Here is a 72,089-nt window from a genome sequence, read left to right as displayed (position 1 = left end):
ACCTGTAGATTCCTTTCACATTGATGTTTCTGTCCAGATGTTGAAGCTGCCCATTCCATAGACACTAATGCAGCCCCAGACCATCACAGGCTTTGGACTGGAGTGCTGACAAGATGACGCCAGTTCTGGATCATGTTCACATGCTGTTAGCTTCATGATATAATTGCCTAAGTCAGATTTTTGGCCAAATATCAGCATAAAATGAAACAGCAGTGTTAAGAGAGTAAAAATACACAGATATCAAAAATATGATTTAGTGAATTATGCTATGAGGCCAAAGATACGGCTTCTTCTTTACATGATGGAGCTTTAACTTGTATTTGTGGATGTGATGGTGAACTGTGTTCAGATGGTGGTTTGTAGAACTGTTCTTCAGCCCATGCACTGATTTAATCACAGACTCATGTGTGGTTTTAATGCAGTGCAGCCTGAGGACCTGAAGATCCTCCACATCCAGGACTGATGTCTCAGGTTGGTGATCCTCAGTCCATATTTACTTCTGCCAGACTGTGTCTCTAAGATCATCTTTTTATATCCCATCATGTATGAACTGTTGATAATTAACCTCATTAGATGTTAAATGCAGGGTGCAATTTGTAAAAAAAAAACAGGAGGGGATGTTTTGCGGTGGTTTTTGTTTTGTTTTGTTTTTTTCAATCATGAAAAAACAAGCAATCAACAGGCCTAATTCTTTTTTAAGTTAATGGTCAGCTCTATTACATGTTGACCACTCGAACATTCATCTTTAATGCAAACTAAAAATATATGAAACATTTAATTTTCTGCGAAGGCCACACCTGCCACGTGGGAGATGAACTGATTAAGTTTCAGGACCAGTGATAAGGGCCGATCACACAAACATGGGAGAGGATTTATGGCGAACGGGAAGCTCAATCAGACTGTAAAACCGAACATAAAACCTAATCAATTAAGATGCAGTTGAACATGTACACTGACGCCTGATGATGTACATACCTGAGAAAGAGATAGAGAGGGAGAGAGGGAGAGAACGACAGGTACGTAGCAGTACCTAATGGAGAACTGTCTTACCTGCTCTTACGTATTATCTCCCCCGTCTTATGATTTATTGATCCCCCAGTTTTATGAGCGGCCATAAGATCTGCGTTCATTGTGAGGTACAGTATGGACCCACCCGCCGTCTGTGGATTTGTGCGTACCTCTGAATTCAGGTCTGTAGGGGATACATACAGATAGATAAGGTATAGAGGGTATGCACGTGACGTCACCGCTAGCAGAAGTCACGGTGGTTCTGCCCACTGAGTAGCAGAAAGAGGGAGACGAGTGAAAGCATTGGCTTCAATACTGTCTAAACTGAAGAACAATATTTAATAAAAAAAATGGGGCAGAGCTGTTGTGCAACTGATTGTATGAACAGGTTTGAAAAGCAGTGTGAGCTATCATTTTACAGACACCAAAAGACAAAGAAAAGAGAAGTAGATGGATCCACAAATCCAGGAAACCAAACCTAGATCTGTGGATCCTGTTTGGTGTCAGCTAACATTAATTTATGCTGAATTTTTGGGTAAAATTATACCTTAAATTACATATTGTTTTGACTAACGTTCCTTCTTAGTGCAGCTCTTGATTTCATGATCAGATCTTTCCTGGTTTTTGTCTTCATTTTGTGATTGTGAACCTTGTGCTCCTACATGATTAGTAAACTAACTGAAACTGAGGCTAACCTCGTTTTACAAATATGGGGAACTGGAGAATAAAGCTACGACGGAGTATTAGGACCACAGAAGAAAAGAAAAACACTGGTCACTATGAGTATATAGTCATAAAATATCGATATGAAACCCATAATTTTGTGATAAAGTCAAATACAAAAAGAATCACAATGTTATGAGAATAAAGTGGTAGCTATAAAAAAAAAAAACCTCATACTTTAACAAAAATCTCATACGTTTATGAGATTAAAGTCGTCATATTCCAACAATACACCGATAATATTACAAGAACAATGTCGTAATTTAAAAACAGGTGGGAAAAATCTCCTAATTTTCCAGAATGCAGTGGTGCCCTGCTGGTCCACAGCAGTAGTATCTGTGTTGGATAAAGGACTGGATCTGAACTAGGCTCAGTAAATCTGCTCAGTCCCAGTAGATCATGCATATATTCACTGGAGTCAGTCCACGCTGGACTGGAAATGACCTTTGGATCAGCTGGTTCTGGGCCCTAGTTTTGGAGCCTTTGGATCAGCTGGTTCTGGGCCCTAGTTTTGGAGCCTTTGGATCAGCTGGTTCTGGGCCCTAGTTTTGGAGCCTTTGGATCAGCTGGTTCTGGTCCTAGTTTTGGACCCTTTGGATCAGCTGGTTCTGGTCCTAGTTTTGGACCCTGGTTGTCAGTCCTGATGAAACCATGTATATTAGTTTCAGGTCCAAATAGCACTGACCCCCTCCCCCCTGGATCAGGTCTGGATCCTCCATTTGTGTCCACATGTCAGTGTTCATGGACCACTTGTTCTTTGGTAGCTCGTACAGATCCATGTCCAGTCCAACTGTCCTTCATTTAATTTCAGATTTCACATTTTCCTCCTCTGGCTGTGTTTACTGCTATACTCCGTCATGTTGAGCGCGGTTGGTTTTTGCCACTCAGTCTGACTTAGAGGGGCGTGGCCCGGCGGGGAAGTGACGTATGTGCATGAGGACGTTCACAAATTCTGAGACTGTCGATAGTTCGGTTCAGGTGAAAGTTAGTGCCAGTAATGTAGGCTATAGGTGTAAGAAAACTCAAGTCACAACCTGCCTGTTATTTCAATTGATTTTTAATCATAGACAGGGTTGACCCCCTGAGGATGAAATTCAATCAGCAGAAGTAGGACTGTAAAAACCAGAGGGGGGGGCTGACCTCCCCCATCCCCCCCAACAAATCAGACCTTGGTAAATGTTCCTTCAGTTGTTTCTTTTTAGTTCCACTGACTTTTCCAGCCTTTTGTTCCCTTCATCCCAACTTTTTACAGACATGTTGTAGCCTTTACTTTTAAAATGACTTTTATGTTTTTAAAAAACAGTTACTTTTAATTAATAATTTGATCTGTTTGCTGTGTTCAACTATGAATAAAATATGGGTTTATGAGATTTACAGATCATGTTTTTCTGTTTTTATTCACATTTTATGCAGCGTCCTAACACTTTTGGAACTGGGGTTGTATAACTGCCCACACCTAGAAAACATCCATAAAACTATAAAGTGATGTTGTTTTATCAGATATCAGTCATCCCTGTGGCGACACTGGTACAGTTGTCTTTTATAATATTGATGACGTTTTGTCTGTATTTTTAACCCATGTTTTTAAATTTATTCTGTTTGTTGATTGCTTGTTTGTTTGTTTTTAAATGGACTCCCCAGTCTGCAAATAAAGATGATGATGATGAGACTCTACATTGTTTATGTTGGACTCTGTTTCTGTGTTTGAACGTTGATCGTCCACATTTTATATTAAGTCTCATAAAAGTTAATAATTCATGTGGACTTAAGCAGCTGTTGGTCGTTACAGTTGTTTAAGCCTCAGTGTTTCCTGTTGAAAACTTTTCCATGTTGATAATCCCCCAGATAACTGTTGACCTGTGGACTCATTGAAAGTTTGGTGATTTACTAATAGAGTTGAATCTGATCAGGTGATAAACAGCAGCTGTTTATTCTCACTGAATTAACTTCATCTTATTTATGTTGTTTCTTCGCCATCGTTTACCAGATAAAACTTACTTTAGTTGAATCCTTTCCTAATAAAAGCTGAGGCTGTTTTAGCTGATGTCAGTGCAGTGAAATCCTCACTCTTCTCATCCTGTTTACTGACCTGCTCTTCACTGCACATCATCAGCTCCAGGTCACCATCTAGTGGTCTGACAGTAGAACTACAACAGTCACTAACACATCCACATGTGGCAGTCATTACACTTAAACTCAAACCACAACCAACACCAACAATTAACTTCATTAAGTCACATCTAGATTAAACACACACCATGAGATGTGGGATGCAGGTCTTGGTCCAAAACCCTGAGTCTGGTTTATCTCTGAACCGCTGGTCCACATCTGATGCTTCTCCATCATATAACCACGTCTCAAACTCTGCTGTTTTCAGTGTTTGTGTGACTGATGTGGATTCAGCAGAATGGATCAGTGTGAGAACAGAGAGGAGGGAGCCCCTCCCTCAAACACCACTGACAGGACCCCCCCAGGACCTGGACCTGACAGACCCCCCATAGCTCAGAGGTGAGACCACCATCTGGATCTGTCCATCACTGTTCTCCATGTCAGAATTCAGCACTAAAACCAATGACATCACTGTAAGTAAAGTAAAGTAAGTAAAGTAAATTTTATTTATAGAGCACTTTTCACAGACAGAGTCACAAAGTGCTTTATCAATTCAAATCAGAATCAAATTAAGTTTACAGAGACCCAACAGAATCCTTCAGGAGCAAACACTTGTGATTGGTGACAGTGGAAGGAAAAACTTCCCTTTAACAGCAGAAACCTGGAGCAGACCCAGACTCCTGAAGGATGGACGTCTGCCTGGACCAGTGGGGTTAAAGAGAGAGAGAGAGAGTAAAGGAGGAGAAAAGAGAGAGCGATGGAGATATAGAGAGACTGGGGGGGGGGGGGGGGGGATGACACATGGAGTACGTTATGATGAATACATAGAGTGTAATCAGTCTGTGGTGGTCCTGGGTCAGGTGGGAGACTAAAAAGCCTTTTTGAACAGGAGGGTTTTGAGGTGTTTCTTAAAGTTCTCTACAGAGTCCATGGACCGTAGGTGTAGAGGCAGGTCATTCCATAGACGTGGTCCACAGCTTTAACAGACCTGTCACCGCGTGTGCTAAAACAGGTGTGTGGAACCATCAACAGGTGCTGTCCTGAAGACCTCAAGCTACGAGTCGAGCTGTAGGGCTGGATCAGGGAAGCAATGTATGCAGGGGCCTGGCCATGTAGGGCCCGGAAAGTTAGCACAAGAATTTTGAAATGAAGACGATATAGAACAGGGAGCCAGTGGAGAGATTTAAGGATGGGAGTGATGTGGGTTCTCCTGTTTGTGCGGGTCAGGAGCCTTCAGCAGAGTTCTGGACAAACTGTAGACGGGCCAGCTCCTTCTTGTTTAAGCATGTAAACAGGCTGTTGCAGTAGTCTAAGCGAGAAGATACGAAAGCGTGAACGATCATCTCGAGCTCATTTGTGGACACCATAGATCTGAGTTTGGAGATGTTGCGTAGGTGGAAGAAACAGTTTTTGACTAGGTGTTTGGAGTAGAATTCTAAAGACATGTCCTGGTCAAAGATGACACCCAGATTCCTCAGTTTTGTCTTTACCGAGGAACTCAGGTCTCCAAGGTGATGTTTGATCCCTGGGATTGCACTGTCCGGGGCAATGATGAGGGTCTCAGTTTTGCTGGAGTTCAGCTGGAGGCTGTTCTCATTTAGCCACTGCTTCAGCTCTGACAAGCAGTTGATTAAGGAACTCAGTTTGTGGGGCTCAGAGGAGTTAAAGGAGCAGTATATCTGGATGTCATCCGCGAATAGATGATGGGAGACATCACTGTACTGTCGGATAATGTGGCCAAGTGGGAGGACAGAGTAAGAATAGGACTGGTCCCAGGACAGAGCCTTGGGGCACACCACACAGTAGATCCGCTGAGTCAGATTGGAAGTTGTTTATTGACACAGTGAAGCTTCTGCCGGTCAGGTAAGAGGAGAACCAGTCTAGCACATGACCTGACATCCCTACCAGGTCCCTCAGTCTCTCAATCATTATGGTATGGTCCACTGTGTCAAAGGCCGAGGAGAGATCTAGCAGGACCAAGACCGTGGATTTCCCGGAGTCAGCCGCCATCAGGATGTCACTAGACACTTTTAATAGTGCGGTTTCTGTTGAGTGGCGTTGTCTAAACCCAGACTGAAAAGTGTCATAGATCTGGTGTGTCTCCAGAAAAGCTGTAAGTTGTTTAGACACTGCCTTCTCAAGGATTTTGGCCAATAGGGGGAGCTTTGAAATGGGCCTGTAGCTTTTGAAGTCTGTGGGGTCCAGTGTGGTTTTCTTTAGTTTAGGTTCTATGATGGCCTGTTTGAAGGAGCTGGGAAACAAACCAGTTGTGAGCGACAGGTTAAAAAACTTTGTGACCCATGGTCCAATAGTGTCAAAGACACCAACAAGGAGCTTATGGGGGAGGATGTCTGCAGAGTTGGAGGAGGGTTTCGTTTTGGATAAAAGTGCTGAGATGTCCTCCAGTGTCACAGGGTTGAAAGAGGACCAGGTTTGCAGAGGGGGATCAGATAGGGTCAGAGACAGAGACAGAGAGACACTGTTCACAGACCTGAACCTGGACCTAGACCTGGACCTGGACCTGGATCTAGACCTGGACCCAGCTGTGTGTCCATGAAGAGTGATGACTTCAAGGAATATTTTATTGAATTCAAACAGAGAAGTTCATCAGAGCCAGAGTACGTTGTCCTCATTCAGAAACAAACAGACCTTTAGACCCCAGTGCGACACAAAAACACTTGAATGTAAATGTTGATCCGACCACAGACACATGGATGAACGGATCCTCCAGGACTCACCTGGAAACTGGGTTTGGATTCCCTCATGTGATGGACAGTGTTGTGTGTTCAGTTTTCAGTGCCATGTTTCCATTCAGTAGTAGGTCTATCCATCAGCTGGGTGGAAATCTGATGGTTGGCTGTGGACACACAGGTACAAACAGTCTGTCATTAGATTCACCTGGTTGGACTGAAGAACATCTGACTAAAATACATTAATATCATTATTTATTTATACTCAATAATTATTAATGACCTGATTAACTTATAATGAACTAAATTATTTTTATCTAGTGTTTCCCTGAGTCTCATTGATAGGAGTTTTTTTTTTTTTTTTTTTTACTTTTTATTTATGAGTTGTTTTTTTTTAGATTCAAAAACAAAAAACAAAAAAACAAAAAAAAACCAGGTCATGAGGCCAAGGGATTACATAGAACTGAGTTGGTTTTTTTTTTATCAGAAACGTTTCAGACTTTATTGATCTTCAGTGTGTTGACCATGTTCTTACTGTTTGTTTGAAAACTAAACCCTCTGTTTTCCTGATGACCAGGATTCATCACAGACCAGGGTCCTCTGGACCTGATCCTGGACCTGGATCCAGTTCTGTGTCCTTCAGGAGTGACCGCTCCATGGAGTTCCCACCAAATTTTTCCACAGAGATGTAAGTTTGATGTAAATGTCAGATGTGTCGACTGTTGATTAAATATATATTAAACACTGACTTTAGTTTTGTTTATAACGTGTTCATTTTCAGCTCAGATTCTTTACATCATTGACCCTGTTTACACGACCATACAAATCTGATAACTGGGAGTAATCAGATAATTGTAATTAGATCTGACAAGAACTGCTGTTATCGAAAACAGTGATTTAGACCCTCCAATCCATTATCAAATTTCTTTCAGAGTACACACATATGTAGTGATGGTAGAATCAAACTTCCTGTTATTGTCTTCTGCCTATGTTTGACTATGTAGCTTTATACATGTGCAGATGTAAAAGAATGAAATGAATCAGATTAACCTGTTTACATACATGAAGACATCGGAGTACTGAGGAGTAACTCAGGTGTGTGAATCCAAATTCTCATAATCAGATACCTGTGGTTATCAGATAAATCAAATCAGATTATCCTGTTTACATGATCACTTTAATAATCTGATAACTCCACAAATCGAATCATGATCATAGCATTAATGTGCATGTAAATGGACTCAATTATGATCAAACCATTTCATGACCACAGACACATGGATGAACAGATCCTCCAGGACTCACCTGGAAACTGGGTTTGGATTCCTTCTTGTGATGGACAGTGTTGTGTGTTCAGTTTTCAGTGCCATGTTTCCATACAGCAGTAGGTCTATCCATCAGCTGGGTGGAAATCTGATGGTTGGCTGTGGACACACGGGTACAAACAGTCTGTCATTAGATTCACCTGGTTGGACTGAAGAACATCTGATGAAAATACATTAATATCATTATTTATTTATACTCAGTAATTAATGACCTGATTAACTTATAATGAACTAAATTATTTTTATCTAATGTTTCCCTGAGTCTCATTGATCTGATTTTTTTAACTCCTTATTTATGAGAGTTTTGGGTTTTTTTACAGATTCAAAAACAACAAACAAAAAAAACCAGGTCATGAGGCCAAAGGATTACATAGATCTGAGTTTTTTTGATCAGAGACGTTTCAGACTTTATTGATCTTCAGTGTGTTGATCATTTTCTTATTGTTTCTATTGTCTGTTTGAAAACTAAACCCTCTGTTTTCCTGAGGACCAGGATTCATCACAGACCAGAGTCCTCTGGACCCGATCCTAGACCTGGATCCAGTTCTGTGTCCTTCAGGAGTGACTGGTCCAAGGAGTTCCCACCAAATTTTTCCACAGAGACGTAAGTTTGATGTAAATGTCAGATGTGTCGACTGTTGATTAAATATATATTAAACACTGACTTTAGTTTTGTTTATAACGTGTTCATTTTCAGCTCAGATTCTTTACATCATTGACCCTGTTTACATGACCATAAAAATCTGATAACTGGGAGAAATCAGATAATTGTAATTAGATCTGATGCATTTATGTGCACTTAAGAAATGCAATAATCAAACCCTGGTTTAGATGCTCGAGTCCATTATCAGATTTCTTTCGGAGTACATACATACCTAGTGATGGTAGAATCAAACTTCCTGTTATTGTCTTCTGCTTGTGTTTGACCACGTAGCTTTACACTTGTACAGATGTAAAAGAATAAAATAAATCAGATTAACCTGTTTACATACATGAAGACATCGGCGTATTGAGGAGTAACTCAGGTGTGTGAATCCAAATCCTCATAATCAGATACCTGTGGTTATCAGATAAATCAAATCAGATTATCCTGTTTACATGATCACTTTAATAATCTGATAACTCCACAAATCGAATCATGATCATAGCATTAATGTGCATGTAAATGGACTCAATTATGATTAAACCGTTTCATGAATATAAAATAAATAGATATTTGAGCTGCTAACCAGGCTGACATCACACAAAGACATCTCCACGGTTACTGACCATTCTGAATTTAATTGGTTGATGTCCCTGTTTAGTCTTAAAGTGACTGTTCAGTAAATCTTCTTCAGTGTCTGAAATGACATTTCTATCAGACTAAACTCAGTTCAGTCCTGCTGCCATGATGTCTCTGATGTGGATCCTGATAAACTGAACTAAACTAAACCTGATGATCAACTCAAACAGTGAGTGTGAAGCTCCAGACTCACTCACATGTTGATTCTCAGTGGGATCAGCAGGACCAGGACACCTGTCCCACTACAGGGGGTCATGTGACTCATGTTGACGTCCAGGTGTGTCCACCTGTCGGTGTCAGTGTGGACAGACATAACGTGAGCTCATTGTTGATGTTTGGTCCACAGAGTGGAGCAGCAGAGCTCAGAGGTTCCCACTGGTCTACAGGATCAGACTCAGCTGGACTCCATATTTAAGGTGTGTACATGTCCAACATCTACTGGTCCATCTGTTCTGTCCAATCATGTCCTGCTGCTGGTTTCAGACCAGTGGACGTCACTGTGTCCAACATGGACCTGAGCTCTGGTCCATGTTGGACTTTGGGTCTTTCATCACGTTTTGTGTTCCAGCTGCTGGAGGAGAACATCTGCACTTTTGTCAAGAACGAACTGAAGAAGTTCCACCAGGTTCTGAGTACAGATTACCCAGAATCCTTAGAGAGTCTGAGTGATGAGGATGAAGAGCAGAGGAGGAGCTCAGAGGCTTTTCTGAAGATCACACTGAACTTCCTGAGGAGGCTGAAGCAGGAGGAGCTGGCTGAGCGTCTGCACCGCAGTAAGACCATTCTGTACAGATTGAACAGATGAAAATACTTGGATTTACTGTGAAACTGATGGTTTTATCTGGGTCTGCATTCAGGAAGTCAGTCTGGAGTTTGTCAGCAGAAACTGAAACGTAACCTGCAGCAGAAGTTTGAGTGTATGTTTGAGGGCATCGCTAAAGCAGGAAACCCCAAAACCCTCCTGAACCAGATCTACACAGAGCTCTACATCACAGAGGGAGGGGCTACAGAGGTCAACCAGGACCATGAGGTCAGACAGATTGAAACAGCATCCAGGAACCCACACAGACCACCAACAACCATCACATGTGAAGACATCTTTAAAACACCACCTGACAGAGATCAGCCAATCAGAACGGTGCTGACAAAGGGCGTGGCCGGCATCGGGAAAACAGTGTCCACACAGAAGTTCAGTCTGGACTGGGCTGAAGACAAAGCCAACCAGGACATCCACTTCATATTTCCATTCACCTTCAGAGAGCTGAATGTGCTGAAACAGAAGAAGTTCAGCTTGGTGGAACTGGTTCATCACTTCTTCACTGAAACCAAAGAAGCAGGAATCTGGATCTTTGAAGACCTCCAGGTGATGTTCATCTTAGACGGTCTGGATGAGTGTCGACCTCCTCTGGACTTCAACAACACTCAGATCCTGACTGATGTGACAGAGTCCACCTCAGTGGATGTGCTGCTGATGAACCTCATCAGGGGGAACCTGCTTCCCTCTGCTCGTCTCTGGATAACCACACGACCTGCAGCAGCCAATCAGATCCCTGCTCAGTGTGTCGACATGGTGACAGAGGTCAGAGGGTTCACTGACCCACAGAAGGAGGAGTACTTCAGGAAGAGGTTCACAGATGAAGAACAGACCAACACAATCATCTCCCACATCAAGATGTCACGAAGCGTCCACATCATGTGTCACATCCCAGTCTTCTGCTGGATCACTGCTACAGTTCTGGAGGACGTGTTGAAGACCACAGACAGAAGACAACTGCCCAAGACCCTGACTGAGATGTACATCCACTTCCTGGTGGTTCAGGCCAAAGTCAAGAATGTCAAGTATCATGGAAGATCTGAGACAGATCCACCCTGGAGTCCAAAGACCAGGAAGATGATTGAGTCTCTGGGAAAACTGGCTTTTGAGCAGCTGAAGAAGGGAAACCTGATCTTCTATGAATCAGACCTGACAGAGTGTGGCATCAATATCAGCTCAGCCTCAGTGTACTCAGGAGTGTTCACAGAGGTCTTCAGAGAGGAGAGGGGACTGTACCAGGACAAGAGGTTCTGCTTCATCCATCTGAGTGTCCAGGAGTTTCTGGCTGCTCTTCATGTCCATCAGACCTTCACCAACACTGGAGTCAATCTGCTGTCAGAAGAACAAACATCTGTTTGGTCTAAACTATCAAAGGACAAGTCTGTCCAGTTGTACCAGACCGCTGTGGACCAGGCCTTACAGAGTCCAAATGGACACCTGGACCTGTTCCTCCGCTTCCTCCTGGGTCTATCACTGCAGACCAATCAGAGTCTCCTACAAAGTCTGGTGAAACCAACAGGAAGCAGCTCAGAGACCAGTGAGAAAACTGTTGAGTACATCAAGGAGAAGATCAGTGAGAATGTGTCTGCAGAGAGAAGCATCAACCTGTTCCACTGTCTGAATGAACTGGAGGATGGATCTCTGGTGGATCAGATCCAACAGTACCTGAGATCAGGACGTCTGTCCACAGAACAACTGTCTCCTGCTCAGTGGTCAGCTCTGGCCTTCATCTTACTGTCATCAGAAAAAGACCTGGATGTGTTTGACCTGAAGGAATACTCTGGTTCAGAGGAGGTTCTTCTGAGGCTGCTGCCAGTGGTCAAAGCCTCCAACAAAGCTCTGTGAGAACAAACAGTTGGATCAAACATCTCAAATATGGATCTATCATTTCAACCAGATCAATAACTTTATACTCATGCCTTTTGTTTTGTCCAGACTCAGTGGCTGTAACCTGTCAGACAGAAGCTGTGAAGCTCTGTCCTCAGTTCTCAGATCCCAGTCCTGCAGTCTGATACATCTGGATCTAAGCAACAATGACCTGAAGGATTCAGGAGTGAAGATCCTGTCAGATGGACTGAAGAGTCCAGGATGCAGACTGGACACTCTCAGGTCAGGGTTCAACAAGTAACAACAGAAAATTTTAATGTTTTTTCCAGTTATTGGATTCATGTAACTTGTCAGTGGTTGTTTGTGTTGAACTCCAGACCAGTTCTACTGATCTTCAACTGTGTTCAGAGTCTGGAACTCATAGACTTCATACATTGAAGTCCTGTTGGTGAAGTCCCATGCATTCACAGACTCTGGTCAATGACTCCAACTCCACTCATCTCCATCTTCAGTTGATGGATGTGATGTTTTGTGTTGCAGATTGTCAGGATGTCTGATCACAGAGGAAGGATGTTCTTCTCTGGTCTCAGCCCTACAGTCCAATCCGTCCCATCTCAGACTGCTAGACCTGAGCTACAACCATCCAGGAGCCTCAGGACAGGAGCTGTGTGCTCTAGTGGAGGATCCACACTGGAGACTGGACAATGTCAGGTATGGACTGAGCTCATGCATCCACAGATAATGGCAGATAGAACAGGTAGAGCTGACAGGAACCATCTGTCAGAGCTGGGATCCATCCTGTATGAAGGTCCAGCCCATGTTCAAAGACAAACACACTCAGTCAGAGATTCAGAAGGAACCATTTAGTGGATGTGAACAGAAAAGCTTCAGTGGATCAGAGGGATGGAATGTCCATGTTTCCAGCTGCTCTGACCCTCCTCCTCCTTTCAGGTTGGATCCTGCTGGAGTCCAGATGTTGAAACCAGGTCCATGGAGACGTAAGTGTGATTTCATTAGATTCATTCAAACCAACCTGAACCCAAACTGGGTTCTGGTTCCACATTATTAACATCTAAAGTGTTCATGAAGACAGTCAGTTTAGTGGAAGGATGAGCTGATAGCTGATTGGTCAGGACTGGTACCACATGGACCCACATACCCTGAGCAGTGAGTCCTCAGGTCCAGTCCCAAACTATTTAGTGCAGATCAGAGCTCTAGTGTCTTCATGCACATTTATAGTCTGTACTGTCACTGTGGGACAAAGAATTAAATGTACAAAAACAGCTCAAACTCTCAGATTTCTAATGCCAGTTGAATTTTGTGGATCTCTTTGTGATTAAACAACAGACACAATCTGTCACTGTGCAGCCCTGTTTCCAAACCACTGCATCAACACAAAAACCATTAAACCTACAAAAATAACAACAATTCAACCAAACAGAAAATAATTATCATAAACAAAAAGAAACCAATGACAGTCCATGGGTCAGTCAGTGTGTCAGTGAGTCCTGGGAAAACAATCCAATCAACACGTCTTTGCCTTCCAGTCTCTTCTATACGGATTCATAAACTCAATCCAACGTTTATCACACATACATGTTTTAAGTCCATTTAGACATTAAAATAATGTAGTTTATCACATTAAACCAGTTTGTTAAAGTGGGCCATCCTTTACTTGACCATTTCTGTTATTGTTTTTTTTACCTGCTATGAACATAATTCTTAAACTACATATTTTATAAAAGCCCTGTAGCTGATAGGACATCCTACCAAAGTAGAAAACATGACAGAAAAATTCAGCCTTCATGTTTAACTCTGTGTCCATCCTCTAATCGTCTTCCAATGCAGATTCATGGTCAAAAACCTGAGAATGGTTATGAGTGTCTGGACTGTTTGGATGATGCTCTTTTCAAATAAATCAACAAATTTTTACACTTAGTCTCACTTGTTCTTTTAAACATTTACATTAATGGCTTATATATAGAATTGATCTAAACCTGGGGCTCAAATACATCATTGGTCCCATTGTTTGGGTTTCTGTCAGTAACTGAAAACATGTTCAATACTATTTGATTTTCTGTTTGACACAGAAGGAAAATCCAGTCCTTTAGAAATGTTGAATCTGCTGTTTCTGATCAGGAAAATCAAACAGGAAAATCAAATCTATTCTGTTTTTATTGAACGTCTGTTGGTGAAAATGTGCTCAGAAACAACAGATCTGTCTATAAAAAACTGGATTGATCTGTTATTGATCAGTGTTGATCAGAGTCAGACTCACGCATGATCCATCCATCAATAACAGTTGAATTGAACCCAGTGATGTGATCAGACTGTCAGTCAATCAGCTGATCACTGATCAATAACTGCAGCTGGATTGTGTTTTCTTCTGTCCATCAGATTTCTGTGAACTCACCCTGGATCCAAACACAGCGTACAAACGCCTCAAACTGTCTGAAAACAACAAGAAGGTGGAACGAGTGATGGAGGTTCAGTCATATCCTGATCATCAGGACAGATTTGAGGTCTGTCCTCAGCTGATGTGTTCAACTGGTCTGACTGGTGGCTGTTACTGGAAGGTCCAGTGGAGTGGAAATGTTTATATATCAGTGACTTACAGAGGAATCAGAAGGAAAGGAAACAGTAGAGACTGTTTGTTTGGAAGAAATGATCAGTCCTGGAGTCTGAGGTGTAATAGAGGAAGATACAGGGTCTGGCATAAAAACAAATGCACAGACCTCCCTCGGTCCTCCTCCTCCTCTTTCTTCTCCCCCTCCTCCTCTGGTACAGTATCAGTGTATGTGGACTATCCTGCTGGATCTGTGTCCTTCTATGAAGTCTCCTCTGACAAACTGATCCACCTCCACACCTTCAAAACCACATTCACGGAACCACTGTTTGCTGGATTTGGACTTTATGGTTCTGGATCCTCAGTGTGTTTGTGTGATGTGTAGTTCTGTTGTGTTGTTGTGTTCATGGACATGTGGTTGTGTAGATGTTAACACAAACATCTGGACTTTCTACTGCTCACATTTCATGAACAGCCTTTAGTTTGAATGTGTGGCAGGTGTTGGTCCATAAATGTGAATGTGAGCCTTACTGCCACCACCTGGTCTGGAGTGGGAACTACAACTGTACGTCCAAACTGACCAAACTACTCATTTATGTCATTATTCAGTTATTTGAATCTAATTAAACACTCAACTTCACCATGTAGAAATATGTGTGTGACAGGATCTGATCCATAAACTATGAACATAAATACATGACCCATTAAATGAACATGTGTGAAGGCTGATCAGTGTTTATATGGAGTATTTTTACCACAATGTGGAACTGTACATAAACTTAAAGTCATTCCAACAGATGTAGACCAGTAAATATGAAGGAAGCACTAATTAAATACATGTATGAATAAAAGAACATCAGTGTTTCAGTCTGTCCATCCAACTGCAGCAGATAAAACACAATGATGAGGTCATGTTTGAAGGTTTGGAACAAACGTGTGCGTGTGTGTGTGTGTGTGTGTGTGTGTGTGTGTGTGTACATATAGTGTACAGGAACATCTGTGCCGAGTATGGACTGGATGTCCATAGATGGGAGTCGAGATGGTACAGGGTCCAGATGGGAGACACCCCCAAAGCTGACAGAGAACAAACAGGACAAGATCCTGTGGGACTTCCAGACCCAGACTGACAACATGGTGATGTCCACTCATCCTGACATAGTGGTGGTGGAGAAACATCAGAAGACAGTGGTAGTGATAGATGGAGCAATCCCAAGTGATAGAACATCAGAAAGAAAGAACTCGAAAAGCTGGAGAAATACCAAGGGCTGAAAGAGGAGATAGAGAAAATGTGGGGTGTGAAGGCAACAGTGGTACCAGTTGTGATGGGGGGGGGGGGGGGGGGGGCACTAGGGGTTATGACCCCCAACCTGATATGGATGGAAGCAGCAGATACCAGGAACAACATCAGAGATCTGAGTCCAAAAGAGGACAGTCCTAGGAACAGCTGAGATCCTGAACAGAACCACCAGGCTCCCAGGCCTCTGGTAGAGGACCCAGTCTGAAGGAGGCACCGCCAAGGTGGGGGAGAAGAAGAATTTTTTTACTATATATGTTTGATGTTAGATTCATATTTTTTTTAACTTGTTTTTCTGACCATTTTTAAAAACTTCTGTAAAATCTGTAATGGGAAGTTTCCATGTATTCCATATAAGACTGTTTGAACTCTGACCTCAGTATTATATGAACTTGGGTTTTTGTCCTGTTACAGTATGGGTTTGTTGTACTTTGTGTTTTGTTGAATGATCAAGGGCGCCATGGACACCTGGGTTAGAGAAGAGCTTTCTCATAGAAGTTATCTCTTCCAAATATTCTATTCTAGCACAGGAGATATCATTGTGACGCAGAGAGAGCATGATTTTTTAAAATTAGTTTTCATATAAGAGACAATGTCAGACTGTAATTTCTTGTCCACTCATGCAGACAGCTTGCCTCTGTACGACCTGTACCTGGAGCTCCAATTAAAGTACACTGAAAAGACACTGATCATCTAAAATGACCATTTCTTATTTTGAGGATGAATGAGCAGAGTATTTTTTCCACAACAAATCCTATATTTCTTAATCGAAGAACACTCATTCTCATCAGATTTTCTGGATGACGTTACTCCTTTGTGTCATGTGACCTTTTCATCATCTCACCACAGTTGGGTTTTCCCATCAGGAACTCACCCTCTGAGCGCTGCCTGCAGCTGAGATGAGAACGTCACAATGATTTAAGCTCCACCCCCTTCTGAAAAGGCTCCAGAGCCATGACGGAGACTCCTCCCCTCTGAGGTCACAGCCTGCAGCCCCTCCAGCGCCTCCTGTTGGTTCAGACCAGTCTCTGCAGAACAGAGGGATCACACACTCCTGATCCAAATATTTAGACCAGTTGAAAAATTGCATGAATTTACATTTTTCACTGTTGGATTTTCAGAAGGTTCTAAGTAGAGTCTGAAAATGCACAAAGAAGAAATGAGAGTGAGACAAAAAAAGAGAAAGTAATTAATTGAAAACAACAATTAAACTGAAATAGTCTGTTCACCAGCCCATTAAAAGTTGAAGACCACAGCTTTTAAAGACAAAATCAGCTAAAAAAAAATGGGGATTCAATGTCATTTTCTGTCAGATATTCACAGTGTCCTGACCTCCTGATGGAAAAGGATCCAAAGCTTTGTCTGTTTGAATGTGGTCAGACTGTTGAGCTGCAGAAACCAGACCTGTGGGAAGGCACCATAATATTATTAGTTTATGATAATGTGTCTTGGAATGTCTGATGTTCTGTATATTCTTGTTCTATTCATATCATTTGTATGTTGAACAATAAATGCATTCTTCATAAAAAATAAAATAAAATAATAATAATAATAATAATAATAATAATAATAATAATAATAATAATAATAATAATAATAAAAAATGAAAACCCTGAAAAAGACAAGAAAAAAAGAGAGTCCGCTTCAAAACATCGCGCCATAACGTATCTAATATGCCTTTCGCTAGGGACACGGGTAGATTAACCGGAAGTAAATAAACACACTTCCTGTTTAACCTTTCAATGTAAAACCGGTTCCAGTTCCGCGACTAACTTCAAGGTGAACACTGATTTCCTCATTTCAGCAGTAGTTCAATGTCATAAAGTCCTTTTAAAATGTTGTACTTAAGTCCTGTTCAGGTTTAAGTCCTTCTAAACCACTTTTCAGAGGGAAATACTGTAGGTTTGTTTCATTCCACTACATTTAGATGAAAGTTTTGGTTGTTAGGAAAAAAAAGTTGAAGCTTCATGTTAATTAATTACACCAATAAATCTTGCTTTTGGTAATTTTCTAATGATATAAAAGTTTCAGTGGCCAGTTTTCGGACCAGACTGATTTTTTTTTTATACTTTATGGGACATTTTATTAATATACTTAAATGAATTTTTTGCGAGCTCAGAAAAGCCGGCCTGTTCTCAGTTTGCTTTATATGGAAAATATTTTTAAAGGGTTTATTTAGCTTTAGATGGAGAGTTGTTGAACTGAATTTATGATGGAAACACTTAATCCCTCAGTTTGTCACAATATTAAAAATCAGTACATGAATCATTGCGGCTTTCACTGAACAAAAGGGGATGAAAACCTATGAAAGTAGTTTAAATTCTATCTTAAAGGGTTTCCTAATAAAAACAAACTCTTAATAGTCATTATACTGTATAATTTCTCGATCTCTTGAGATGTATTTTGTTCGCTTTTATTTTGAAGGGCTAGACGGACGCTCTGTCACGTCATCAAACTGCGACAGGATCTCCACACGTGAGGCTTTTCCACTGGAGTTTAAAACGTTTGGAGTAAATATACAAAAGGTAAGGCTTGTTTTGGGGTGTTTTAATTAGAGAAAAGTTGTTTTTATGTTTCACAATAATTTAGATCTGGTTTTAAATCTAAAAAAGTGTGAATTTAATCATCATAATCTTTACGTACGATTTGTTGACAGTTTCGGACTGAGCTGAATCTTCAATGTTTTTGGTTTTGAATCAGTCGCGATTTTATTTCTCGTTTGTCTACATGAACTTAAACATGACTCAAAACTAATACTCAGTAAAATAAACAGAAAGGTCTGAAAAACAAACAGTGACTTTCTGAAATACTGTTAAGAGAGAGATCTCTCTGTAGGTATAGGAAAGTTACACATTTTTCCACATTGTCCTAAAATAAAATAAAAAAAATTGCTGATTATCAAACTTCACAGACAGATTAACCTTGTTTATTGATCAGTGGCGTTAATATTTTTAGTTCGAGCCATAATAACAAACATATACGCAATGCACTGCATGTAAAGAGACACATTTCCCCCAAAGGTAAAGCATTCTGGAACTCAACTGTCTCTAAAATTTAGTGATTAAAAGCATGGACATGACCATATAAATACTGTATTACAAACAAAATTAGAATTATACAGCTACAGATTTTACATAACCTATATCCCTCCAACATTGCTTTGTCTCAATTTTCTTATATGGATGAAATGTGTAACTTTTGTCATTCTTGTCCTGAAACCACTCTACACTTATTCTTTCTGTGTGAACACTCTTCTAACTTCTGGTCTAAAAGTGAAAAATATATCATATCTGATGTAATGTAATGAAAAAATAACTATAACATCGCAAAATGTAATTACATATTTTGAACATGACATTTGTAATTTAGAATTTGTTGCAAATTTGACCATTTTATTTAGAAAACTTCATATACACAAAATAAATATACCAAAACTTTTAAAATCTTTCTGATGGATTTGAAAAATATATTAAATCATTAGAATTTATCTTTAACAAAAAAACAAAACACTAGCACCCTGGCAATTTATAAAGAATTCTTTAAAATAGACTGATCTCTCTGATGTATTTATTTATTCTTGTTAGATTTTTTTTTTTTTTTTTTATACTTTTGTCTATTCTGCTTGGTGTCTTTAAATATATGGATTTTTAAAATGTATTTGTTCAAATGCTTTTTCTTTTTGACATCTTGATGTTTGTTCAAAAATTATATGTCTTGTATACTTAAATATTTTCAATTTTTAAAAAAATGCTGATTATTAAATTATTTTTCTGTCGTAATTGAAGAATAAAAGTAGTTCAGTGTAAAAAGATGCTGCAATGATCCTTTAATGTCCAGTTTCATTGAGTTTCTGACGTTGAATATTTATGTGTTTAACAAAATGTCTTAATTTTCTCTTCGAATAGATTTGAGTTTCGGTCATTGACGGTACAGAAAGATGGAGAAAAGAGACGAAGAAGAGCTGAAGAAGACTGAAACAGATAGAGAAAAGGAGGAGGAGGAAGGTGATGAAGAGGAGGAGGTGAAGGAGCCTGCAGCTCAGATGGAGGAAGAGGAGGAGGGGGGAGAAGGAGCAACAGACAGGAACGATGGTGATGATGATGGTGATGAAGATGCAAAAAAGTCTTTAAAGAAGAAGCCCAAATTGAAAGTGGGCGGAGCCAAAGACTCAAAGTGCATCCCAGGCATCATCTACCTGGGCCACATCCCTCCCAGGCTCCGCCCCAAACACCTGAGGAACCTGCTGTCGGTTTACGGAGAGATCGGACGCATCTTCCTCCAGCCTGAAGGTCAGTCAGCGCTTCATTTCTGTTCAGATAAAAGTTTCACACCAGCTCCCAGGGTTCATGTCATCGTCATGGGACCCTCCTGTGGAGTCAAGTCCATTTATTTATATCGCACATTTAAAAGCAGCAGACGCTGACCCAAAGCAGTTTACAGACAAAGGTAGTAATAACATTAAAAAAACAGGGTAGAACATGTGCTAGACCAGACGAAAGGCAGAGAATAGAACACAAGTTAAAAGAAAATGAAGACGCAGGGATAGGAATTATCAATAAACACGTAAGTTAAAATAAATAAATGGGTTCTTCTCTGAAACTGGGTTTATTTTAGTTTCTGTCACTTTTCCATCGTTTTAGACCCAATAATCAAAGGTAAATGTAGACAGATTTACCCCAGGATGGACCTAATGATGATCTCAGAGAAATGCACAAAAATTATCCTCTTACTCTGATCCATCCCATAATTAATGAATTTTTAATCAAATATTGGGTCCAAAAATAGGACCCAAATATGGACATTAAATCTCCCTAGGTGTCAGTGCATTAGATGTGTAAACGTGTGTAAATGCTCTTCTATAGACTCTAAATACAGACACTGTGTTCAGTGTGTGGATCCCAGTGGTTTTTCTAATCCACACATGTGGGTTTGGCATCAGTCTCAGTCTCATTCCAGGTTTGGTGTGGAACCCATTGTGTCCACTGGTGTTACATACAGAACCTGAACATTTAAACACAAATAAATCATCAGTTATTTTGCAACAATGGTCATTTTTGTGAAATACTCTGCCTTGAATAATTAGTTCAATTCCCAAAATGCACTTGTGAGAGAATAAGAGATATTTAAAAAATAGTAGCACTTAATTTTCGTGTCCTTTTGACCATGTTACATGTGGATTTTTGTATAAAAAATAACAAAAAATATATAAGAATGTGTTTTATCTGAAAAATAGTTTCTCTTTTATTTCAGTAAATATTCATTTTTAAAACAGACCCACAGTTCTTCCAAACCTGCTTCAGAACATTCGTCTCCATCTGGTTTGAGTTTTTAGCCCCTCTGTCCTGTTTTTAGAACCACAGAAGCACCCATCTGTGTTTTTGTATTTTGTGGTGTTAAAGGTGTGTGTGGTGGAGTCAGAGGAACTGTGTTCAGTGTGTGGATCCTAGTGGTTTTTCTAATCCACACATGGGTTTTTCATCAGTCTCAGTCTTTAGTCATTAGTGTCAAAGTTTCAACCCAGTCCAGTGAAAACAAAAGAACATTGGTGTCGAATGAACACAGTCCACCACATAACCTGGTTCAGGACAGGTGACATGGAACCAGTTTTCAGGTGTTCTTTTTCTCTCTCCTCAGACCGGACGGTGAGGATGAAGAAGAAGAAGTCCGGTCTGAGGAGGTGTGACTTCACCGAGGGGTGGGTGGAGTTTAGGGACAAGCGGGTGGCCAAGCGAGTGGCGGCGTCGCTCCACAACACGCCGATGGGAACCAGGAAACGCCAGCGATTCGCCTCCGACCTGTGGTGCATCAAGGTGAGTCCACTACAGTCATTAGAAGAGAAGACTTCAGTGATCCCACTGTGGGGACATTCACAGCTGACAGCAGCAACAAACAACACAGCAGTGCAAGAGAAAAACAGGCAGAAAAAACCACAAGTGAGAGTGAAATGTAAAGGAAAAATAAGACATTTGGTATTTATATAAATATTTATATAAATAGAAAATTAGAATTTAAATATTCTTAAAATTTAAATGGTATTTACTAGGCCTGTAACGGTACACAAAATTTTCGGTTCGGTACATTTTTGGTTTTCAAAGCCACGGTTCAGTTTTTTTTGTTATTTTTGTTTCCAGTTGAATGTGACGACAGACCGTGGGAAGAAAGAAAGGATGAAGGCCCTTTAAAATAAAAGAAACCATGTGACCGTATAAAGCACAGGTGTCAAACATGCGGCCCTGGGGCCAAATCCAGCCCCCCAAAGGGTCCAGTCCGGCCCTTTGGAGGAATTTGTCAAACGCAAAAATTACACTAAGATATGAACAATCCTTTTAGTTCAGGTTCCACATTCAGACCAATTCAATCTAAAGTGGACAGGACCAGTCAAATACGATCATAATAACATAGAAATAATGACAACTCCACATTTTTCTCTTTGTAAATGCAAATATTTTCATGTATTTACACTCAAACAAAGTATAATTTCACAAAAAATGTGAATAACCTGAACAAATATGAACAACCTGAAATGTCTTAAGAGAAGTAAGGACAATTTTACTAATATTCTGTCTGTTATTAAATGTTTTGTCTATTTGTAGATCCACTGTGATCCAGAAATTATAATGTACATGTGGAAATGATAAACTTTTTTTACACTTATTTTTTCAGTTTGTTCTTGTTATTCACATTGTTTGAAAGGATAGTTTGTAGATTTAAACCTGTTCATAATGTAAATTTACTTTTTTCACTCTGAAACAGAAAAGTTTGGAGTTGACATTATTTATATATTATTATGTTATATAGTTATATGTGATGTATTATTTTACTGGTCCGGCCCACTTCAGATCAAATTTAGCTGAACGTGGCCCCTGAACTAAACTGAGTTTGACAGCCCTGGTTTAAACCGTGTGCTGTATCATGTGTTTGCGTCCAGTACCTGCACCGCTTCCAGTGGACCCACCTGAGCGAGCGTCTGGCCTACGAACACACGGTTCTGCAGCAGAGACTCCGAACCGAAGTGTCCCAGGCCAAGAGAGAAACCAACTTCTACCTGAACAACGTGGACAAAGGCGCCCACATGGACAAGGACAGGAGGAAGAGGCAGCGAGACGGAGCCCAGGTACACGGCCACACATGAATTAACCCTTTAAGGACCAGTAGAACACGACCACACTTAGTTAGGTTTAAGCAATAAAAGAGTCAGAAAATGCCTTTTTGTTCCAATTCAACTTAACTTTCAGTGTCTGTCCATTAATTATTATTATAATTACATGTAATAAATGCTTAAAACAGTGTCTTATAGTAAAAAATGAAAAAAAGTAGACTTGAATTTTTATCAAATTTATTATGAAAAACAGCTGTAAATGTTCATAATGAAACTCTATGAGATTATAGAAGTAAACTTTTAACTATTTTATGTTTTCAAACATTTGAGTTTGTCTAGTGTCCATGCTCCAGCTTCTTATTTTTAGTTATTTAGTCAATAGTCGCTTTTCCATTGAACATCTGCGCAAAACTTTACCAATATTTACTAAATGTCCAAAAAATAGAAGTGCGTAATGTCGGTTTTTCCATTAAATCCCAAATGCGATAATTTGTTTATTTATTATCACAAGATGACACGAGAAGTCATTCTATAAACAGGGTGACAAACGTAAATATGGTGTTGATTTACAGATATATTCATTATTATTATATACACTAGTCAACATTTGCTAGGGATCAGGACTATAACTTTGCTATATTCAGGGGTGTAATTCTGGAAACTTGAAAATTTATTTTCCCAGTGGAGTACAGCCTGCGGATGCGGATGGTGGCCACACATATTATTGACATCACACCGTATGTGTTTCAGAACATTCTGAGTGGTTTCAGTGAAAACAAAATTGGAAGAGTAATTGTTGTGAACTCTAATTTCTAGGGTTGTATCACCCTTTGCCAGAAAGTGCAATAAAAATTTATGGTTTTTTACTTTTTGGTCCATTTTTCTTTACATGACTAGCCAAAGTACACACATAATATATGAAGTCACCCAAAATATTATACAACATCAATTATTGTGCAAATATAAAACTGATCCCTAGCAAATGTTGACTAGTATATTTCCCCTCTATCTCCTACTAAATTAAAAAAAATGATTGGGTTTCCATGTTTGTTTTTAACTCTTCTTCTCTTGGAACGTCCGTCAACATCCATTTTTTTTATTCATGTGACTCTAGTTGTGGAAAACGGTCTTTCCATTACAGTTTTGTGTGATAAACCAATTGCACTACACCTGAAAAACCACCTCTTGCCAGCGCAAAAACTTTTAATCAAAAAACAAGAGTTTTGGCGAGATTCTCGTTTTTCCATTAGGTAAATTTTTATGCACAAGTTATATTCACGCAATTTGAGGGTCAATGGAAAAGGGACTATTTTAGCCTGTGTTTCTGAAACACTTTCTAGTTTATCAATGAACTATACAAACCAGAAAAATACAAATAACAACAAAAAAAACAAACAAAAAAGGCAAAAAAAAAAAGCAACAAAAACCCCCAGCAAAATTTGACAAAAAAAGGCAAAGCTTCTTCCTTTTGGTTCTTTGGTGTCATTTGGATCCAGTTGATAGTCTGTGTTCACTTTGTGTCTAGTTGTAGACAGAGCCGCTCATTTCACTAAAACATCCATCATCTGATTCAAATACACACACACTGCATCTGTGTACGAACTGGACAGATCTGACTGTAGATTTACACAGATATACAAATATACACACATTTAGAGAAGATTTACACATAGATACAACTATCAATCAACTATACAAACAACAAAAACACAGAAAAACAGTGAAAACCCGTAAACATGGCGCCACAGACACATGTTCTACAGGTGAACTAATGCTGCGTTCCAGTCCAGCTGTAACTGGTGTTCTTCCACCCTTCTACTGGTGTAAATGCACTGGAATGTTCAGTCAAACCTGTGACTTCCACCTGAACTCGTACTAGATCCATGTTCTCCCAGTTCTGAGTTCTGACATCATGTAGCAATGCCCCCCCCCCCCCCCCCCCATGGATGTGGTGTTTATGCAGATTATTTATTTATCTGTAAATGTTCTGCATAATCAGCAGCTGCTCTAGCGTTAGCTGGTTTTCAGTCCAATGAGTGAAAGAAGAAATTAAAACCAAATATGAATCCAAATCTACAAAGAACATCAAAGGCAGAACAGCTTCTCTTGCCTTATGCGCCGTTTTCCTCCTCTGTTTCCCTCAAATAAGCAACGAACAAACACCTCTGGGATAGAAGTGACTATAAATGAACATAACATACGGTCCACCATGCTGGTTTGTTTACATCCAACTCCCACAATTCCTTGCGCTCAGGCAGTTTGGTGTGACTTCCCTGGAACGTTACAAAGTCGTGAGTGGTGGTTTGAAGTCATGACTTACGAGCTCAAAAAAACGGCCCTGAACGCACCACAAATGTGACGATAACACAAACTGTTACTGGTTTTGAATGTAGTACTTGTACTTATTTCCACTGTGTATTAGTACTTTCCACTGTGTATCAACACTTTCCACTGTGTATTAGTACTTTCCACTGTGTATTTGTACTTTCCACTGTGTATTAGTACTTTCCACGGTGTATTAGTACTTTTCACTGTGTATTAGTACTTTCCACGGTGTATTAGTACTTTCCACGGTGTATTAGTACTTTCCACGGTGTATTAGTACTTTCCACTGTGTATTAGTACTTTCCACTGTGTATTAGTACTTTTACCACAGGTTAAACTTTCTACCTCGTCTCCTCAGGTGGACGAGAAGACGTGGGACTTCACTCAGCGTCGGACCGAGGATGAGATCCAGACCATGAAGAAGAAGAAGAAGCAGCAGCAGGGACAGAGAGACTCCATTACCCAGAAGCGCCTGGATAAGGCCCGCCTCATTGAGCAGAAGAGCCAATCAAACGTCTCTCTCCTGGCTAAGATTTTCAACTCCAAACAGTCAGAGTGAAAGCCAACTGGCTGATGGTGTGAGGTTTCCATGGGAACAGGATGTTGACTGAGGTGCCGAGGACACGCCTTCACTCTGGACCAATCACAGGCCAGTGTGGACAAAAGAGGCGGAGCCATCAGGGGGAAAAAAAGCTGTTGTGACTGATTTACAGCGGCTCCAGTTACCGTGGTAACAGCAGATGTGTTTAATGCCGCAGTGGGAAATTAAAAACCACAGAAGAAGAACTGTAGCCCACAAACACATGGTAGTGACTCCTTCATTAAAAGGCAGTTTTTGATCAGTTATTGATTATTGTCTGACCATGTGTTCATGTACGTTCACATTTCATTTGTTTATAAAATCCTTCCTTCATCTTTTGCTTATCGGGTATTTTATAACATGGGATCAAATAAAATGACAGTGATCGTGTTTATCAGTGATTATTGTGGAGGTTTGGATTCACTGGAAGATGGAAATATTAAAAAAAGACTGTTCAGGTTCAGAATGTTTCAGCTGGAACAGGTTGTTGAACTGGTGCAGTCTGTGTCCTCATTTTAATGTCTCTAATAGTTTTCCTGCTCTGACTCTAAATAATAATTTCCATCTACTTCTTTAAGGTCCAATTTACTTTTTTTATTATTATTGAGGAAAAAAAGTCAGAATTCTGAGATTAAAGTCAGAATTATAATAATAATAATTTAAAAAATAAAATAAATAAATAAATATCATTGCATTGGTTAGTTTTGTTTAAATTATTATTTTTGTTTCTAAAATCACTCAGATGGTTTGGACTGAATTTATATCAACATTTTTTTCTCTCCATGACTGATTTGAAATGTTCTTCCTCTAAATTTCTAAGGTATTTTTTCTGGTCAGACTGTAAAAAACACTTTTCTTCCACATCTAACCATCTACTTTCTAAAGAAGAGGATTAGGGCCACTAGAAAAAAAAATCAAATTAAGGCCCAATTTACTTTTCTATTATTATTTTGAGAAAAAAGTCAGAATTATAATTATATATATATATATATATATATATATATATATATATATATATATATATATATATATATATATATATATATATATATCAGGGTAGAGACTGCGATCTGGTAGGATCGGAGTTTCTACCAGTAGAAACTCCGATCAGAGTCTCTACTGGTAGAAACTCCGATCGGGTTAGGGTTAGGGTCAGAGACTCTGATCGGAGTTTCTACTGATAGAATCGCCGATTCTACCAGATCGCAGTCTCTACCCTGACATATATATATATAAATAAATATCATTGCATTGGTTAGTTTGGGTTAAATTATCTTTGTTTCTAAAATGACTCACAGATGGTTTGGACTGAATTTATATCAACATTTTTTCTCCATGACTCTGATTTTAAATGTTCTTCCTTTAAATGTCTCTAATATTTTTCCTGCTCTGACTGTAAATAATAATTTCCATCTATTTTCATCTACCATTAAACGGTAGTGAAATATTGCTGTTTCTAAACTATATGGACATAAATCTGTGGACACATCCTGTCTCCGGCTGTCAGATGTTCCTGTTCAGGAGGATCAGACACACAAACATCAGTATTAATAATCAATAGGATATCTATCCCATAATATAAAACTCTATTCTGACATTAGACATTATTGTTTTGGATCCCAGACCGCTGTTAGAAAAGAAACACCTGGATTCAACGTGTCCACAGACTTTTGTCCATTTGTGTCTTGAGTTAATTATGACATGAGGATAATGATGTGTATTTAATATTTTATCCTGTTCCTTTTTACACATACATATTTTTGTTTGATATTAGTCTTTTTATTGCATTAAGTGTTTTTTACAAAACTAAGATGAGTTTTTCCAGCACCTTTACTACTTTAAACATTTATATATATGTATATATTTATGATAAAATAATTTATTTAACCAGGAAAGTGTCAGTGAGATTAGAAATAGTTTTTGCCAGAGTGTCTCGGTCCAAAAGTGACATTAATTTATGTATTTTTATCAAACAAATCTACAAATCCACAGTCATACAGAGGTGAAGTTTTGGGCTTTAGGGAAAGTTTTTTACCTGGTAATTTCAGTGGAAACGCACTGAGGATTTTCAAAGTTCCAGGTAAATGATAAAAGTTCCTGCAGTAGAAAATGGTCTGATCACATCACTCTGATACTGATTATTATTATTAATATTAATATTATTATTATTATCTGACCGTGTGCTGTTCATTTACTTAAACAACTTTTCTGGTGTTTATAAACACCATTCATCGTCTTCTCTTTTAATGGATTTTGTCCGTTTAATAAAGAGGACACGACAGGAAACGTTCCATCAGTTAAAATATGTTTGATAAGTTGTAAATATATAAGAGAATATATCCGACAGGTGGATATTATTCATGTGTAAATGTTATTAAACATGTGTGAACATGTGGGGAGCTTCTGTATAGATGCTGGTCTCAGTACCGGGTCTAGATCCGGCCACAGTGTGATCCGGGTCCGGTCTGGGTTCTACTGGTCTCTCTGGGCGTCTCTGTGTCCCAGGTACTCGGACCTCTCCAGTCCGTCCAGGACTCTGGTGTACTCCAGGTGGGACCGGTAGAACCTGCTGCTGAACCTCAGGCTGGACCTGACATAGTCCAGGTACTCTGGAGCCCCGGGACACAGGACGTTATCGGCCAGGACCACCGAGCCCTGGTCCAGGAGACCGCAGTCCTGCAAGGACAGGACACGGGTGGGTCAGATTTAATTTCAGAAGTCAGGGGTCTGTCAGAGGTCAGAGGTCAGGGGTCATCACCTCCAGCAGCCTGATGTCGGGCAGGTAGCAGTCCTTCCAGTGGTCGAAGAAAACAAAGTCGAAGGTTCGGATCCCAAACATGTCGGCCATCTTGGGGATGAGGTCAGCGGACTTTCCTTCCACCAAACACACCTGAAGGAACGAGAAAAAAAATAAAACACCTGAAGGAACGACGACAGAGGCTGACTTAACCCTTAAACACCCACAGACACTTTTCTGACACTCACCAAATGAAGTTTCCTCTGTTTAACCTTTATTATGTGATTTATCTCCATTTGTTTATAATATTATCCTCTGTATTTTGTATTTTCACTGTAAATCCTGTGTTCTTCTATATTTAATTCACTGATTGTGTAAATGTTCATTAAAGCTCAGAGTAAATTCAAAGGTTATTTTATCAGAAATAGATCAAACTGAATAAATTGTCTTTTTCAGTCCAGTCTGTCTTTAACTGAACATGAACCCAGTGTGTCCGTCCACTGGCACTGATCCAACTGCATGGGTTTATTATGGTTTTATTCAAATCCAACTATGTGTAAAAAATATAAAACAAAATATATAATTATTTATTTATTTTACAGTTTTTCCAAACTTGTCCTGCTGATCTTGACTATTTAATATTTTCTTCCTTTAATCAATGTGTGATGTTGTGTTGTTAAATGCAGACAAAGGGGGCCCTCTAGTGGTCAGAATGAGTTACAGTTACGTATAGTTTGTACTTTCAGTGTTCCGTAGACAGTTCAGCCCTAAAAATAACACTGGTCAACAACAAATTTATTGTTGAAGTTTTTTGAGCTGATTTAGGATCATTTTGGTGCTGAATCCAAAAAACACATTAATTTTGCTCAATCAGGTCAACTTTCTGAACTATGCTACATATTGGCTTTGTAACATTTTTGCTTACATTTATGGGCATTTTCCAGTGACGTGCAGTCAGAGGAGGCAGGGGAGGCAGAGCCTCCCTTGTCAATCTTGAAAAGAAAAAAAACTTGACGATAAAATATAATAAATGTTGATAGTTGTCAGCTGGTATGTTCTATAAACTCATTTTCCGTTCGAATCCAATATTGTTATTACTATTTTTTTTTTTTTTTGTCAATTAGAATAGCAGAATTTCCGCATGCTCTGTTCAAATACAGGAGGAGATGCGCTGTGAGGCAGCGCTGTGCTGTGCCTCCAGCAGAACTGTCTCCTCCCTCATGAACTCTGCTGGTACCCAAGGCCACCTTAATGCACGGGCTAACCAGGGCTGAAGCCCAGGGGCCTACTGACTTAAGGGGCCTATCATTTTATGGACTCGACAAGCATATAAACTAACATCAATTTGTAATTTGTCAGTTTTCCTGTCAATCTTTTTATACATACTGTACGCACATCTGAAGCTGCTTCTTGATCCCAATTGGTAAGCCCAGCCCCGCCCCCCATGTGTCAAGAGGTCACGTTCAATTACAAAATGTCGGGGAAGAAGAAACTTAAGAGCGGTGCCCACAAAAGAAAAGTGGCACGAGAAAAGCATGATCGAGAGTCAGAATTATTAAAGTGCATGCGGTTGAGTTTACGCCTATGTGCAGGTGTATGGGTTCTCACAATTTATAGTTTCATCTGTTACTGCTGTTAAATAAATATTTTTCTCGACAGTTGATGGTCGTTGATAATATTTTTTATCATTTTTATCATGAAGTCAAACTTCCATCCATCTTGGTTACAATCTACTCGCTGTTGTAGATTACCAAGATATTATATTTTATAATGAGCTTGTAATTTTGAAGGATGGGACAGGGGGGCCTACAACACTTCCCTCAGCCCCGGGGCCTACCATTAGGTTAAGGTGGCCCTGCTGGTACCTGATGAAAATATTGTCGCTGTCCCTCTGTATGTCGCAGTTCAAATGCTTTCAAACACTCTGATTATATGCTCTGTCCTTCCATAATCTGCATAACGTATGGAATGTATTTCTGTAATGTGCTTAGGTTCGCAGATTAATCCTAAAACCGCAGTGAAAAAGTCCCTGGGGGAGGCAAACAGTACCCCTGCCTCATGATAGATGGTGCCTGTGAGTCCACAGATTCATGCACTTATAATCTTCTTTGTTCTTTTTTATACACTTTAATTCACCAGGATCGGCGCATGGATTTCATGTACAAATAAAGGTAAGACCATAAACTTTTTGTATTTTTAGTTTGAAATGGCTCTTTTGAAGGTTTCCTGTTGACTTCCTGCCAGTCTACCTATGCTGACCTGATGCACAGCCCATATACCCAGGCCGTTCCTTTGGCTCACTCTCTCTGTTCCAGTTTCTCAGGCCACCATATATTTGTAGATCTGCCTCTGAAAGAGTCAGTGCCTCCCCAGCCATGAACCCCACTGCACGTCACTGGCATTTTCACATCACATGATACACAATTCTTTCATATTTCTTGCAATAAACGAGTTCTGAAGATTTTACTTTTGCCAATTTATGATTAATGTTTTTTTTAATATTACAGGTGAATGAAATGGCTTCGACTAGAAGATCTTGCAAAAATAAGCCTGACGTATTCTGTTCCATCTGCGCTGAATACACCATTGGACCTAACAGGAATCAAGTCACAAGTTTCATAAAGTGTGCTTACCAATCTGATTTTGGTATTAATTATTATATTTTGTGAGAAGATCAAATTTTTCAAAATCAAATTAGCAAAAAAACCTGACCTGATTGAGAAAAACAGATGTCATTTTTGGATTTAGCGGTGCAAAATGGTCCGAATTCAGTTGAAAAAACCTAGACAACTTGCAAAAAACATTTTTTTTTTGTAACCCAGTGTAATGAATAAACCTTTTATCAACACAAAATAATTCTGTATCTACTCAAACAAACCTATTTTGAAGAATATAAAATATAAATGTTCTTCAAATGTTACCAAAGACAATAAAACTATGATATGAATGTATTTATTGTGTTTTATATTTCAGTTTTAATTCTCATGATGACTTATTTAATGTATTTTTACCCTCTGGGCTTCTTCTAATTACCCCTGGGGGTAAACGTACCCACTTTAGGAACCTTTAGACTAAAGTAACAAACAGAACAGACATTCTGTAGGTTTTACACAGTTTTACAGTGAGTCGAAAGTAAAGCTACGAAGACAAAACTGATGTGTGTAAAGATAGACCTGTTATCACACACACACACACACACACACACACACACACACACACACACACACACACACACACACTTTATTATGTATGAGTCTACATTAAACGTATCAAGGTATAATAATAGTTTTGGATTTGTTTCATTATATTCTCGAGGTTTCTGCCCGTTAAAGGGAAGTTTTTCCTCGCCACTGTCACCAATCACAAGTGTTTGCTCCTGAAGGATTCTGTTGGGTCTCTGTAAACTTAATTTGATTCTGATTTGAATTGATAAAGCACTTTGTGACTCTGTCTGTGAAAAGTGCTCTATAAATAAAATTTACTTTACTTTACTTACTTTATAGTTTAGTTTTATTTAGTTTTGACTTTTTTTTTTTCTCTAATTCAGTTCGTTTTAATTCGTTTTTAGAGCAGGTTTGCTGTCTGGGAATTATTTGAATACGACGGCGAAGACATGAAAAAATAAAACTAAACTAAAACGAAGCATTTACAAAATAACAAAAACTAATCAAAAGTAGCAAACCTGCTCTAAAAACGAATTAAAATGAACTGAATCAGAGAAAAAAAAAAGTCAAAACTAAATAAAACTAAACTATTATGAAAAATCCAAAACTATTAGAACCTTGGCGGTTCTTCTTGTGTCATCCATCACTTATGCTTTTTTTCCTACAGTTAATAATATGCTGAATAAGCACCTGTTTATGTTTTTGACCTCTGCAGAAATGCATCCCAAACACATGGTTTTGAAATCAAAAGGTAAGTAGGTGTTCAGAATGATTTCTATGGCTTCATGTATTTCTTTCCAATAATGGTTCACTTTTAGGCGTTCCCAGAATATGTGGAAATGATGCGCAGTGGGGGAGCTCCAGTTCCTCCAGCTCTGAGTTCCATTTGTATAGTGTGACTTATGGCTCAGGTAATAAAGAAATGAGTTACTTTTATTACTTTTAATGTTTCTTTTTTTCTCTCTCTCTTCTTTTCTTTCTTATAATGTGATAAAATGGAACATATCCAGAGGTTGTTGTTATATCAAATACACATGTGTTGCTAATAAACTCTTCAAATAAATAATAAATAAATAAAAATACTGAGTTCTTAGTGGAGTTGTTGGTTTAGCTCCGCCCTCCTGTCTTCACTTCATCTCAAACACAAACTCTGAGAACGTTACAGAGATCGAAGCGGTTGAAAAGTTCTGTAAAGTTACGACATCAGAGACAGTTAGGCTCTAATCTGACCTTTGACCTCTGACCTCTGACCTTGTCCTGCAGCCCGGCGTGTTGGATGACCTGCCGCGCCACCGCAGCGTAGTCAGGATTCATCTCCAAGGTGATAAACCGCGTCGCCGGGGGCAACAGCCTCATGATGCGAACGGCCGAGTAACCGCAGTAGGTCCCCAACTCCAGCACAGTGGATGGAGACGTTTCCATGACGACCGAGTCCAAGATGGCTCCTGGGAAACCGACGGAAACAGGGATTCGTGAGTAGAGGTCAGAGTGTGTGTGTGTGTATGTTTTTTGTGTATCTGCCTGTGTTTGTTTGTGTGTGTGTCTGTATGTGTGTGTTCGTGTGTATCTGTCTGTGTGTATTTGTGTGTCTGTGTGTATTTGTTTGTGTGTATCTGTCTGTGTGTGTTTGTGTGTCTGTGTGTATTTGTTTGTGTGTATCTGTCTGTGTGTGTTTGTGTGTATTTGTTTATGTGTATCTGTCAGTGTGTGTTTGTGTGTATCGGTCTGTGTGTATTTGTGTGTGTGTATCTTTTTGTTTGTGTGTGTCTGTCTGAGTTTGTGTTTGTTTGTTTATGTGTGTGTCTGTGTTTGTTTGTGTGTGTGTGTATCTGTCTGTGTGTGTTTGTATGTTTGTTTGTGTGTATCTGTTTGTGTGTGTTTGTGTGTATCTGAGTTTGTGTGTGTTTGTTTGTGTGTATCTGTATGAGTTTGTGTGTGTTTGTGTTTGTTTCTTTGTTTGTTTTTGTCTGTTTGTGTGTGTCTGTGTTTTAATGTTTGTGTGTAGCTGTCTGTGTGTATTTGTTTGTCTTTATCTGTCTGTGTGTGTGTTTTTTCCGTACCTTTCTCATCTCCGACGTTCATGGCCCACTCTTGGTTTTGACAGAAGTGGTCGATGGCGGCGATGACGCTGTCTGGGTTTCCTCTGACTGCATTTATACAGACGGCCTGAAGGAGGCGCTACAACAGGAGACAGTCCACTGATGACCACGAACCACAGCAGCTCAGTTCATAAACACAAACACACACATGTGGTTTTGAACTGGAACCGTCCTTTTAAAGTGTGGATGCGTAGTCAAAGTGTGACTCCACCTGCGGTCGTGACGTCCTGGTGATGAAATCCAACGCCGTCTCCAGCAGGAAGTCGTACCACAGCAGAGCCAAGGTGGCGTTGGACTGAACCAACTGAGGAACCAACCATCGACACAGAACGTACACACCCAGCAGGACCAGCAACGCTGTGAGCAGCAACATACTGAGGACAGAACCAGGACCAGGAGCAGGAGCAGGACCAGGAGCAGGACCAGGACCCAAACCAGAACCAGGATCAGGACCAGGACAAGAACCAGGATGGACCAGGGTTCACCTGGAAACACAAACACAAACTGTAAAAACAAACACAGAATATGCTATAATACGCTAAAATATGCTTAATTAAACTAAAAATACACTAAAATACATGCAAATACACTAAAAATACACTCAAAGACATTCAAGTACATTAAAAATACACTAAAATACATTAAAGTACACTAAAAAACAATAAAGTATGCTAAAAAAAAAACTGTAAAAACAAACATAGAATATACTAAAATATGCTTAACTAGACTACAAACACACTAAAATAAGATCAGATACAAAAAAATACAGTTCAGTATGCTAAAGTACACTAAAATATGCTAAAATACACAAAAAATAGAGTAAAATATGCTAAATACAGAAACAAAACATTAAATATGCTAAATTATACACAAAATACACTAAAATATGTTCAACTACACTAAAAAAATACACTAAAATGGGCTAAAAACAGTAAAAAGAAACACAGAATATGCTAAAATACACACAAAATACACTAAAATATTCTCAACTACACAAAAAAATACAGTAATATATTCGCAACTACACTAAAAAGTACACTAAAATCTGCTAAAGTACACAAAAAGTAAGTAAAATGTGCTAAAGTATGCTAAAATGTGAAAATACACAAAAAGTAGAGTGAAATATGTTCAACTATACAAAAAAAAACAATAAAATATACTAAAGTTCACCAAAAAACACACTAAAATATACTAAAATACACATAAAATACAGTAAATACACAAAAAATAGGATTTTTTTTTATATATAAAATGACACTAACACTAATTCTTTAAAAAGATTTACATAAGAAATTCATATCATGATTTATTCTGTCGGTGGGATTTTGAAAACCTCTGAGTGTCAGGTTTAGGGATAAATGATCAGTTTTAAGGATAATTAATAAGGTTTCAGTTTTTTTCAGGCTCCAGCAGTAGCCCGTCTTCTGTTTGCATCAGTCTAATCCACCTCCTTCTGGGCTCAGGTCTGGAAGTGTGTGAACGTACGTCTGTCTCAGCTGTTCGACGGTTCAGTCGAACGCTCTGAGATTCTTCAGATCATTTATTTCCGTCTGATCTCCTGCTTCAGCTCTCAGGTCGACCCTTGTGTTTGCGTCCCTTCTGCACAGATAAGAACCTGCTCTGTTTCCTGGTAAAGTACGGGTTGAACCCAGCGGACAGACCGGTGAACAGCAGGTGACCTTTGACCTGCAGCATCACCGCTTCCAGTCCGAGTGCTGGTGCCCTGAGCTGAACACTGTTTTACATCCACTTTTCTTCTTTAAATTCCACCTGATCTGGTTTTTAATCACTTTTATTCGTGTGTTTCAACTACAATTTTTTTTATTTCTTTATTTTTTTACATATTTCAGATTTAAATCCAGTCTTTTCGCTGCATGTTTTTATTTCTGCATCATTTTTTCTTAAATTAATCAGGTCTAAACGATGCTTTTAACCTCATTAGATACAGGACTAAAGCAGTACTATATGCAGTACTACTAGTACTACTGTGAGTACCAGCTGTTGGAGTGATGATGGTGGTGTCCTCTGTAGAATCCCTCCTCCTCTTCCTCTTCAGTGTTCAGTGTTTGTTTTATTCTTCCCTCTCTCCACCCGTTGTCCGTCCTCTTCTTCTTCCTCTGCTCTTCATCTCTCATCCATTATGAGTTATGAAGCTTTTGTTTTCATGGTTCTGCTCTGAAGAGAAGCTAAAGGAGAGAAAAGCGCTGATCACCAGCTGGTTTTAATCCTGCTTCAGCCAATCGGCTTCATAATCCTCTGAGTTGCACAAACACACATGAAGCCGTCGCACTCGGCCTCCGACCAGTTCACCTACTGGTTTGATGAGCCTCACAATGGGGGTTTCATATTTTTATATTGAAGTGTCTACAAGAGAAACAAAGGTCCAAACACTGGTGTCATTACACCATTAGATTTAGATGAGCAGATTTTTAAGAACAAATAAGAATGAAACCCAACAAACTATACAATGAAAAGAATACTAAGACAATAAAGCAAACACATGACATGTAAGATATGTTTAACAAAATATATGTATAAAAAACTAAATATACTGTATATATTAAAAAAAAGGAAAAAAAAGGGGAAGACTTACTTCAGATGTATTTGTTTTGTTTGTGTGTTTTTTCTCTAAATTTCATGCTTTACCATTGTTGATTTTTTGCACATGGTCTGCAAATGTGTTTGGATGTCTGTTGTAAAGTATCTCTCCAAATGAAAAAAATAAAATTATATAAAAAAAAAAAAAAAAAAAAAGAGAAAAGAAAAAAATACTAAGACATAGTCTGTATAAAATAACTAGACTGGTCACATAAATATAGCAAAAAATAAAAATTGATGAAAGAAAAAAATTAAAAGAAATAACCTCTGCAGACCCAGCTATGGGTTTTCTGTCCATGTTTGTGGACAAGAGTTTCACAACTTTATATAAAAAAAAGAAAAGAAAAAAAAAAAAAAGAAAACTGTCCACCACAAAGGACATTTCATAAAAATTTTAAAAACTGCATCTGAAAAACTGTTGCACCACGAGTTTTCCAATATAAGCACTTATTTAACAAAAACAAAAAAAGCTTGTACTTTCCTGACATTTCCTGGGTCTTAGGAGGTTAAAAAAAACAACTAAATATATACATTAAGAAAAAGAAAAAAAGGGGAAGACTTACTTCAGATGTATTTGTTTTTTTGTGTTTTTTCTCTAAATTTCATGTCCATTGTTGATTTTTCGGACATGGTCTGCTGATGTGTTTGGATGTCTGTTGTAAAGTATCTCTCCAAATGAAAAAAATAAAATTAAATATATATAAAAAGAAAAGAATACTAAGACATAGTCTGCATTAAATAATTAAACTGGTCACATAAACATAAGAAAAAATTAAAAGAAATAAAAGAAAAAATTAAAAGAAATAAAAGAGAGAAAAAAAAATAATAAAGGAAGGGAATAACATTGTCTCAAAAAAATCCATAAACAGTTGCCATTTATTGAACGTATCTCAGAATTATGAGACAGTGGGTCATATTTAGACCTGATGCAGTGGTGTCAGCTCAGATCCCACACACATGAAAGTCTGGATCATTTACTGCATGTCAGTCTTTACTATAAAAGGTGCAAAATGACCAAATATGATCTTTAAAATACATAATAATCACAAGTTATGGGATGATAATAGTGACTTAACTTTATGGATGACTGCAGTATTAGACTGATCTGCACAGACGCAGAACATTCATGTGGAACTGAAGAACAGAACCTTTCACTTTATGACCAGAACAACTGGTCTAGACTCAGTGACACCGTGGACTGTCATCCCATGGGTCGGACTGAACCCTCAGAGGGGTCGTATGTTTGGAACCTCTGAGTTAAAGACGTGTTAAGGTCAAAGGTCAAAGGTGCGTTATAAATAGAATTTATTATTATCTATTAAATACGACCACTGTGGTTTATAGAAGCTGTTTTTTTCATTTGAAATTAATGGTTAATGTTAAAATTCACATTAAAGTTTAAAGGTAAGTCCTCTTGTCCTTTCTGTGAACCTCTACTTTTTATTTCATTGTTGTCAGACATTTTCATTTGTTTCTTTTCTATATTTGTGATTACATTTAAAACACCTGAACACCACAGTGGTTTGTAGAAGCTGTTATTCCATTCAACTGTAGTTTTTCCTGTTGGTCATACTTCACATTTATCAATTTTAATACAGAAACAAATGCACATGTGGACATTAGAACAATAATAAAACCACAAACAGAATGTTGGAACAGGACTTTTATTCTGGACTGTACTTCTCAGTCTGGTACTATTTAAGTTCTTATTTCATAATTTTGCTCTGAGCAAATTGTCATGCATTAACATAAGACACAACAGAATACACTATTACATACGACTGTAGGATGGGATGATGAGAGCTTTAATAAGGATGAGACAGTTTAGAGAAAAGGATCCTATCATGAACTCATCTACAGTCATTAAGAGAAAGAAGGCAGAATTATTATGTGATTATTATGTAATGTTATGTGATTATTACATGATTATTATGGGATTATTATATAATTATTATGTGATTATTATGATTATTATGTCATTATTATATGATTATTATGATTGTTATTATTATGTGATTATTATATAATTATGCGATTATGTCATTATTATATGATTATTATGTGATCATTGTGATTATTATGTGATTATTATATGATTATTATGGGATTATTATATAATTATTATGTGATTATTATGATTATTATGGGATTATTATATAATTATTATGTGATTATTATGATTATTATGGGATTATTATATAATTATGTGATTATTATGATTATTATGTGATTATTATATGATTATTATGATTATGTTATTATGTGATTATTATATAATTATGTGATTATTATGTGATTATGTCATTATTATATGATTATTATGTGATTATTATATGATTATTATGATTATTATGTCATTATTATATGATTATTATGTGATCATTGTGATTATTATGTGATTATTATATGATTATTATGATTATTATGTCATTATTATATGATTGTTATATGATTATTATGTGATTATTAGGTCATTATTATATGATTATGTGATCATTATGTGATTATTTAGATTCTTATGTGATTCTTCTGTTCTTATTACGTCATCAGTCCCACCTCTGGCTCATTCTTTCTTTTCAGTCTCATTAAACTGTCAGATACATGATGTCATCGCTCCTCTTTCTGCTGCTGTGGACGGTTTTCAGTTTCTCCGTTACTCTGTGGATGTTCAAAGCGGACCGGGGCACCGTGACCGTGCCGTGACGTCACCTACGGTGCGGTGAGGATCTCCGTCAGGACGCACCGGAGGAGCGGAGCCGCGCGGAGCAGCAACATGGCTGCAGATTACTGGGAGCCAGACAGATCCCACACACGGTCAGACTGAACCGAGCCAAACACGACCCGGGACGGACCGGGACAAACCCTCCCGGTGAGTACCGACCACCGCCGTGCTTCGTGTTGAGCCGAAAACCGTGGCGCAGTGAAATAACGGTTGTGTTTGTGGAGCAGCAGGTTCAGATAAAGCCGCTCCGCCTCCGGGTCTATTTATAACGGACGGTGACATTTACTGAGCTGCAGGAAATAGACCGGACCCGCTGTGCCCAGGGCACTGCAGGACCGGCTGCCGTTAGCTTAAACACTCCGGTGGATTGAATTATTTATGTTCAGCAAAATCAGTGTAGGTGTTTCTGTCGCACTGTGACGTAACGTCAGGCAGTGACGTCATTGTAGCAGCCGTTCGAATAGCTGTTAGCCTGTTAGCATGTAGCCGCCAGGTAGATAACCTGCTGCTGTCAGGGGTTAGCATGTTAGTTTTGAGGAGGATAAACTGGTGCTGCCAGGGGTTAGCATGTTAGTTACTAGTAATATGTTGTTATAACATTAGCCATCACGTAGATTACCTTTTACTATCAGGTGTTAGCATGTTAGCCATCAGGTAGACAACATGTTGCTATCAGCTGTTAGCAGGTTAGCAGTCAGGTAGTAAATATGCTACTGTAAACCTGCTGTTAGCATGTTAGTAATCAGGTAGATAACCTCATACTGCCAGGTGAAGTTATAACCGTAGCCATCAGGTAGATTACCTTTTTTTGTCAGGCACATTCATCGCTAGGTAAATAATCTACTGCTGGTTGTTTGTGGTACATTAACTGTTTTATGCCAGGTTCTTTAGGGTCAGGTAAATAATCTGTTCCTGTCACGTGTTTGCATGTTAGCCATTAGGGATATAAAATGCTACTGACCAGTGTTAGCACTTTAGCTGTCAGGTGTATTAGCTGCCACTTTCAGGTGTTAGCATGTTAGCGCTTAGGTGAAGTAGCTGCTGCTCTCAGGTGTTAGCATGTTAGCCCTCAGATGTATTACCTGCTGCTCTCAGGTGTTAGCACATCTTTGTAATATGGAGCCAAAATAAAATTATCACTTTAAAACTGGCTGGGGTGCAGTAGGTTATTTTAAATAATCGGTGATAGACAATGTTTTGATATTTTCTATAACGTGGGGTAAATGTTTAGTTGTAGGTCAAAGCTACATGTGAGTTTTCATGAGCACATGTTCTTGTGTTTACATGGAGGTCATGTTGGGTCTGTTTTATTCTGGGAGTGGGTCATGTTAGCTAACTCCAGAACTAAGCTAACAGCTATGATAACAGCCCGTACACTGACTTCTAATGTAGAATACTCAGGTCGCAATTTCTGGAGAGAGTATTTATGCTTGCCCTTTAATTCATGGAAGCCTCCCCTCTGCTCCTCTACAGCAGTCACACTGTATGGTAAAAAAAAAAACAACCAGCATAACAGACGTCACATAAGCATAATCGCATTAATAGAATGTACATGACAAAGACAGAGTGTCCTCTCCTGTTTGATAATGTACAGATGAAAAACACATGAGCAAATTATCCAATAATAAAGCACAAGTCCACATCCCACTGAGGCCACTTCCACCCACTGCCTGATCTAAAAAAGTGATGAAAAGTTGGCAAAAGGCCGAGGGGGGGGAGGTGTGTGGATGTGGAGAGGAGATGTTCAGGACAGATATACAGAACCATAGGAGTGGAAGGGGTTGGTTGAGTCTGTTTACACCTGATAAATAAAAATTAAGAGTTTAGGTGTGTGTTATATTAAGAATATTAAGAATACAGTAAACCCTGAAGTCTATTTAAGCCTACAGTCGTGGAAAAAATGATCAGACCACCCCTTGTTTTCTTCAGTTTCTTGTTCATTTTAATTCCTGGTCAAATTCCTGGTTTAATTTCAGAGCTGATATCTGTCCATTTAACATGTTTTCTTGATAAAAACCAAAATTCCTTCAGTTCTTCCATCAGTATCTGTGTCATTGTACTGATAAAAACAGTGCTTTAATTCATTCCATGTTTTCTGTTCTGTCTGTTTTAGTCACATGACACACACAGGAGTTAGGCCTGGATTACAGAGCCAGTGTTTTTGATGACTTTGGATGGAATTAGAATTTTTTTCCATGACTGTACATGTACTATTTCTTTTCTTATTAATTGTGTATGTCTTTTTTTAATCTTATCCTATGGAACTATTTTTTGAGTCCTAAATAAAGCTTGAATGAATGAATGAATGAATGAATGACTCTTGGAAAAAATAAAAGACCTATTGCACAGGTGTCAAACATGCGGCCCGGAGGCCAAAACCAGCCCGCCAAAGGTTCCAATCCGGCCCGCGGGATGACTTTGCCAAGTGTGGAAGATAGTAACAGTCAAGGGTGTTGAACTCGAAAATAATAGCATAATAACCTAGAAATAATGACTCCAAATGCTGTTCTTGGTTTGATGTGGAAAATGTGTCTGTAAAGAATGTCTACTCCAATTTCTTCTCTTTGATTTATTGCAGAGAACATTAAACTGATATCCTTTAATAATAAAACGTCAATAACTTGAACAAATATGAACAACCTGAAATGTCTAAAGAAAAATACCTGTAATTTTAAAAATATTCTGCCTGTTTTGTGTCCTGGTAGAGCTGATCTGTAATGCACATGTAGAAATCATAAATTGAGGCATAATATTGATCAAATTTTTCTTATTATTTCTTATTTTTCTTCAGAAATTTCAATTTTTTCAGGTTATTCACATCTTTTTTGTTTGGATAGTTTGTAAAATGGAAATGATTTCATAATTTAATCTTAATTTACATGTAAAAAATTTGGAGTTATCATTATTTATAGGTTATTATGCTGTTATTTGACTGGTCCGGCCCACTGGAGGTCAAACTGGGCTGAATGTGGAACCTGAAAGAAAATGAGTTTGACACCCCTGACCTATTGCATGACTTTGGTTTTGGATCTAAACTAAACTAAACTAAACTAAACTAAACTGACTGAGGGCGGTCAATTCATGTGTCGTTCCTGTTTCTTCACTTTCATTTAGTTACACCTGAGTCATATGATGGTTGAGGAAACCCTGGAGGCAGCAGTTCAACAGCGCTTTATTACTGTTTGTCAGAAGAATCCGGTTGCTCATAATATCGTTGCTTCTTTTTGACTCATCTGACTGTAAACACAAGGTTCAGGAGGTGGCGTCATTCTCATCCATAAAATGCTGATTTTTTTTTAAACATATCCCAAACAGTAATGATGGGTTTCATCCCAGTGGAGTCACATAGTTGAGTTTACAGCTGTGTTCTAGTGCTCAGTCATAAAAATAGGCCGACAGGGTTACCACAGAATTAGATTAATGGACTCTGCGATCTTAATTTGTCATATGATCTGCTTTTAACACTCATATAATGGATTGATTCCTTTCAGCACAGAGTTATTTACATGAACTGCCCACAGGTTATTTAACTGAAACATCCCAGAGTATTAAATGAACGGGGCATTAGTGACACGTCTGTGATTTACTGACATTTATTGTTTGTTACATAAACTGCAGATACAACTGACTGCACTGTCATAGTCTGTGTTAACCCTTTATCAGGCAAGTGACTATTTTTGGTAATTTCTGCACACGTTATAAGACATCACCAGTTTCAGTGAGGACAGTGGGTCCCCAATCTGGTCTCCGGGGTCTGTAAGGTCCAGTGTGGTCTCCAGGGTCTGTAAGGTCTGTAAGGTCCAATGTGGTCTTCAGGGTCTGTAAGGTCCAGTGTGGTCTTTAGGGTCTGTCAGGTCCAGTGTGGTCTCCAGGGTCTGTAAGGTCCAATGTGGTCTTCAGGGTCTGTAAGGTCCAGTGTGGTCTTTAGGGTCTGTCAGGTCCAGTGTGGTCTCCAGGGTCTGTCAGGTCCAATGTGGTCTCCAGGGTCTGTCAGGTCCAATGTGGTCTCCAGGGTCTGGAAGGTCCACCTGTGCTTTGTTCGGTTCCATGAAGTAATGGAACTAATGTAAGGAATGATGTTCAAAGGGGTCATGTGGATGTGGACAGGGGTCTGGACCAGCACGCGTGGGGGTCTAATGGGACCAAAGGAAGGTTCTAATGGGATTAAATAGGCCTACATGTTCTTCTCAGTGTACATATTTGTTGTATTTTTTATATTTACTTTTTGGATTTTTTATTTATTTTTTTTGCCTCTTAAAGGTAAGGAACCAAATATGGTAACTTCACTGACCTTGATTTTCTACATAATACAGGGTTTCTGTGGGTCATTAAAAAGCATTAAAAGCCATTAAATAGATTTTGTGAAAATTATTTAATTAAAAAGCATTAAATTCGATGTCCAGAGGCATTAAATACACTTGATTGAAAAAAGACATTGTTATTCACGATTTATTTTAATTATATAAACATTACCCTGGAGAACAGCGTTGAGGTTTACTCTGAATGAAAAATCCTCATTTGCTGCTTGGTTTTGGACTTACAGCTGTTGTCACGGCTTATAAAATACCAAATACACACTAATAAAATACATTCATTCTGCCCCAAATTGAATACTTAACAGTTCTATGTACAGGGTTTATGCAGGTCATTAAAAAATATTAAAAGTTATTAAATAGATTCTGTGAAAATTAAGGCCTTAACTGGCATTCAAAAATTAAATGCACTTGATGGAAAACAAAAGCATTGTTATTCACGATTTATTTTGATTCTATAAACATGTAATAATTTTGATCTGTGTGATGATTGACAGGTGGAAACCTTTAATTGACTGTTGTTTATGGCTGATGCACAAAGTCACAACACCGGATGTTTGGAATATAATGTGCTGTGAGTGTGTTCATGCTGCAGTGAAAGAGCAGAGGGAATATTAACAAATGTGGGAAAAATGGGAAAATGCAAGTTTGAGCAGAAGTGATTGAAGGAGGAACTAATGAGAACCTGATAAAAGCCTGTGGACGATAAATGTATAAAAGTATATATAAAAGTGCATCTGCAGGTGGACATGAGCATTACATGTGTTTAAAGTGGAATTAAAAAGGACATTAAAAAGCATTAAATGAGATTTGCTGATACCTGCAGAAACCCTGGAATAAAAAATGTTGAAAAATTTCACAAAAGTAATAAAGTCTTCTGTCGTCCAATAACACACTAAGGCTGAAGTGTTGACTTTTATGTGGAGTATTTCTGTGAGTGAACTCTAAAGGGTTAACATAGGCCTGACATCCTGGAGTCACCTGGACAACACATGGACAGGAGCTCCTCTGTTAAATCTGCTGTTGTTTGTAACTAATGCCAACACACACTGTCCTGTAACTAAATACATATACTCCATAAATACTCCATAAATACTCCATAAATACTCCATACCTGTGTGCAGGTGTGCTGTCCAGCCTGGCTGCTCCGCCCCCCTCAGCATCACGGCCTCCCCTGCCCCCCCTCATGGAGAGGATGAGGAAGATCAAACGGCAGCTGTCACTCACACTGGGGAGGGGAGGGGCCGGGGGAGGGGACAGAACACTCAGCGAGACCATCAGCCAGGAAGTGACATCACACAGTGACTCAGGTAACCCCGCCCCCTCTGAAACGTAGCTCACCTCAAGACAAACGATCCTGTTTGTCATCAGAACACAGACTGTGCGTCCAGTGAGTAACTGGATCCACTTCCGTGGTCCCGGTTCCTGATAGGTCCACTTCATCAGGTGGACTGAAGTGTGACATCATTAAGGACCGCCTCCCTCTGGTTTAGTCAGTGGGTTTTATTTTGTGGGGGATGACAGTGAACCACAGGAGGAGGAGCCTACACTGTGATTCAGTTGATCATGTGACATTTTGATTTCTGACCAGGAAACTCACCTACAAAACAAAAAAACAAAAATCACAGGCTGTGTTTGAAATGGCATACTGATCTGAACCAAGAAAACAGAATGTGACGAATCTGAAAATCTGAAACAGACCAAAGGTGTCCAGATGTGAACAGCACTGGGCACATTTTGTCTCAGCGTGCATTGTGGGAAGTGGAGCTCCAGCTGTTTCCGCCTCATGTTTGTTGCAACCATATGACATCATATGACATCATATGGTTGCAGCTGCTGCTGCCAGGTAGCTTCACGACTCCGTTTCCCACAATGCACGTTGTGACAAAATTCTGAAGATGTTTGAGTTCCCTACTGGCTCTGTTTGTAAACAGACTGTTCATGGTGGAGTACACTTGGAAATTGTTCACAGTGAGGGAAGAGATTTATGTGAGTAATCACAGACAGACTTAGAGGTTCATGAGACTGAGGACATGACGGAGGTTGGACAGATCTGAGGAGAAACTGGTGATGAAAGTCTTCCACAGACTTAAGTGCTTGAAAGTGCTTCCAATTCTAGCTCTGTGATGTATTTACTTATTTTTAATATTAACTCAAGCTAAAGCTACTTACACAGAGGTGATACACTTAGAAAAATAAAACTTTATGTCATCAATAACATTCCCAGGTGTTCTCAGGTACATTCAGATCTTAGTCTTGGTGTGAGTGTGTCTGAAGAACGCCAAGTGACTTTCCTTTTATGGATAAAACTTTGTGTTCTTCTTTAATTTCTAAACTTTTCGCTATAATGAAACATAATTTTAGATGTTTAGACATAACACAATGTACATCATTGTGATAAAAAGTGAATAAAATAATCCTGAGTTTATGTATTTCTGTACATGTGTATTTGACCTCAGTGATAAGGTGAAAAGGACCCTTAAAAGGGCTGGAATTAGACCTTGAAAAATGCCCATGAAGCCTGTAGACTGCAGATAGTGTACAGTATGAGTGTATGAATCTAATCTAAATCTAATGTGCAGTCCTCAGTCTGTGATTCCAAACACAGCCTCAGAGGTGACGCATGCAGCATGACTCCCTGTAAGTGATCTGATTGGTTGGTTGGATCTATGATTTTGATTGGTTGTCTGTCAATCAATTAATCAGTTTTTTTCTTCTATTACTACTTGTTTTCTTCCAATTCAACCAATCACTGTCCTCCTTAACTCCTCCTATTTAATCCTCCCTCCACCTTTTTCTTTCCTCCTCCGTCTTTTGTCTCTTATCTTTTCTCCTTCTTTGTTGCTTTTCCTTCCTGCTTTTCACCGCTAACTCCTCCCCTTCCTCCTCCTCCTCCTCCTCCTCCTCCTCTCAGAGGTGGGCTCTATGCGGGGGTCATCAGGTGGAGGTGTAAAGGTCAGAGGAGGAGCAGTGAAGACTGGAGCCTCCTCCTCCTCTGTTCAGGCCCTCCTGCAGTCGTACAGCAGCTCCCTGAGGAGGCCCCGAGGGCTGGGCCGCAGCCTGAGCTCCTACCTGAACCACACCACCAGACTGGGTACAAATACTGCAAACATGTGTACTAGTACTACACATACACACAGAACCTGAACCACACCACCAGACTGGGTACAAATACTGCAAACATGTGTACTAGTACTACACATACACACAGAACCTGAACCACACCACCAGACTGGGTACAAATACTGCAAACATGTGTACTAGTACTACACATACACACAGAACCTGAACCACACCACCAGACTGGGTACAAATACTGCAAACATGTGTACTAGTACTACACATACACACAGAACCTGAACCACACCACCAGACTGGGTACAAATACTGCAAACATGTGTACTAGTACTACACATACACACAGAACCTGAACCACACCACCAGACTGGGTACAAATACTGCAAATACAAAAACACATGATTTCAGTACTGGCTGACTATGTAAAAAATCCTGATCCACGCCAGACTTGTACTACAAACAGGTGTACTATTATTGAAAATATATGCAGAAAATACTGTAGTACCTGAACTACAGAGGTGTTTTCTCACAGACTGCAGTAGAAGCTCAGCTTCCCTTAAAATTACGAAAATTAAATGCTCAAATCTGTTCAGTTGTTTTCATTTCATTGACTCCAAACGTGTTGGAACACGTTCATCTCAGACCAGTTGGTTCAGAATCAGCTTTATCCCAGATCACAGACTGGATGTTGTTCGCTTCTTCTCCATTCCCGTGTCTGTGTTTTCTCCTCCATCTCTGCTCAGTGCATTTGTCCGTAGACGCTCAGCGTCCATGCACTTCAATGGGACTGAGTGGAACTGGTTTTTTCATCGACTCTAAACTGGACGCTAATTGGATAAATGCCATGATGTTGTCCCGCCCCAGACGCTCAGCTGTGGGCGGAGCTCGGCTGGGCCGGACGCTGGGCTTCCACGTGCTGATTGGAGGATCAGTCCAAAGGCTGAATCCCGTTTGATTGACAGCTGTTTTCAGATCTGCTCCTTCACTGACACAGTTCAGTTTAATACCGTCACACATTCTGCTGGGAAAGCAGAGAAACCAAATGAACTGTTCATTTCTTGCACTGTAAATAAAACACACTCATTGTACTTCCTTGTTTCAATTTAACATAATTTCAACGTTTTCTTGTTTCAGTTCCATAATTTAATCATTTATTGTTTGAGTTTAATATGGTGTTGTAGATAGTTAAATCAATCATACTGTTTCCTAGGCCGGAGTGAACTAGTTCTCAGTTCCCTGGATAAGACGCCTACTGGGTACGATAAGGCACTGAGCATTTTCTGAAAAAGGAACGGAGGGACAAATTTATGTCTAAATAACATGACAATTTTTTTGATGTAAGCCAACAATGAGCTTCCCCCGTCTGAAAGACGAGCAGCCGCCACTGCTCAACTATATTATCAGACTGAGGTAGAAAAGTCTTAATATGTGTACAAATACTGTAATGAATGCAGACCATGTACCACAAACATGAGTTTGGGTACAGTTACTTCAAACATGTGCACTGTTAGTGCAAATATACATAAAAATACACTATAAGACAACAATACATGGTACAAAAATACAAAATATGTGTAAATACCTTAAATATATTCAAATGTACTATCAGAAAAATACTGCAAATATAAACAAAAACACTATAGTTCCAAACAAAGAGTAGAAGGAGTAGAAATACGATAATGATGAGTGTTTGTGTGTGTTTTTGTACATGTCTGTGTGTTTGTCTGTGTGCTTGTGTGTGTGTGTGTTTTTGTGTGTGTTTTTGTACGTGTGTTTTTGTACATGTCTGTGTGTTTGTCTGTGTGTTTGTGTGTTTTTGTACGTGTGTGTGTTCAGAGATCGTCCATGAGGATGTGAAGATGAGCTCAGATGGAGAAAGTGATCCTGCTTCTTCATCAGACGATGTTCAGAGTCCAGTCAGAGTCCGACTGAGGAACAAGAAGATTTCTACTGAGGTAACACACACACACACAAATATACGCATATATATATATATATATATATATATATATATATACACACATATACATACACACTACGGATGCAAATTATCAATTAATTCATTATTCATTAGTTGGTTGACCTTGTCGATCTATGAACTATTAATTGATAAGCGGAGATTTTCCTGTGAACCTGAATTTCTCTTTCAATACGGTCTGTAAGAATAAAAGCTAAATATTGTTTATATACTTCATTAAAAAACACACACACACACACTCAGGTGGTTTATGCTGAACTTTGTGTTTTCCGTGTTTCAGGACATTAATAAACGCCTGTCGCTGCCCGCTGACATCCGTCTTCCTGACGGTTACCTGGAGAAGTTTAATATGATTGGTCCAGCTCTGTTCGACCAGCCAATCAGCAGGCGGCTGCGCAGAGTGTCTCTGGTACGTGAACCCGCCTCCTGTGTCAGTTCTGTTCTGTCATGTATTCATTAAACTGGACTAACTGTGTGTGTTCGTCTGCAGTCAGAGATCGGCTTTGGAAAACTGGAGACATACATCAAACTGGACAAACTGGGAGAGGTCAGGACACCTGTCTGTCTGTCTGTCTGTCTGTCTCTTCTCTGTCTTTCTCTCTCCTCTGTCTCTCTCTCACCTGTCTCTCTCTCCTGTCTGTCTCTCACCTGTCTGTCTGTCTGTCTGTCTCTGTCCTGTCTCTCACCTGTCTGTCTCTCACCTGTCTCTCTCCTGTCCGTCTCTCACCTGTCTGTCTCTCCATAGGGGACCTATGCTACAGTGTATAAAGGTCGCAGTAAACTGACCGATAACCTTGTGGCTTTGAAGGAAATCCGTCTGGAACACGAGGAAGGAGCTCCATGTACTGCAATCAGAGAAGGTACTACAGTACAAGTACTACACAAGTACTACACTACTAAAACTAGAAACACGCCTGTACTGTTGCATTTACATGTTATAGTTTTAAATCTAGGTTAGAGCATTTCTCTTTTCCTGTCCATAAATAAAAACTTGCACCCTATGCTTTTCCTGTCACAGTTATGACATAACCATTATATCACATTTATATTAATAGCAACAATTTCCATTTACTTGTATAAAAATAGGCATGTTAAATGAATGCAAATTACCATTTTTCTTCTTCTCTGAGTTCAACAGGAGACCAGTTTCATGGTTGTTTAATATCGTCACCTACTTAAAATAATGGACCATGTTATAATTCTGATGTTTTTTCCAAAAACAGAAAAACCTGGAGGAAAAATATGAGTTTATGATGTTTTTAGTTGTAATAAAAACCTGAAAATTATGACTTTATTTTAAGAAGGTGATGATATGATTTTGTAACATGGTTGAATATTTCTCAATGGCCTTTTGCATATTTAATTGTATGTATATAATTAAACTATTGTGAAACATACTATTTACTACTTTCTTTTAATTAGATTATTAATTTTTATTACAACTTCATGTACTTTGTGCTTTTATTTATATTTTAATAATTCAGTCTTTATTATTTTCCTCTGGACGTTCTCCACTGAAATTTACTCTGTAAATAACTGTAATTTGCCTGGTATCAGGAGACAAATCCCATAAAACTAATAATAATACAGTAGGATCAGAATACAAACAGCAGCTTCAGTTCCACTGGGTCACATGATGATGTGTTCAGGTGCAGTGTGAAGTGTCGGTCACCTGCGTTGGGTTTTTCATTCCTGTGTTTCAGTGTCTCTGCTGAAGGACCTGAAACACGCCAACATCGTCACGCTCCATGACATCATCCACACGCAGAAATCCCTCACACTGGTGTTCGAGTATCTGGTAAGTGAAATAATACTGTCCATGAATGTCCTCGTAAACACAGTGAGCTGAAAAATATGTCTTTAAACGCCCCAAAGCCTTTAACCCTGTAAGGACCATTAAAACAAATCTGGATTCATTTATGTTGTTTTTACAGTGAAAGTGTCAGAAAATGTTTTTCTTTTCTATTCTTTTGTGCCTTTTTTTCCAGAAAGAACTTAGCTTTCAATATGTGTCCATTAATTATCATTATCATATGTAATAAATGCAATAAATGTAATAAACAGTGTGTTATAGCAAAAAATGGACTTGAATTTTTATCATATTCATTATGAAAAACAACTGTAAATGTTGATAATGAAACTTTATGAGATTATAGAAATAACCTTTCCTGTATTTTCCATGTGTTGATTCATTGTAGTTGTTCTAGATCATTGTGTGTCCATGTTCTTCTTCTTCTTTTTGGTTCCTTTTACTCATTTGCATCCAGTTGATAGTCTGTGTTCACTTTGTGTCTAGTTGTAGACAGAGCCGCTCATTTCACTAAAAACATCCATCATCTGATTCAAATACACACACTGCATCTGTGTATGAACTGGACAGATCTGACTGTTGATTTACACAGATGTACAAATATACACACGTTTAGAGAAGATTTACAGATAAAGTACAACTATCAATGAACTATAGAAACCACAAAAATATAGATAAAAACAGTGGGGAAAAAAAACAGCAAAACTCAACAGAAACACATCAAAACCCACTAGTAGAACACTCCAAAACAGCTCTATTACTATTACATGCAATTATTTACTAGAAGTCACCACTAAAACCTCGCTAAAACGCTACTAAAAAGTAATAAAAATCTTCCATGTCTCTCTCACCGACTGCACTCTGCTGCTCTAAGCCCTGCCCACTTCCACCCCGTCCCCTCAGCCAATGCAGACCTCTACCCTATTGTGTTCTAGACCAATAAAAAGAACCCAAACTCAGATAAAATTTGATGTTTGGATTTAGTCAACAGTGAAAACGGTTCAGGAGTTTTAAATGACAGCAGATGAAAACGTGTCTCCACAGACACAGTCGTCCTAAAAGGGTGAAACAGAATTTAACTTTCTTTTGTTCCACTTACTGGGCTGTTTATGAACGGATTATTGGTATCCATGTAAATGCAGCTGTTGACTTAATGCATCCCCCGTCGTCAGCGTCACAGCTGAGTCCCTAACCTTAATCCCAGTTTAATCCTCACCTTAATCCTAAACTCTGAACCCTTAAACACACATTTAAAGATGTGAACGCCGCTCCAAAATGCCCTCACAAGAATAGAAGAACACCAATATTTACCCATTCGACTAAAGACGTGGGTTTACTGCTGACTGTTGTGTTTTGTAACATGTTTTTTTGTGTTTTTCAGGACAAAGATCTGAAGCAATATCTGGACGACTGTGGAAACACCATCCACGTTCACAACGTCAAAGTCAGTCAATATTAGAATCTCTATATTCAAGTTATTTTAATACATATAGAAGGAAAAAATAGCATTGCTGCTGCTGCAAATGATGGAATACTTTTACTTAATCATACATTGACTTGACACAGGTCTGTTAAATCTTACAAAAAACACGGTCAAGACTAATTCCAGGACTATTTAGGTCCAAATATGTACCCTGGAGAACAGCGTTGAGATTTACTCTAAATGAAAAATCCTCATTTGTCACTTGGTTTTGGACTTACAGCTGTTGTCATGGCTTATAAAATACCAAATAAACACTAATGAAATACATTCATTCTGCCCCAAATTGAATACTTAACAGTTCTATGTACAGGGTTTATGCAGGTCATTAAAAAGCATTAAAAGTCATTAAACAGATTTAGTGAAAATTAAGGCCTTAAATGGAATTAAAAAGCATTAAATTCAATGTCCAGAGGCTTTTAAAAAATTAAATACACTTGATGGACAAAAAAGTATTATTATTCACATTTATTCTGATTCTATAAACATGGAATAATTTTGATCTGAAGTGCAGTGTGATGATTGACAGGTGGAACCCTCTAATTGACTATTGTTTATGGCTGATACATGAAGTCACAACAGCAGATGTCTGGAATGCACCGTGCTGTGAGTGTGTTCATGCTGTGGTGAAAGAGCAGAGGGAATATTAACAAATGTGGAAAAAAAAAAAGGGATAATGCAGTTTGAGCAGAAGTGATTGGAGGAGGACTATCGAGAACCTGATTAAAGCCTGTGGACGGTAAATGTATAAAACTATATATAAAAGTATATCTGCAGTTGGACATGGGCATTAAATGTGTTTAAAGTGGCATTAAAAAGGGAATTAAAAAGCATTAAATTAGATTTGCTGATAGGAACCCTGATGTAGGTTAACCTGTTCAACTCTGGGTCATTTGTTTCCAGTGGGAATCATTTCAGTGTAAGATTAAATAATGGATTAGCTGTTAGCACAAGCTTCATTCATTTAAAACAGCAAAGTTATGACAAAATTTAAAATTATCAAACTAAATTTTTATTTTATTTTGTCCCATCCAGTGAATTTTATCAGTGGAAATAATCCTTATACTGCTGGATCTGCTTAGTGTTAGCTTAGCTGTGTTAGCCTAGCGCTGTTAGCTTAGCGCTGCAGCATTTGTCTCATTCTTCTGTTGTTCTATTAAATTATTGCTGACGTTCGCTGGTATCAGACTGGTTTACAGAAGTGCTTGTTGTCTAAGTTGTGTTGTGTTTTTAGCTGATGTTCTTCTGGTTACGTGGATATATAGAATGTGTATTTTGCAACAAGTGTCACGTATCGTTACCATGACAACAGAAAGGGAACAGCATGGTTTAAGTGGCTTCATTCTGACCCAGATGAGCTTTAAATACCAAACAGGTACATGGAGGTACTGATCTGGAGAAGATCCCTGAGCACCTTCGATGGCAGCTCACTGCTCTTTATGTGTGCTAATGCTAATGCTAATGCTAGCGGCTGTGTGTATTTGGAATGGTAAAAATGCAGAGATTGAACTTCCCTACAGATATAATAAAGCAAGATAACATTTAACCTTTTTAAAAACTACATTTAAGACATTTTAAGGATTCACAGGAATGTCATTTATTCAGGAAATGACCTGAACATGTACATGTATGTATGTCATTCATTTACAGATCGGCCTGTTTTTGGTTTTTTTGTCCTCAGCTCTTCCTTTTTCAGTTGCTGCGTGGTTTGTCGTACTGCCATCGCAGAAAGGTTCTGCACCGAGACCTAAAACCCCAAAACCTGCTGATCAACGAGCGTGGAGAACTCAAACTGGCAGACTTCGGTGAGTCCACGGCATCAGGTTACCGCGGAGAACACAGGAATGTGAATGTTGACAAAGAGTAACTGTTGATCTGTGTTTGTGTTATGTACTTAAGTCTGTCCGTTTTCCGGGAGTTTGCGGTTCCGTACCCAGACAGAGAATAGCGGAACTTTTCAAAGAGCAACTGTGAGTTAGTGAAAAACTACTGACATATTTATGACAACTACCCTTCTGAATATGAACATTAGTAAAACCTCCTCTGTCGTCACCATGTTTATTATTGACTTTCTTCTTCTTCATCTCAAAAAACTTTACTCTTCTTCGTGGTATTTGTCCAGTATGGTAATTAAAAGCGGCTCCCTCTGGTGGATTGATTGAGAAACATTCATTCCAACGTACAGGACGCACAAAAGTTTGAAGGCAGTGACACATGACAACATTAGAAACGGACACACCTATTTATGTACGTAAAGTGAACATAAATGAACCTTAAGGCTCTCCATCAGCTCCCAGTTACGTCTTGGTGCACAGCTGAGCTTCAGCTGGGCTCTGTATCCGAACCGTACCGTGAACCGTGACTCAAGAACCACAATATGCACTGAACCGTGGAGAACCTGAACTGTTGCACCTCTAGTGACTGGGATTCTACACAGTCATTAAAAGCCTTCATAAACATCTACCCCTGTGATGACCTTAAAGGGGGGGTAGGAGATGTTTTCCTGGATGTTTCCCCTTCACACCCCAATTACAACCAGTGAATTAAATACTTTAACTAAAAATGTAGTCACCTGTGGAACGGACAGGACTGAGAAAACACCATCCAATCATTTTAAGCACCCAATCAAAGTGATTGAACGGTGATATGTCTATCAAACTCAACTGTCATTTGCCCCTCCCCCCTCTGTTCATACCCCTCTTCGATCATGAATCGTGCGTTCTCAGAGGTTTGAAGCAACTGGTATAGGAAACGAAGACAGAGCCAGAGCTTGGATATATTAGTTATAGTAGTTATATTAGTTCTATTAGGATGTAAAGTTCACCGATAAACTGTTTAGTCATGAACATAAATCTGTAGTAAATGTACCATTAGTCAGATCGGTCTGAACTGGGGCTGTTCTGTAAGAGCGGGGGGGTTGGAGGAGACTGAAGGAGGTACGCATGGATCAGAGCCAGAGCTGGTGAATTGTTACTGTGCAGCGCTCATGAACCCTTGAGAACAAGCATTACATGTGCCAGTACTCTGGAGGCGTGGCTTCGGGGTGAAGTCTGAAGAAAGGGGGTTGGACTTTTGTACTGAGTATTTTCAAATGTCGCTGCTGGAACCGTTTTTCTAAGATCTTGTCCCCCACCTTTAACCCAGTGTGTGTTTGTACTGCAGGTCTGGCTCGAGCCAAGTCAATCCCCACGAAAACGTACTCCAACGAGGTGGTGACGCTGTGGTACCGACCTCCGGACATCCTGCTGGGCAGCACCGACTACTCCACCCACATAGACATGTGGTCAGTACAGCAGTACCACTGTAGAACTACTGTAGTACTACTGTAGTGGCACTGTAGTACTACTGTAGTGGCACTGTCTATAGTGTAGTACTCTGTACAAGTCTGCACTTCCTGGTCTTAATGCGGTCGTTGACTACAGTCTGTCTTCTCGGTCTCGTTGTCAGGGGTGTGGGCTGTATTTTCTATGAGATGGCCACAGGTCGTCCTCTGTTTCCTGGTTCCACGGTGGAGGAGGAGCTTCACTTCATCTTCAAACTGCTGGGTGAGAGAGCCAATCAGTAATCAGAGAAAAGACCCACTACCATCTGACTTTGTCAGCCGTGTGATGGGATATACTGAGGATTTAAATCTATGGGAAACATTATTGTATTTAATATATTAACCTTTACCTGGAAGATAGAACTTTGACAGGACGTAGAACAATTCAAGGGGAACTGTTGGGGAATGTACTGTTCCCTTTTGAAATACCAGAAAGAAACACCCGTCTACAGGCAGAGTTAAAGGAGTCAGACTGTATTTTAGGGGGTTTACACCAGTTTGACAGTGTGCTTATCGTATGTGTGTGTCGTTTGTGTGCAGGTACGCCCACAGAGCAGAGCTGGCCTGGGATCAGCACTAATGAGGAGTTTGTGGCCTACAACTATCCTCAGTACAGAGCTGAGAGACTGGGCAACCACACCCCGAGGTACAACACAGTACACAAATACACAACACTACTACACAAATACACAACAGTACTGCACACAGACCAAGAGGCGAGGACTTCAACTCCAAAATGAAGTCAGTCCTTTAGTGCATTACCACTGATGACCACTAGATGCTGCTCCAAAAAAAACTCCGCTTCATCCCATGGGTTTATCTCAGACCTTCTACTGAATGTGACGGTACAGCTCTTTCTTCATTTCCTCAGGACTGAATTGAAGCTTTAATACTTCACACTCAGCTGTATCTGTTCTCAAAACAGAAGTGGGCGGGACTTTCACAAAACTAATTCAGTCAAACTCCATATATGAGTTCTATCAGTGATCAAAAGGAACTAGACTGATATCTGGAACCATTTACATGTTCTAAACCATCAATACATGGACCAGTAGAAGGAAGGGAACATTTTGAATATTTAAAAAATGAGCCAAAAATTTAAAAATCTAAATTTCTCAAAACTGTGAACAGACTTTGTTGACATTTTCCCAAAGAAGATATGTATAAAATTAGAAATAAATCCAACCAATAGTATCGGAGAAGAAGACTGAGAAGAATCGAGACAATGGTGACCTTGTGTTTGACCCTTCAAGGTCACTCAAGGTCAAAGGTCATGGACACAAATGACGGTCCATATATGATGTCCTATCAGTGATCAGTGGTAACTATATTGATATCTGTTGATAATAGTTATTAGTTATTATGCTCCAAAAATTCTGTGCAATAACCGTACAATAAACAAATACAGTAAACCGTGCAATAAACCTGTGACATGATCAGCATGTGCTCAGTTCTAAATAGTGTATAGAACTTTCTAGATTGTGTTTATCTTGATTTTGCACTTTCTTTGCTCTAGTGTGCTTGTACTTTGCTGCTGTAAACAGAAAATTTCCCCCTGTGGCTTATCTTATAAAGGCTTGTCTTATTTTATCTTATCTTATCTTATCTCAGTGTTTTTCAACCTTGGGGTCGGGACCCCATGTGGGGTCACCTGGAATTTCTAGTAATTGATAAAAAATAATAAACTTACTAATAAAAAATATATGGTGAGTTGACAGAGACAATCCTAATCCATAAAAGGCAAACTGTGGTTGTGAAACTGCAGCACTGTGGTTCTGTTCGTGTCAAATGTTCACTGTGGTCAGTTTCAGACGCTGCAGCTCTTTCATAATTCATAGTTTCAGTTCTTGTTTGTTTAGTATTAATTGTCAGCCTTGGAAATCCAAGCTGGACTGACTGGACAGATCCTGACCAAGGAAAATCAAATTCTCCTTTTGTGCAGTAATCTACACCTGGATTTACTAAAGGACTACATGTCCTCTAAAATTAACGTTTGTTTGCAACATAGGATAGCAAACTATAACATGATCAAAAACAAATTAATTTGAGCAAAAAAATATTCGTTTTGAATGTCTGGGGTCAACAGAAATTTGTGATGTTAAAATGGGGTCAGGAGTAAAAAAAGGTTGGAAACCACTGACTTACCTTATCTCATCTCATCTAGTTATTTGATGATAATTGTTTGTTTTTAGCTGTTTTCAGTTCTGTGCTCAGTATTTTATTTCTACTAAAGGTCGCCTGAATGTCCCCGTCTGCCAGGAGACACCTTCACATTTACATATTCATCCACCATGTGCTTTTTATTTTATTCCTATGTTACGTAACGTCGTCACTGGTGCACAGAGCTCATTGTCATTGCACCAGGTCATAGACAGACTGGGTTCATCCTGTGCTGCAAAGATGTAAAACACTAGGAACCAGATATGATCATCCACCTCAGGCTCCTTTCATGCCCAACTGGCCTCTGATTTGATTTTAAACAACTCTAGTTTTTTCTAATTATGATTGAATCATGTAAAGAAGTGTCAAATAAAAAAGTGCCAGTTTTAAAAAAATGAAATGAGTGGATTTTGTACATGTGTGATGAGTTTTTTGGAATTCTAAACCAATAAATATACAAGACCCTTCATAATAATAATAATAATAATAATAATAAATAAACCACAATATAACACATAAATACACACTGTTACTAACACAATACACACAACATGGGCAATACAGCCATTTCTTAGAACTAATAATGGGCAAATAAAATGAAATTTAAAAAAAGCAGCACATCAGTGGTTTCTGTTCGACCTGCTCCCCAGCTCTGGAACTCCCTCCCATCTGTCCATCTGCCACAGTAGTCACTTTTCCATTGGACATCTGCGCAAAACTTTACCGATATTTACTAAATGTTGAAAAAACAGAAGTTCGTAATGTTGATTTTCCATTAAATCACTAATGCGATGATATGTTTATTTATTATCGTAGATGACATGAGAAGTCATTCCATAAACATGGAGATGAACGTAAATATGGTGTTTATTTACGGATATATTCATTCTTATTCTATATTCCCCCTCTATCTCCTACTAAATTCTAAAATGACTTGTTTCCTGGTGTGTCCACACATACAACATGTTTCTTTTAGAACTCTTCTCTTCTTGTAACGTTCGTCAACATCCGTTTTTTAATTCACGTGACTCTAGTTGTGTAAAAAGGTCTTTCCATCACAGGTTTGCGTGATATACCATTTGTGCTACACCTGAAAAACCACATCTTGCCAGTGCAAAAACTTTTAATTGAAAAAGGAGAGTTTTGGTGAAATTGTTGTTTTTCCATTAGGTAAATTTTTATGCGCAAGTTATATTCACGCAATTTGAGGATCAGTGGAAAAGATAATAGTGACTCTCTCCTCACATTCAAATCCAGACTCACCTCTGCAGAGCAGAAGTTTTACGCTCCATTTTCATTTCTATATATCGTAATTATTCTTTTTTCTATTTGTTTACTGTATTTTGTGCATTGTCTGTTTTATCTTGGTGTACAGTCCTGAAAGGCGCTTATGAATAAAATGCATTATTATTATTTTATTAATAATCTATTGATACAGATTCTATGTGTGTGTTTTTGTGTCCAGACTCAGCACTGAAGGAGTGGAGCTGCTGTCAAAGTTCCTGCAGGTCAGTGAACGCCTCACAGCAGATTCTTGTTTCTGTCGTTTCATTTAAACCAGTGGTTCTTAACCTGGGTTCGATCGAACCCTAGGGGTTCGGTGAGTCAAGTCTCAGGGGTTCGGTGGAGGTCCAGACACACACTCGACTCATTAGTCAGGTGTGTGTGTCGGGCTAGGTCCGTTTATGTAAACAAACAGCTTCGGAGACTCTTTCTCTGATTGACATCCAATATACGCGGTGTATTGTTGTTGCTTATAGCACTACAACACATCCGGAAGTGTTTATAATCTCTTCCATTCGTCTGACGATTAATTATTTGAGTATTTTCCACATTGTTGTTATGACTTTTGCTACTTCCTGTTAACCACGGAGGCAGCCATGTGTAGAGTTTGTTTACATTTTTTGGTCACCGCACTGGTCAGTTACAATCATGTGACGACCGACGCACCGTCGCGGATGGAGAAATCGTATTACGCTAAAGCCGAGCTAGTGCCGTAATAAAACAACGATCACAAAAATACTGAAGGAGTAACGAGAACTTCTTTCTTGATACACTACATGCAATTATCTTTTTTTATGTCAAAATTGCGTGGTTTGGAAAGTTCGGAGCGAGATGAAATGAAAACCCGGGTTGACCTGACGGCCTACACATACATATACACAACAGCAGAAGTCCCACTGATTTACAGTAAATATTCATTATTATTGTAGCCTGATGGAAATTAGGTGATGGGTGTGTGTTAAAATGTTAAAAATGATAAATAGCATAAATACAATAAGTTCATTATTGGAATACATAAGGTTAAAAATTAAAACCATTTCAGTGTGGTTGTATTAAAAAGATCATGTCTTTGTGAAAAGGTATGGAATTTGTTGTGAGTTCATGCACTGTATTGGTTTTGTTCTTTGAACACAGTGATGTTAATGCACGGTTCATTTTGTGCACCAGTAAAACATATACCTGTGTCTTGAATTTGAAAAAAATCGTATTGTATTTTTAACTAGAAGCACTCAGAGAGCGCAGACCTCCGCCAAGGCTGATCAGTGGCCCCCCCATGGGCCCCCCCACCCCTGATCACCCCCAAAAGTTAATCATTTCTTCCTTATCCCATTTCCAACAAACCCTGAAAATTTCATCAAAATCTGTCCATAACTTTTTGAGTTATGTTGCACACTAACGGACAGACAGACAAACAAACAGACAAACAAACAAACAGACAGACAAACAAACCCTGGCAAAAACATAACCTCCTTGGCGGAGGTAATAAAGAAGGGTTCGGTGAATGTGCATATGAAACTGGTGGGGTTCAGTACCGCCAACAAGGTTAAGAACCACTGATTTAAACGTTTGTTGTCAGGAGGAAAAACTTGCTGCTACAAAATTTGTTGATGTTTGTTTACATTTGTGTATATTTATGTGAGTTGTCCACTGCCTTTGTGTTTGCCGTAGTTTGAGGGGAAGAAGCGGATCTCAGCCGACGCCTCCATGAACCATCCCTACTTCAGTATCCTTGGAAACAAAGTGCTGACGCTTCCTGACAGTAAGTGCTCTGTGACCTCTGACCCCTGTTTGTTGTGTGTTGGCGTGGACCGTTACATCACACCTGACTCTAAACTCTGCTTTCAGCGACTTCGATTTTCAGTTTGCCAGAAATTCAGCTGGAAAAAGAAACAATACGACCGCCAGCAGCGCCGCCGGATCCAGGTAAGAACGCACAGAACACACAACTGTTACACAACTGGGTCAGCCCTGCTGGTCATTTTACAACCTACACACACAGGAAACCACACACACACACACACACACACACACACGACTGCATTACATCTAGGACTGGACACTGAGTCACTTTTTCACTGGATCAGATTTTTTCATGGTGGTTGTAAACGACATGGATCATATCAGTCACTGGTTTTGTTCGATTCTCATTATTATTTTCTTGTGTTAAGTCAAAAAGGATTCCTATTAGAACAGGCCATGATTTATTTATGTTGTTTTTGCAGTAACAGTGTCAGAAAATGTGGGGTTTTTTTTGCCAGTTCTTTTGCACCTTTTTTCAATATCTGTTCATTAATTATCATTATTAGATGTAATAAATGCTTAAAACAGTGTGTTATAGTACAAAATTAAATAACTGACTCCAATTTGTATCATATTTATCATGAAAAACAGCTGTAAATGTTCCTAATGAAACTTTGAGATTATAGAAATAACCTTTCCTCTGTTTTCCATGTGTTGATCCATTGTAGTTGTTCTAGATCATTGGGTGTCCATGTTCTTCTTCTTCTTTTTGGTTCTTTCTAGTTCATTTGGAACCTGTTGATAGTCTGTGTTCACTTTGTGTCTAGTTGTAGACAGAGCCGCTCATTTCACTGACAAAAACATCCATCATCTGATTCAAATACACACACTGCATCTGTGTATGAACTGGAGAGATGTGCAGAGAGATTTACACAAATATACAAATATTCACACATTTAGAGAAGATTTACAGATAAAATACAACTACCAACCAACTATACAAACCACAAAAATACAGAGAAAAACAGTGGGAAAAAAACAGTGAAACTCGACAAAAACACATTAAAACCCACTAGTAGAACACTCCAAAACAGCACTATCACTATTATATACAATTATTTACATGAATTCACCACTAAAACACTGCAGGTCAGAGACAGGCTCAAAGTGACCAATCACAGAAAGTCTGTAAAATCTTAACATTCACAACAAGACAAAACCATTTTACAACAATGAAAGGAATTTTAAAAATACTGTATTTTTACTTGTATATAATGTTCTGTGTACTTTTATCAGATATCCAGTTTATGTGACTTCAGACAGAACATGACAGATCTGCTGTTTTATATAACGCATTTATTCATGTATTCATACTGTACTTAAAGTGGTTCTATGTAGTGTTGATGTTCCAGACTCTGACCATCAGGGGTCAGTCTGGTACCAGAACACACTTAGAACCAGAACCAGAACCACCACAGACTGGATCAGACACGGAATAAAAGATCAAACTCATAGTTTCATCTGTTTTATGGAATCATCACGTTTGATTTTGCTTTTTTATTCTTCTGTGCGACACTGTTTTTAAATTGTACAGCTGCTTTATGTCTTTAATCTATTCTTGTATTTTATTCTTTTATTTTGGTTTTCCCCTGTAAGTCGCTGTGGAAAAAAGCATCTACCAAATGCATAAAATTAAATGTAATTAACCTAAAACTCAGATGCTTATTTTAACAGTAGATAAAATAACACTGTATCTGATAATATAGATGCTGCATCAGCTGATAGTTTACATTATAGCCCTGTTAGCTTAACTCCGTTAGCTTAGCTCCGTTAGCTTAGCTCTGTTTTTAGACTGAAAACAACCACAGTAAAACCACTAATCACCTGTTTTCCATTTGAATCCAACAAACGAGGTCCGAACTGTCAGTTTAGTCTGAACCGTAGATCAACAAACGGAAACTTAGCAACGATAAGAACATCCCATAATAACTGTATACCTTCAAATGCCTCAGAATCAAACTCACCCGTGTAGAAGAAACGCTGACATTTACTGTCCAACTCCATTGTGTCCATTTACAGCTGAGTCCAGCGGAGAAAACAATGACTCTGACAGTTGTTTCTTTATGGTTCTCATCCCCAACTTAGCCTTGGCCAGCAGAGTGACTCATTACTCCCTCTAGTGGTCACATAAATACATCGTCCCTGGAAATAAGTTCAGTTCATATCAGTACAATCCATCAGAACTTCACAGATCTTTGTTCTAAACACTGGTGATAATTTGAGGGAATTTTTTTGAGAATTAAAGTAAAAATATTACATATGGACGCTTTAAAGACTCAAGATAACAAAACTGACCTATTGTCAGTAATCAGCCTTTAACTTGTGCTTGTACCTCTGTCCAGTCAACAGTCCGTCCAGGAGGCGGAGCATGCTCTTCTGAAGTCATGGAGGCGGGGCTTCCCGAGGAGAGGACAAACAAAGGAGAGGAGGAGTCAAAAACAGCGACATTTTTGGTTTTTTTGTCAAGAAAATGTGTTTTCTTTTTACAACAAAAAGGGCGTTCGTCTGTTTGGGTCTCGCTGAACCTTTGGATGCAATAATGAATCAGCAGCCATCTGACCAATGGGAGAACAGCGTGTCGTTACTATCGGCAACGGACGTTTCCAGTGAACTTGACGTCAGCGTGTGAACGACGGACAGATGAATGAATGAGTGAATGAGTGACGAGGGCAGATGTCTTCCATTTTCACCAATGCAACGATCGAGTTTTTGGGTTTTTTTAGAGACCGAGTCCTGGAAAACTGGAATCCTGCCAGCTTTGTTGTCATGGAAACGCCCGGACACGGTCGCATCGCCCGGCCACTGCCAACACAGAGCGAGCAGCGAGAGCCGTAACGCAGAAGAACTCCTCAGTTTTTAGATACTGACGGTGAAGTTTCCACTCAGATGAAAAGGACGAGGTTCTAAAGCCGGAACCGTGGACAGGAAGTGGACGCCGCCGCCGCCGCCGGCTGTGAGCGTCTGTTACAGATCAGTGTTGATGGGAAACAGGAGAAGCCATGTTTGTCCAACCTTCGACTGTTTATTCTGAACCAGTGAGTCTGGTTTCTGCTGTTCTGCATGTCTGTGTTGTACAGTAACACTGGCTTCATGTCGTTAACCTCATTTTATAATGACCAAACTTACACACAAATGGACAAAAGTATGTGGACACGTTAGGATTCAAGTGTTTGTTTTCTAACAGGGGTCTGGGATCCAAAACAATAAGAACTAATGTCAGAATAGTTTTATATTATGGGATAAATATCAGTGCATTGGTTAGTTTGGGTTCAATTGTTATATTTATTTCTAAAATGACTCACAGATGGTTTGGACTGAATTTATATCAACATTTTTTAAATTCATGACTGATTTGAAATATTCTTCCTCTAAATTTCTATAATATTTCATGCTCTGACTGTAAATAATAATTTTCTTCCACATCTAACCATCTACTTTCTACAGAAGAGGATTAGGGCCACTGGAAAAAAAAATTAAAATTAAGGTACAATTTTAATATTTTGTTATTATTATTCTGAGAAGAAAAGTCTGAATTCTATGAAAAGTCAGAATTCTGACTTTTCTTCTCAGAATAATAATAAAAAAAATATTTAAAACAGTCAGAATTCTGAGAAAAAAGTCTGAATTCTGACTTTTCAGAATTTTGACTTTTTCTCAGAACAATTATATATATATATATATATATATATATATATATATATATATATATATATATATATATAAAACCTTAATTTTTTTTGTCCAGTGGCTTTAATCCTCTTCTGTAAGTTTCATCACATCTGACTACAGAAGGAAAATCTTCCTTTAAACTTTAGTGACATATTGATGTTTCTAAACTATATGGACATAAATATTGGGACACATCATGTCTGATATAAACATCAATATTAATAATCAACATGATATTTATCCCATAATATAAAACTCTATTCTGACATTACTCATTATTGTTTTGGATCCCAGACCCCTGTTAGAAAAGAAACACCTGGATTCAACGTGTCCACAGACTTTTGTCCATTTGTCTATGAGTTAATTATGAGCTGAGGCTAACGATATACAGTATTTATATAGAAACAGTAATACTGTTAAATAGACTAATACTGCTTTAGATCGCTGTGAGGCCGTTTATGGTTTTAATAAGATTTATCAGAGAATTATTTGATGTTATTTATTTTTTATGGAGCTTAATAATTCTAATTCTGATTTTCTGTTTGTTGAAAGTTGGATCAGTGAATGTGACTATGGCTTTGTCCAGATTTTTCTAAACTGATATTTTTCCCCCAGATAAGAAAAAAAATCTCTCACCACTTTTATTTAACAAGGTGACAATTATTATATTTAACCGAAACTAGTGCTGAAAGAAATCGTTTTGTGAATTTCGACGTAGAGCTAATTCAACTAGAAATGCAACATTAACCTACACTAAATAATTGCAGGTAAAATTCATTTTCGCCGCTTTCACTGTTGATTTATTCGCCCTTTCTCGACTAATGAGTTGAATAAAAGTCCACGGTATGAAGGAGTAAAATCTGCACAACACAGAACCGTTTAAGAAATAAAATACAACTGTTATGCATTTATTCATCCTGAGTTTTTCAGGCTCATAACACCTGAAAAAACTGTCCAATAAATAAAATCAGACACTTCCTCAAAATAAAACGTAAAAATAAACCAAAAAACTAAAGGTTGGAAAACTTGTGCTCACACGACAACGCAAAAATGACTGCGAAAATGCTCAAACAAGCGTCAGAATGTTCTGAGCATGAGCTCGACTTGGTGCTAAAACAGAACAACAGGACTTCAGTGTTTATTCATCGTCTGTTTCTTCACTTTTTTTTCATGACTCGAGTCGTTTTAGTGAAACTGACGCAAAAACGGACGAATGTAGAATTAATGTTGAACATCAACTGAAAGCACAACGCAACGAAACCATCAGCTGTGAGACTAGAACCAACTAGAAGACTAGAGGAAGACTAGAGGACATGGACTAGAAGACTAGAAGACATGGACTAGAAGACTAGAAGAAGACTAGAGGACATGGACTAGAAGACTAGAGGACATGGACTAGAAGACTAGAGGACATGGACTAGAAGACTAGAAGAAGACTAGAGGACATGGACTAGAAGACTAGGAGATATGGACTAGAAGACTAGAAGAAGACTAGAGGACATGGACGATAAAAGTAGAAGACATGGACTAGAAGACTAGAAGAAGACTAGAGGACATGGACTAGAAGAAGACTAGAGGACATGGACTAGAAGACTAGAGGACATGGACTAGAAGACTAGAAGACATGGACTAGAAGACTAGAAGAAGACTAGAGGACATGGACAATAAAACTAGAAGACATGGACTAGAAGACTAGAAGAAGACTAGAAGACATGGACTAGAAGACTAGAAGAAGACTAGAAGACATGGACTAGAAGACTAGAAGAAGACTAGAGGACATGGACTAGAAGACTAGAAGAAGACTAGAGGACATGGACGATAAAACTAGAAGACAAGAAGAAGACTCGAAGACATGGACTAGAAGACGACTAGAGGACGTGGGCTAGAAGAAGACTAGAGGACATGGACTAGAAGACTCTGAAACCACAGACGTCTCTGATGTTTCAGTAAAGCAATAATGAGCATGTGCGAACTGAGGTGTGACATCATCACTGTCCGACTGCGACTTTTCCACAGATTCCGATGAAAACGCCGAAGTGTTTCTTTCAGGTTTAAACCCTCATGTCGAGTCCTGGTTGGACTTGAATCCAGTCCTGCCCCCCTTTGGAACCAGACCAGATCTGTGTAATATTTCCCATCATGCCCTTGTGTCGGTCTGGGGCTCAGTCTTGCTGGAGGAGATGTCGAGTATTATGGTCTGGTTTCCTGTTACACTGGGGGTCAAACATACGGCCCGTGGACCAGAACAGGGGTCTGAACCGGTTTAGTTCCAGTCCAGTATGAGCTGAAGTGGATCAGAACCAGTACTTACAAACAGAAGAACCCACAAAGAAGCACAAATATAAAGGTTTGTCTTTAGTGTAAAATAAGAACAATTACATGAACATTTACAAACACTGCACAAAAAGAACATGAACAATCTGACAGACGTTCACGTGTGTTTGGACCAGAGTTCAGTTCTGAAAGATTCAGTGTGTTTGTAGATCCACTGTGTCTGCACTAAGGTTATTATCGTTAACGAAAACTAACGAAATGACCAAAACTAGAATTGTAAAAACATTTTCGTTAACTGAAATAAATAAAAACTATAATTAAAAGAAAAAAACGATAACTAACTGAAACTGTATTGTGTGTTTACAAAACTAACGAAAACCTATAAAATTATGGATAGAATTCCCTTTGTTTTTGTTTTTGTCAACGTCAGACTGATACGAAATCAATTTATTTCCCTCAAGCAATTTTAGCTGCTGGCACCGTATGATATTTAAGGGTCCGTCACTTGTGGTTTCCAGTCGTCTTCTGGTCCCCACTCTACCTGGAAACCTGCAGACGAAAGCAGCAGAGTCCTGTCTGGGATTTATGTGAATACGACCACAGAGAAGAAGAGAAAAGAGACCACTGAACTACAACTGAACTACAACTAAACTACAACTGAACTACAACTGAACTACAACTGAACTACAACTGAACTACAACTGAACTACAACTAAACTACAACTGAACTACAACTGAACTACAACTGAACTACAACTGAACTACAACTAAGCATTTAGAAACAAATGAAAACTAATACAAACTCGTAAACCTGCTCTGAAAATGAATTAAAATGAACTGAATTAGAGAAAAAAAAAAGTCAAACTAAATAAAACTAAACTAGAATGAAAAATCCAAAACTATTTGAACCTTGGTCTGTACGTTACCAGGAACATGTATAAATGATAAACTGAAGCAGAATATTGGTCCAATTACACTCACAGTTCATATTCTTCTTTTTTTTTATTGTATCCTTATTTGGAATGAACAGGTAAATTCAGCAGCAGATCGACACTGTTAAAAAAAAAAAAAAAAAGACAAATGTCCTTTCAGTTTTGGTTTGAGTCCAACACATGAACTTCAGCCCAAAACAAACGGCTCAGATGGTTCGTCCTCGTCGTGTCCGTTCTCCGACAGTATCTTAAACTTCGCAGTAGTTCTCTTCAGGGAACCAGTGAATGTGCACAGCGTCCTTCAAAGGATTTATTTAGATTTTTTAATTTAAAGAATAGTTTGCAGATGTAAACATTTTCTTCCTGTAAATTTATGTTTTCACTCTAAAAATGAAAAGTTTGTTTTTGTCATTGTTTATATTTATTATTATTGATGATTCTGTTCTTATTTTCCTGGTTCTGGTCCACTTTAGATCATCTGGGTCTGAATGTGGAACCTGAACTAACCTGATGGTTAGTATTTCACACATTCCTCCCATGGACCAGACCGGACCGGACCGGACCCTTTGTCGGTCCTGTTCTGGTCCACGGGCCGTATGTTTGACCTCCCTGCTTTAGAGGGTTCCACATCAGTGTGGACCTCCAAACCCAGAACCCAGAGCAGACGGTGTAAACGGAACCGCTTCAGTTTTCATCTGGACCGTTTCAGGAGCTGAACCTGGACCAGATCCGGTTCCCTCGGTGCCGCTCGGCCCAGTCGTCTTCTGTCTCTTCGTTCATCAGAGCTCAGACCGTGTCTGCGCTTCGGTTCCGTTCGGTCCGTTTGAGTTGACGTCCGTCCAGAACCAGAACCAGAACCAGAGTTTGTTCTGCTGGGTCTGAACCTCTGCTGGAGACTGAGCCGTGTCAGTCACAATAAGCCACGCCCCTTTTTATATCACCAACAAGTGGCAGGCCAGGCACAACAAACCCCGCCCCTCACGCTTATTTTGGGATTAACGAGTTAATTAGAAATGAATTCACAGAGGCTTTAATTGGACTGATTTTCCTGAACTTTATGAAGTCAGTGAACCACAACGTTAATGAAGTGGTTGAAAAAAAAAAAAAAAAAATGACCCAAAATGTGAAAAAGTCCACCTGCCTTCGCTTTCTGTCAGTGGGGTTTATGTTTGTGCCAAGGCTGAAGCAAAATGAAACTAAACTGACGTTTTACAGACATTTTAAATTTTCCCCACTATAAAAAGATTTGAAAAATTCATAAAAAATTTGAACTTTGACCTCATTTTCCTAAAATGTAATCGCATCTATTCTGGGTCACTGGAAAAATTTCAACCACATTAGGTCTGAATTCAACCAATAGTTTTACTGCGAAAGTGTAAACAAACAAACAAACAAACAAACTGAACCTACAGCAGTAGGCCTTTCCTCCTGTTCAGGGGGCGGAGTTAGAACTGAAGGATCCACAGGTGAAAACGTTCACCAGACGCAGTTTTAGTTTCACATCAGGTCTGAGCACGCTCAGACAGTTCTGGACAGGACGAGGTCTGAGCGATCAGCACGTCTGCAAATGGAACTGTTGAACTAACGATGGAAGTTACATTTAAAATAAAACCACGTTCAGGACGATCAGAGCAGACAGCAGGGGTTAAAGGTTAAAGGTTAAAGGGTTAAAGGTTAAAGGTTAAAGGGTTAAGGGTTAAAGGTTAAAGGGTTAAAGGTTAAAGGGTTAAAGGTTAAGGGGTTAAAGGTTAAAGGGTTAAGGGTTAAAGGGTTAAAGGGTTAAAGGTTAAAGGGTTAAAGGTTAAAGGGTTAAAGGGTTAAGGGTTAAAGGTTAAAGGGTTAAAGGTTAAAGGGTTAAAGGGTTAAGGGTTAAAGGTTAAAGGGTTAAAGGTTAAAGGGTTAAGGGTTAAAGGCTAAGGGGTTAAAGGTTAAAGGGTTAAGGGGTTAAAGGTTAAAGGGTTAAGGGTTAAAGGGTTAAAGTTTAAAGGTTAAGGGGTTAAAGGGTTAAAGGTTAAGGGGTTAAAGGTTAAAGGTTAAGGGGTTCCATCTGTTGTCTCAGTTTCAGTCTCTCTCTCTCTCTCTCTCTCTCTCTCTCACACTCGTTCTCCGTTTCAGACTCTTTTTTTTTTTCCTCTTCTGCAGATCCACATTTTCTATCGTCCTTAAACACGTCCAGACCTTTTCGTAGTTTCAGGGAGTTTTTGAAAAGTTTTCCAGTAAATCCAGACATTTTCCAGCAGTTTTTTAATCTAAGGGCCTGATTTACTCTGAAGAACGGGCACTGGAAGTTTTCCCAGTGCATTGTGGGTAGGATGTAGGTCTGCAGGAGTTTTTCTTCCGTTTCTGTGAACGTCACTGTGGTCAGAACAGGTCGGTTCTGTCGGTTCCTTCAATCGGACCTGTGGCGTCCTTTAGGCTGGAGCAGGTCCAGTTTAAACCGGACTTTAAGACCAGATTAAACCCAAACTCTGCGGTCAGGTTCAGCTGCGGTCAGGTTCAGCTGCGGTCAGGTTCAGCTGCGGTCAGGTTCAGCTGCGGTCAGGTTCAGTTCAGTCACATTTCACACACTACACAAATATTTGCGTCTCCTCCTACCGATAGTTGTGTGCGTTCTGGCAGAAACGCCCGTATTTTATATTCGTCAACACAAACACGTTAAATGTGTTGGACGACTTCTGTCCGTTAGACTCAGCCCTCAGCGTGTCCTGGCAGAAGATCAGCTTTAACAGGTTTTTTTCTGTCCACCTTCAGTAAATCAGACCCTTTGTGTTTAATTCAAGTCTTTATTTTCCGTTTATGGATTCACCTTTTCTAACAGATGTTTCAGTGTTTTGACAGATCCACGTTCTGCAGCAGAACCACACGTCATGCGATGGATGTTCATTTTCCAAGTTCTGACAGATCCGTTTGTAGACGTTTGCGAACTTTTTGATCTACGCGCTTCATCTACCTGTTCATTTGTCCAAAACATATTCTGGTTTCTGACAGAATACGACACATCTCAGATTTCATTTTGACGACAGATCCAGATCTTTCACCACCAGTTCTAGTGTTTCGACAGATCCGACAAATCCACAAGTTTTGTGACAGATCTGGTCATTTTGCGAAAAATCCAGATGTTTTATCTTGTTGCTTGTTTTTTCCCACAGATCCACATTTTCTTTTTTTTTTTTTTTTTACCCTGATCCACGTTTTCTAAGACACATTTTCTGACAAATCCACGAGTTTTGTGACAGATGTGGACGTCCAGATCCGGATCCGGAGCCAGATCCGGATCCATGTTTCAATCCAGGGCCTTATACGGGGCAGTTTCAGGTCGTTCGTCTTCAGGTGCAGAATCTTTTCTCTGAATCACGTCAGGTTTCTTTTCTTATTTGGTTTCTTTCTTTTTTTAACTGTTTGCTGTTGTTACTGATGTGACTTAAGTTGTGAAGAATTTTTTAGCAATAGACGAATATTGATCTGACGAGTTTCTAAAGAGTTGGACTCGAAGGAAGTCGAGTCATTTATCTGCTGTGAATCTGTTATTTATACGTCACTACGGGACGAACTGGAAGCAGATAGTGACAATAAACACACTATCAGCCAACGGACGGGATGGAATTCAAACAGGAAACAAAGAGAATTTGGATCCGAGTGTTTTTTATAATCGTCATTTACTGCGATTCAGCGTTAAAACGAAAAGAAGAAAAAGTGCATGAAGGGAATTCTGTGTACATGTGTGAAGTCAGTGATGATGATGATGATGAAGATGATGATGAGTTAGGGCTGTGTATCGGCAAGAATCTGGTGATATGATACAAATCACAATACTAGAGTCAAGATACGATATATCATGATACTGTTAAAAAGGCAATTTTTGTTTCTTTTTTAAAATGATTATTTCCTGGAAGAATTGAATTACAGCAGAAATCTGCACAAATACTAAACACATTTGTATTTGATCACAACAGGATCTAATGTTCTACCACCAAATGTTCCAACTGTGTTTATTCCAGTTTCAGATCCTGTTCAAATGTTCAGATTCTATTAGTTCAGAACGAACATCAGAACAGGATTTGAGTTCAATCCAAACATAAGAACTAACATTATTTAATAAAAGAGTTTGAAATAATAATAAATAGAATATAAACAAAAAAGAAAAACAAAAAAAATCCTAAACTGAACCTCCACTGTATCTGCATTTGAATAAATACCTGAAATTATCGATACAGTATTTTGAATATTGTTACAGTATTGTGAGATGAAATATCGTGCTATATTCCAGACCCGGTATTTTCTTCCAGCTCTACTGGTGAGCGTCGTCTGTATTTGGGAGTGTTGGTAAAAGGGGGCGGAGTCAGAGCCTGTTGAATGTACCTCTCCCAGGCGTGTACAGTCGTCCTCCTTCAGTTCATCCGGTGTGGTGTTGTTCTTCCGCTGCTCTTCAACTGCAGATTCACCGGCGCTCCTGCTTGTTCGCTCTGCTTTTGTAAATGAACTCACATGCTTTGTGTTTTTTTTGGTTGACACCGTACCAAAGTTATCTGCAATATTACTGCACTGCATGATGGGATTCTTCCAGATTAACTGACGGCGTCTCTTCTTCTATGCTCTCTTTATTCTTTGGATTTTCTTCCATCTGCCAAGAAAACACTGCAGTGTATCCGACGCTATAACTGAGTCTGCATACTTGAAGTATCTGAGTATGAAACGTTGTCCCAGAGAAAGTATATTCCTGTTATTGTGTACAATTATGTTTACTATGTATCTGAATATATTTACAGTGTACAAATATACATTAAAAACTTTATTATATCAGTCTGTTCGGTTTTCACTGGAGTTTTTTTTCTGCTGTTTAATGAAACACTTGGACTTAATTAATGCTAATGATTCTGATTTCAACTACAGACGCTTTTATGGACGTTTCCTCCATCAAAACATCATTATCCTCATGTTATAATGTGTAACTCATCCATTAATGGACAAAAGTTTGTGGACCACGTTAAATCCAGGTGTTTCTTTTCTAACAGGGTCTGGGATCCAAA

At 38.9% G+C, this 72,089-nt stretch overlaps 3 protein-coding genes across 7 annotated transcripts; 2 read left to right on the top strand and 1 right to left on the bottom strand.

Annotated features, from left to right (window-relative positions):
* Window positions 1-18,062: 18,062 nt before the first annotated feature.
* On the top strand, window positions 18,063-25,744 carry abt1 (activator of basal transcription 1). Of its 2 annotated transcripts, none has more exons than XM_030138895.1 (5): window positions 18,063-18,163; window positions 19,544-19,927; window positions 21,273-21,448; window positions 22,567-22,752; window positions 25,421-25,744. In XM_030138895.1, exons 2-5 carry the CDS (start codon window positions 19,576-19,578, stop codon window positions 25,619-25,621), a joined length of 915 nt encoding a protein of 304 aa, XP_029994755.1. In that variant the 5' UTR covers window positions 18,063-18,163; window positions 19,544-19,575; the 3' UTR covers window positions 25,622-25,744. The 2 variants fall into 2 exon arrangements, with proteins under 2 accessions (XP_029994755.1, XP_029994757.1); XM_030138897.1 differs by having other exon boundaries at window positions 18,127-18,162; window positions 19,538-19,927.
* A 2,339-nt stretch (window positions 25,745-28,083) lies between these two features.
* LOC115422531 (catechol O-methyltransferase A-like) lies at window positions 28,084-35,861 on the bottom strand. Of its 2 annotated transcripts, none has more exons than XM_030138898.1 (6): window positions 35,638-35,858; window positions 33,854-34,127; window positions 33,604-33,721; window positions 32,795-32,988; window positions 28,401-28,532; window positions 28,084-28,318 (listed from the first exon to the last, which is right to left on the bottom strand). In XM_030138898.1, exons 2-6 carry the CDS (start codon window positions 34,013-34,015, stop codon window positions 28,115-28,117), a joined length of 810 nt encoding a protein of 269 aa, XP_029994758.1. In that variant the 5' UTR covers window positions 34,016-34,127; window positions 35,638-35,858; the 3' UTR covers window positions 28,084-28,114. The 2 variants fall into 2 exon arrangements, with proteins under 2 accessions (XP_029994758.1, XP_029994759.1); XM_030138899.1 differs by having other exon boundaries at window positions 28,196-28,318; window positions 32,781-32,988; window positions 35,638-35,861.
* A 3,096-nt stretch (window positions 35,862-38,957) lies between these two features.
* Window positions 38,958-63,303, top strand: LOC115422524 (cyclin-dependent kinase 16-like). Of its 3 annotated transcripts, XM_030138883.1 has the most exons (17): window positions 38,958-39,109; window positions 44,400-44,585; window positions 46,190-46,369; window positions 48,190-48,308; window positions 48,612-48,740; window positions 48,822-48,878; window positions 49,077-49,191; window positions 50,035-50,129; window positions 51,523-51,585; window positions 53,303-53,426; window positions 54,784-54,904; window positions 55,069-55,166; window positions 55,484-55,589; window positions 58,569-58,611; window positions 60,056-60,146; window positions 60,233-60,310; window positions 62,530-63,303. In XM_030138883.1, the coding sequence occupies exons 2-17, from the start codon at window positions 44,462-44,464 to the stop codon at window positions 62,565-62,567; spliced, it is 1,581 nt and encodes a 526-aa protein (XP_029994743.1). In that variant the 5' UTR covers window positions 38,958-39,109; window positions 44,400-44,461; the 3' UTR covers window positions 62,568-63,303. The 3 variants fall into 3 exon arrangements, with proteins under 3 accessions (XP_029994743.1, XP_029994744.1, XP_029994745.1); XM_030138884.1 differs by lacking the exon at window positions 46,190-46,369; XM_030138885.1 differs by lacking the exons at window positions 38,958-39,109; window positions 44,400-44,585 and having other exon boundaries at window positions 46,259-46,724.
* Window positions 63,304-72,089: the final 8,786 nt, after the last annotated feature.

This window comes from Sphaeramia orbicularis, chromosome 7 (assembly GCF_902148855.1).
Source record: "Sphaeramia orbicularis chromosome 7, fSphaOr1.1, whole genome shotgun sequence".
NCBI lineage: Eukaryota > Metazoa > Chordata > Actinopteri > Kurtiformes > Apogonidae > Sphaeramia > Sphaeramia orbicularis.
This window is presented reverse-complemented; position numbering and strand designations above follow the sequence as displayed.

Coding starts and splice junctions, on each gene's coding strand:
- LOC115422531 (XM_030138898.1), bottom strand. CDS start 34,015: ATGTTGCTGCTCACAGCGTTGCTGGTCCTGCTGGGTGTGTACGTTCTG. Junction 32,989..33,603: donor GAACGTCGGAGATGAGAAAG/GTACGGAAAAAA, acceptor TCGGTTTCCCAG/GAGCCATCTTGGACTCGGTC. Junction 28,319..28,400: donor CCGACATCAGGCTGCTGGAG/GTGATGACCCCT, acceptor CTGTCCTTGCAG/GACTGCGGTCTCCTGGACCA.
- abt1 (XM_030138895.1), top strand. CDS start 19,576: ATGGAGAAAAGAGACGAAGAAGAGCTGAAGAAGACTGAAACAGATAGA. Junction 19,928..21,272: donor CATCTTCCTCCAGCCTGAAG/GTCAGTCAGCGC, acceptor CTCTCTCCTCAG/ACCGGACGGTGAGGATGAAG. Junction 21,449..22,566: donor CCGACCTGTGGTGCATCAAG/GTGAGTCCACTA, acceptor GTTTGCGTCCAG/TACCTGCACCGCTTCCAGTG.
- LOC115422524 (XM_030138883.1), top strand. CDS start 44,462: ATGGAGAGGATGAGGAAGATCAAACGGCAGCTGTCACTCACACTGGGG. Junction 44,586..46,189: donor GACATCACACAGTGACTCAG/GTAACCCCGCCC, acceptor TCCTCCTCTCAG/AGGTGGGCTCTATGCGGGGG. Junction 60,311..62,529: donor AGCAGCGCCGCCGGATCCAG/GTAAGAACGCAC, acceptor ACCTCTGTCCAG/TCAACAGTCCGTCCAGGAGG.